The sequence below is a fragment of the Nicotiana tabacum genome, chromosome 19 (assembly GCF_000715075.1).
Source record: "Nicotiana tabacum cultivar K326 chromosome 19, ASM71507v2, whole genome shotgun sequence".
Classification (NCBI taxonomy): domain Eukaryota; kingdom Viridiplantae; phylum Streptophyta; class Magnoliopsida; order Solanales; family Solanaceae; genus Nicotiana; species Nicotiana tabacum.
The window spans coordinates 59,590,963-59,663,051 of record NC_134098.1 but is presented as its reverse complement, the minus strand read 5'-3'; the positions used below and the strand labels follow the sequence as shown (position 1 = coordinate 59,663,051).

At 37.8% G+C, this 72,089-nt stretch overlaps 2 protein-coding genes and 1 long non-coding RNA gene across 4 annotated transcripts; 2 read left to right on the top strand and 1 right to left on the bottom strand.

The window, feature by feature from the left end:
• Nucleotides 1-20,384: 20,384 nt before the first annotated feature.
• On the top strand, nucleotides 20,385-26,456 carry LOC107818707 (protein trichome birefringence-like 11). The gene is made up of 4 exons (XM_016644737.2): nucleotides 20,385-21,152; nucleotides 21,762-22,151; nucleotides 23,442-23,600; nucleotides 25,555-26,456. The coding sequence occupies exons 1-4, from the start codon at nucleotides 20,689-20,691 to the stop codon at nucleotides 25,934-25,936; spliced, it is 1,395 nt and encodes a 464-aa protein (XP_016500223.1). The 5' UTR covers nucleotides 20,385-20,688; the 3' UTR covers nucleotides 25,937-26,456.
• A 574-nt stretch (nucleotides 26,457-27,030) lies between these two features.
• Nucleotides 27,031-31,903, bottom strand: LOC107818708 (aluminum-activated malate transporter 13-like). The gene is made up of 6 exons (XM_016644738.2): nucleotides 31,496-31,903; nucleotides 31,216-31,356; nucleotides 30,578-30,847; nucleotides 30,087-30,196; nucleotides 29,855-29,998; nucleotides 27,031-29,770 (listed from the first exon to the last, which is right to left on the bottom strand). Exons 1-6 carry the CDS (start codon nucleotides 31,770-31,772, stop codon nucleotides 29,447-29,449), a joined length of 1,266 nt encoding a protein of 421 aa, XP_016500224.1. The 5' UTR covers nucleotides 31,773-31,903; the 3' UTR covers nucleotides 27,031-29,446.
• Nucleotides 31,904-38,581: 6,678 nt separating this feature from the next.
• LOC142173347 (uncharacterized) lies at nucleotides 38,582-41,339 on the top strand. 2 transcript variants are annotated; one of them, XR_012703112.1, is made up of 3 exons: nucleotides 38,582-39,092; nucleotides 39,421-39,715; nucleotides 40,044-41,339. It is a non-coding gene; the product is annotated as an uncharacterized LOC142173347 (long non-coding RNA). The 2 variants fall into 2 exon arrangements; XR_012703111.1 differs by having other exon boundaries at nucleotides 38,582-39,296.
• Nucleotides 41,340-72,089: the final 30,750 nt, after the last annotated feature.

Sequence of the window (72,089 nt, the reverse complement as noted above, 5' to 3'; positions counted from 1 at the left end):
ATAAGGAACAAAAATATATATGTAAAAAATTATAAATGTTATTTTAAAAGATAATTTAACCTATAATTTAAAATAAGTCGCAAAGGCATACTGTCTAATGGTATATTAGCTAAAAAGTATAATAAATTCAATGATAGGTTAAACCGTCAAACTAATTCATGAAATTACTTCTTTATAATATTGCACTCATCTTTTTTATAATTCTGGATACTTCTGGCCTCATTTGTTTGCACGTAGTGGGTGTGTGAATCTTAATCATTCAGATTTCAGTCATTAACTGCATTTATTTTTTTAGATATGAATCTTAATCATTTAGATCTTAACCATTAAGTCTATTTATTTTTTAAATTTTATAACCACTTTATGAGTTTGAATAGATCTTAATTAATTAAGATATATACCAGAGTCTTAATACCATTAAGATGTTATATATTCAAGAATGGCCAAATACATATACAACCCATTCAACTTGACTCTATTTTTTATTTTGGCACTCTATCTCAACCTTGTTCCATTTTGGCCCTCCAACTCTATTTCTTATGTTTTATTTTAACATAAAAGCTGAAACCAGTGCAAAAAAATATAGCGCGTGTGTATACACAAATCTGAGGTGTAATAAAAATCCAATTAAAAGTTGCCACCTGGTTTTTTCATCCTTTATTTCATATAAGCTTGAAGTTTGAAGTGAATCTATGTCTCAAAGAAAATTATTTTTTCATAATGGAATGGATATTTGTTCTTGTGGATTTCAAGTTGAACTGAAAGTATCATGGATGCCAAGAAATTCGGGTTGGGTATTTTAGTATTGATCCGTTTGACAAGGATGAGCAACATTTAATTGGATATTTATTACACTTCAGATTTGTGTATACACACTTGCTATATTTTTTTGCACTGGTTTCAGCTTTTGTTTTAAAATAAAACATAAGAAATAGAGTTGGAGGGCCAAAATGGAACAAGGTTGAGATAGAGTGCCAAAATAAAAAATGGGACTAAGTTGAATGGGCTGTATATGTATTTGGCCTTCAAGAATTTATATCAAACGCCGTCATATACCATTATAGACTACCATCATCAATTACTATCATTTTCAGCCAACACTACACCGCCGCCAAGCATGAATATTAGTTGTCATTATTACTAGCTATCATTTACAAACATCACTGCCAACCACCATTACCACAACAATTTTCAATCACCATTATATAATACCCATTATCGTTATTAGTCACCACCACTGTTAACTACTAATGTCATCCACCATCTACTACCCATAATCACCATGATCAACCAATACTACTACCAGCTACTCTCCAGTTGCATCTATGTAATGACCCGACCGATCGTTTTGAGAATTAGAGCCCCGACCCCCTAATAACTATTTTTCCCACGTTTGTTTCCGCTATTGAGACTTGCCGGAGTGATTGGTTATGGAATTCAGAGAGTTTTGGGATACTTAGTCCCTAGTTATGAGTTTAAGCCTTAGAATTTGGATCGTAGTCGGAACTATATGAATACGGATCCATAATGGAATTCCGTCAACTCCGTTAGCTCCGTTGAGTGATTTTGGAGTTAGGAGCGTGTCCGGAATATATTTTGGAGGCCTGTAGTAGATTTAGGCTTGAATTGGCGAAAGTTAGTTTTTCGGCGATTTCGGTCGATAGTGAAAATTTTGATATCGAGTTCGGAATGGAATTCTGAAAGTGGCTGTAGGTTCGTAATGTCATTTGTGACCTATGTGTAAAATTTGAGGTCATTCGGACTAGATTTGTTGTGGTTTGGCGTCGTTTGTAGAATTTGGAAAATTTTAAATTCTTAGACTTGAATTCGTGCTTAATTCATGATTTTGGTGTTGTTCGATGTAGTTTAAAGGCACAACTAAGTTCGTATGGTATTTTAGGATTGGTTGGTATGTTTGGTTGAGGTCCCGGGAGCCTCAGGTGTGTTTCAGATGCTTAACGGAAAGAATTTGGACTTAGGAAAAATCTGGTGTTTTTGCTGGTTCTGCTGTAATCGCACCTGCGCAAGGCTGCCCGCAAGTGCGAGAAAAATTGGCGCAGATGCGAAGTTGGGTGGATTGGTCAGGGGTCGCAGGTGCATGGAAAAAGGCCTCATCTGCGATGCCCGCAAATGCGCAAGACTGTTCGCAAGTGCGCAAGATACGCAGAAGCGGAAGGGATTTCCGCAGGCGCGCACGCACAGGTGCGGCCCTTTCGTCGCAGGTGCGAAGGCAGAGAGGGCAAGTGAATTGCGCAGATGCGCACTTTTTCCGCACAAGCGCACCCGCAGGTGCGAGCCCAGGTTCGGTAGGTGCGGAAATACCTGGGCAGTGGTTAAAACCGAAGGGCTTCGCGATTTTTTGTCATTTTTGACTTTGCAAACTCAGTTTAGGGCAATTTTTGAGAGCATTTTCGAGGCATTTCTTGGGGTAAGTCCCTTGTGCTTATTTTTGATCAATAATCTTGCTTTTCCATGTATTTTCCCACCTAGTTAGTGTGTATTTAAGGTGGAAATTGGAAGTTGGAGGCTAGGGATTTGGAAGTTTGATTTGTGGATTTGGAGGACCATTTGGTGTCGGATTTTAGTAAATTTGATATGGTTAGACTCGTGAGTGAATGGGTGTTCAAAATTTATAATTTTTACCCGATTCTGAGACGTGGGCCCGGGGAGACGTTTTTGGGCATTTTTCCTAATTTCACGCTTTAGCTTCGAATTAATTAGTTAAATTAGTTACTTGTAGTTATATTTATATTATGTAATTAATTTGAATAGATTCGGGCCATTTGGAGTCGGATACTCGTGGCAAGAACTTGATATCAAGTTGATTTGAGCGGTCGAGGTAAGTGGCTTGCCTAACCTTGTGTTGGGGACTTTCCCCTTAGGATGTTTGATATTAATTGATATGTGGGCGCCGTGTACGTGAGGTGATGAGTACGTACACGGGCTATTATTACAAAAATCCTGTTTTTCCTTTCTAAATCATAAACTGTTTTTCCTTATTAAATTGCACTAATACGTTTAATTGTTAAACTTATACTAGAGAAGCATGCTTACGTGTTTTAACTGCCCATTTGACATTTTGTGCACCATGCTTAGTTAACTCCCTATTTTTCTTATCTGTGTTCAGTATAAACTGTATAAATCAATGCCATACCTGTCATTTCATCTTGCGTTGCATATTTAAATTGGGACTACGGACGTATTCCGGGAGATCCCCCTGTCTTGCATATTTATTTTGGGACTACGGACGTATTCAGGGAGATCCCCCAGCACTGCATATTTACTTTAGGACTACGGACGTATTCCGGGAGATCCCCCAGCACTGCATATTTACTTTGGGACTACGGACGTATTTTGGGAGATCCCCCTGTACTGCATATTCATTCGGAACTACGAGACGGTATCTCGGGAGATTTTCCAGTGTGTTTACCTTGTTCTGAGCCGAAGGCTCCCTTAACTGTTAAATTTTCAAGAATTTCTTTAACTGTGTTACTGTAAATTTTACTTATATCTTTTACTATTTAATTTATTATATTTACTCCGGTAGGGCCTTGACCTGACCTCGTCACTACTCGACCGAGGTTAGGCTTGGCACTTACTGGGTACCATTGTAGTGTACTCATGCCCTTCCCTGCACATGTTTTCGTGTGCAGATCCAGGTGCCAGCTATCAGCCTCGAGGTTAGTGCATGCTGCCGATTTTAGGAGACTTCAACGTACTACTGCTTGTGTTCGCAGATCTTCGGAGTCCTCTTTTTTCTCCCTCGCCTAGAGACTTTCTTTATTATCTTCAGACTTTTGTATAGAGCTACATAGATTATAGCAGCTTGTGACTTAGTGATATTCCGGGTCTTGGAAAATTATTTTGTATATGTCGAGTGGTACTACTCTTGGCTATTCATAATATGTTATTTATCTTTAAAATATTGTGTTTTCATTATATTTTTCGTAATATTAGGCTTACCTAGTCGTAAAAACTAGGTGCCATCACGACACCTTATGGAGGGCTAATTTGGGTCGTGACAAGTTGGTATCAGAGCACTAAGTTCACAGGAGTCGCGAGTCACAAGCCGGTTTATTAGAGTCTCGCAGATTGGTATGGAGACGTCCGTACTTATCTTTGGGAGGCTATGTAACTGTTAAGAACAATCATATTTCTTTGATTTCCTTGTCGTGCGAGTTATTGACACCAAACAAAAAATTCTAAGATTCTATTCTATTCTTTCTCACAGATGGTGAGGACCCGTACTGGGAGGACCAACGATCCGACACCCGAGCCCCCTGCCAGAGCTGCCAGAGGCCGGGGTCGGGGTAGAGGACGACCACACGGTGCAGCCCGAGCACCTGCGAGAGCTGTGTTAGAGGAGCCCCCAACAGCTCCAGCTGGAGGGCCAGCACCGGAGATCCCTATTGCTACTCCAACTCTCCAGGAGACTTTAGCTCAGTTCTTGAGCATGTTCAGCACTCTGGCTCAGGCTGGACTATTTCCGATAGCTCCCGCTACATCTCAGGCCGGGGTAGGGGCACAGACTCCCGTAACCCGCACTCCTGAGCAGAGGGTTCCAGGTTGATCAGGCCCCAGAGTATATTCATATTCCCCTAGTGGCTCCGGTTCAGCATGAGACCAGGGTAGCTGCTTCTGAGGCAGAGCAGCTCAGACTTGAGAGGTACAAGAAGTACCACCCACCTATTTTCAGCGGACTAGCTTCAGATGATGCTCTGGGTTTTCTTGAGGAGTGTCATCGTATTCTCCGCACTATGGGCATTGTGGAGACGAGTGGGGTTTCTTTCACCGCTTTCCAGCTAAGGGGAGCGGCATATCAGTGGTGGCGTGCCTATGAGCTGAGTAGTCCGGACGAGGCAGCCTCACTCACTTGGACTCACTTTTCAGAGATGTTCTTGCGTGAGAATATTCCTCAGAGCCTCAGGGATACTTGGCGTGCAGAGTTTGAGCAGTTGCGTTAGGGTGCTATGACTGTGTCGGAGTATGCAATCTGTTTCAGTGAGTTAGCTCGCCATGCACCGGCTCTGGTTGCTATAGTCATAGAGAGGGTTCGTCGCTTTATTGAGGGACTCCACCCCAGTATTCGAACCAGTATGGCCAGGGAGTTGGAGATGGACATCACTTATCAGCAGACAGTGAGCATTTCCAGGAGAGTAGATGGCATGTTTGCCCAGGACAGAGATGAGAGAGAGGCCAAGAGGTCTCGAAAGACTAGTCATTATTCAGGAGCTCATGCACCAGTAGCACGCTATGGTAGGGGTTTTGTGAATCGCCCTGTTCATTCAGCTCTTCCAGCAGCCAGCTCCTCCTAGACCTCAGGAGCTCTATTATGCACCGCCAGTATCCAGCATGCCTCCTACTCGAGGTACTATTACCGGCCAGTCCAGCAGGCCAGGTCCGATTCAGTCTCAGTCGTCGCATCCTCCGAGAGGTTGTTTTGAGTGTGGTGACACTCGTCGCCTGGTTAGAGATTGCCCCATAGCCTGGAGGGGTGCACCTTCACAGACTTATCAGCCTCCACGTGCTCCACCGGGTCCTCCGGCCATTCTTCCAGCACCGGCTACCACCCCACCTCCTCAGCCAGGTCGAGGTGGAGGTCGAGGTCACCTTAGAGGGGGAGGCTAGGCCAGGTACTATGCCCTTCTAGACCGTTCAGAGGCCGTTGCTTCAGATTCAGTCATCACAGGTATCGTCCCTGTCTGTCATAGGGATGCATCAATATTATTTGACCCAGGCTCTACATATTCATATGTGTCTTCTTATTTTACTCCACATTTGGGGATATCTCGGGATTCTTTGAGTTCCCCTGTTTATGTATCTACTCCCGTGGGAGATTATCTCATTGTGGACCGTGTATATCGGTCGTGTTTGATTGCTCTTAGTGGTTTTGAGACCAGAGATCAGACTTATTATTACTCAGCATGGTAGACTTTTATGTTATCTTGGGCATGGACTGGTTGTCGCCCCATTATGCTATTCTTGATTGTCACGCTAAGATCGTGACGCTGGCTATGCCAGGCTTGCCGAGATTAGAGTGGAGAGGTACCTTAGAGTATACTCCCCGCATGGTCATTTCATTTCTTAAGGCTCAGCGAATGATTGAGAAGGGGTGTGATGCGTATTTGGCCTATGTGAGAGATGTCAGTATTGATACCCCTACAGTTGAGTCAGTTTCAGTAGTGAGGGACTTTCCAGATGTGTTTCTAGCTGATCTTCCGAGCATGCCACCCAACAGAGATATTGATTTTGGCATTAATTTGTTGCCGGGCACTCAGCCCATCTCTATTCCTCCATATCGTATGGCTCCTCCTGAATCAAAGGAGTTGAAGGAGCAGTTACAGGAGTTGCTTGATAAGGGCTTTATTCGGCCCAGTGTGTCACCTTGGGGTGCTCCTGTCTTATTTGTGAAGAAGAAGGATGGTTCTATGCGAATGTGTATTGATTATCGCCAGTTGAACAAAGTCACAGTGAAGAACATGTATCCATTGCCTCGTATTGATGACTTATTTGATCGGTTACAGGGTGCCAGAGTATTTTCCAAGATTTACTTTCGTTCAGGTTATCATCAGTTGAAGATTCGGGAGTCGGATATCCCGAAGACTGCTTTCAGGACCAGATATGGTCACTATGAGTTTCTTGTCATGTCATTTGGGCTGACCAATGCCCCAGCAGCCTTTATGCATTTGATGCACAATGTGTTCCAGCCTTATCTTGATTCCTTCGTCATTGTGTTTATTGACGACATCCTGGTATATTCCCGGTCTCGGGAAGATCATGAGCAGTACCTGAGGACCGTGCTTCACACTTTGAGGGAGAAGAAATTATATGCAAAATTTTCTAAGTGTGAATTCTGGCTTGATTCAGTGGCATTCTTGGGCCACATAGTGTCTTGTGATGGGATCAAGGTAGATCTGAAGAAGGTGGAGGCAGTGCAGAGTTGGCCCAGACCATCATCAGCTACGGAGATCCGCAGTTTCCTTGGTTTGGCGGGGTATTACCGTCGCTTTGTGGGGGGATTTTCATCCATTGCAGCACCTATGACCAGGCTGACCCAGAAGGGTGCTCCGTTCAGGTGGACCGAGGAGTGTGAGGAGAGCTTTCAGAAGCTCAAGACAGCTTTGACTACATCCCCAGCATTAGTATTTCCTACAGGTTTCGGGTCCTACACTGTCTATTGTGATGCCTTGAGGATTGGCCTTGGAGCGGTATTGATGCAGGACAATAGGGTGATTGCCTACGCGTCTAGACAGTTGAAGGTGCATGAGAAGAATTATCCGGTTCATGATCTCGAGTTAGCAGCTATTGTTCACGCCCTGAAGATCTGGCGTCATTATTTGTACGGTGTTCCCTGTGAGATTTACACTGATCACCAGAGTTTGCAGCACTTGTTCAGGCAGAAGGACCTTAATTTGCGTCAGCGGAGGTGGTTGGAGCTACTTAAAGACTATGATATCACTATATTATACCACCCAGGGAAGGCCAATGTAGTGGCCGACGCCTTGAGTCGTCGGGCAGAGAGTTTGGGGAGTTTGGCATATCTTCCGGCAGCTGAGAGGTCCTTAGCCTTGGATGTTCAGGCCTTAGCCAGTCAGTTCGTGAGGTTGGATATTTCAGAGCCTAGACGGGTATTAGCTTGTGTGGTTGCTCGGTCTTCTCTTTATGACCGTATCAGGGAGCGCCAATATGATGATCCTCATCTTCTAGTTCTTCAGGATAGGGTTCGGCGAGGTGATGCCAGAGATATGACTATTGGTGATGACGGTGTGATGAGGATGCATGGCCGGATATGTGTGCCCAATATAGATGGGCTTTGGGAGTTTATTCTCGAGGAGGCCCACAGCTCGTGGTACTCCATTCATCTCGGTACCGCGGAGATGTACCAGGATTTGAGACAACACTACTGGTGGAGAAGGATGAAGAAGGATATAGTTGGGTTTGTGGCCAAGTGTCTCAACTGTCAGCAGTTCAAATATAAACACCAAAGGCCGGGTGGATTACTTCAGAGGTTAGTGATCCTAGAGTGGAAGTGGGAGCAGATCACCATGGACTTTGTAGTTAGACTTCCACGGACTTTGAGAAGGTTCAATGCTATTTGGGTGATCATGGATCGGGTGGCCAAGTCAGCTCATTTTATTCCAGTGTTGACCACTTATTCTTCTGAGAGGTTGGCTGAGATTTATATCAGAGAGATTGTCCGCCTTCATGGTATTCCAGTATCCATCATTTCAGGTAGAGGTACACAGTTCACATCACGGTTTTGGAGAGCCGTACAGCAGGAGTTGGGTACTAGGGTGGAGTTGAGCACAGCCTTTCACCATCAGACGGATGGGCAGTCCGAGCGAACGATTCAGATTCTTGAGGATATGCTCTGTGCCTGTGTGATGGAGTTCAGAGGGTCATGGGACCAATACTTGCCACTTGCAGAGTTCGCTTACAACAACAGTTACCAGTCCAGCATTCAAATGGCACCGTAAGAGGCTTTGTATGGTAGGCGGTGCCGGTCCCCAGTGGGATGGTTTGAGCCGGACGAGGCCTGATTGTTGGGTACAGATTTGGTCCAGGATGCCCTGGATAAGGTGAAGATGATTTAGGAGAGACTTCGCACAGCCCAGTCCAGGTAGAAGAGTTATGCGGACCGTAAGGTTCATGATTTGGCATTCATGGTTGGTGAGCGGGTCTTGCTTCGGGTACCGCCTATGAAGGGCATCATGAGGTTCGGGAAGAAGGGCAAGCGGAGCCCGAGGTTCATTGGTCCTTTTGAGATATTGCGGCTAGTTGGGGAGGTTGCTTATGAGCTTGCCTTGCCTCCCAGCCTAGCAGGAGTTCACCCGGTATTCCACCTGTCTATGCTCCAGAAGTATCGCGGTGATCCGACTCATGTATTGGATTTCAGCTCAGTCCAGTTGGACAAGGATCTATCTTATGTTGAGGAGCCAGTAGCCATTTTGGATAAGCAGGTCAGAAAGCTCAGGTCAAAGAATATTGCTTCAGTAAAGGTCCAGTGGAGAGGTCAACCGGTCGAGGAGGCGACTTGGGAGACCGAGAAGGATATCCGCAGCCAGTACCCTCATCTTTTCACAGTTTCAGGTATGTCTTTATACTCGTTCGAGGACGAACGATTCTTTTAAGAGGGGGATGATGTGACCCAGCCGGTCGTTTTGAGAATTAGAGCTCCGATCCCCTAATAAATGTTTTTCCCACATTTGTTTCCGCTATTGAGACTTGCCATAGTGATTGGTTATGGAATTTAGAGAGTTTTGGGACACTTAGTCCCTAGTTGTGAGTTTAAGCCTTAGAGTTTGGACCGTAGTCAGAACTGTGTGAAGACGGATCCGGAATAGAATTTTGTCGACTCCGTTAGCTCCGTTGAGTGATTTTGGCATAAGGAGCGCGTCCGGAATATGTTTTGGAGGCCTGTAGTAGATTTAGGCTTGAATTGGTGAAAGTTAATTTTTCGGCGATTTCGGCCGATAGTGGAAATTTTGATATCAAGCTCGGAATGGAATTCCAAAAGTGGATGTAGGTTCGTAATGTCATTTGTGACCTGTGTGTAAAATTTGAGGTCATTCAGACTAGATTTGATGTGGTTCGGCGTCATTTGTAGAATTTGAAAAATTTTAAATTCTTAGGCTTGAATCCGTGCTTAATTCATGATTTTGGTGTTGTTCGATGTAGTTTGAAGGCTCGACTAAGTTCGTATGGTATTTTAGGATTGGTTGGTATGTTTGGTTTTAATGGAATGAATTTAGACTTAGGAAAAATCTGGTGCTTTTGCTGGTTCTGCTGTAATCACACCTGCGCAAGGCTGCCCGCAAGTGCGAGCTCGCAGGTGCGAGAAAGATTGGCGTAGATGCGGAGTTAGGTGGATTGGTCAGGGGTCGTAGGTGCGTGGAAAAAGGCCGCATCTGCGATGCCCGCAAATGCGCAAGACTGTTCGCAAGAGCGCAAGATACGCAGAAGCGGAAGGGATTTCCACAGGCGCGCACGCGCAGGTGCGGCCCTTTTGTCGCAGGTGCGAAGGCAGAGGGGGCAAGTGAATTGCGCAGATGCACACTTTTTCCACACAAGCGCACCCGCAGGTGTGAGCCCAGGTTCCGCAGGTGCGGAAATACCTGGACAGTGGTTAAAACCGAAGGGCTTCGCAATTTTTGTCATTTTTAACTTTGCAAACTCGGTTTAGGGCGATTTTTGAGAGCATTTTCGAGGCATTTCTTGAGGTAAGTCACTTGTGCTTATTTTTGATCAATAATCTTGCTTTGCCATGTATTTTCTCACCTAGTTAGTGTGTATTTAAGGTGAAAATTGGAAGTTGGAGGCTAGAGATTTGGAAGTTTGATTTGTGGATTTGGAGGACCATTTGGTGTCGGATTTTAGTAAATTTGATATGGTTAGACTCATGAGTGAATGTATGTTCAAAATTTATAATTTTTACCCGATTCCGAGACGTGGGCTCGGGGAGACATTTTTGGGCGTTTTCCCTAATTTCACGCTTTAGCTTCGAATTAATTAGTTAAATTAGTTACTTGTAGTTATATTTACATTATGCGATTAATTTGAATAGATTCGGGCCATTTGGAGCCGGATACTCGTGACAAGAACGTGATATCAAGTTAATTTGAGCAGTCGAGGTAAGTAGCTTGCCTAACCTTGTGTTGGGGACTTTCCCTTAGGATGTTTGATATTAATTGATGTGTGGGCGTCGTGTACGTGAGGTGACGAGTACGTACACGAGCTATTATTGCAAAAATCCCGTTTTTCCTTTATAAATCATAAATTGTTTTTCCTTATTAAATTGCACTAATACGTTTAATTGTTAAACTTAGATTAGAGAAGCATGCTTATGTGTTTTAACTGCCTATTTGATATTCTGTGCGCCATGCTTAGTTAAGTCCATACTTTCCTCTTATCTGTGTTCAGTATAAACTATATAACTCGATGCCATACCTGCCATTTCATCTTGCGTTGCATATTTAAATTGGGACTACGGACGTATTCCGGGAGATCCCCCTGTCTTGCATATTTATTTTGGGACTACGGACGTATTTCGGGAGATCCCCCAGCACTGCATATTTACTTTGGGACTACTACGTATTCCAGGAGACCCCCCCAGCACTGCATATTTACTTTGGTACTACAGACGTATTCTGGGAGATCCCCTGTAGTGCATATTCATTCGGAACTACGGGACGGTATACCGGGAGATTTCCCACTGTGTTTACTTTGTTCTGAGCCGAGGGCTTCCTTAACTGTTAAATTTTTGAGAATTTCTTTAACTGTGTTACCATAAATTTTACTTATATCTTTTACTCTTTAATTTATTATATTTACTCCGGTAGGGCCTTGACCTGACCTCGTCACTACTCGACTGAGGTTAGGCTTGGCACTTACTGGGTACCATTATGGTGTACTCATGCCCTTCCCTGCACATGTTTTTGTGTGCAGATCCATGTGCGAGCTATCAGCCTCGGGGTTAGTGCGTGATGTCGATTTTAGGAGACTTCAAGGTACTATTGCTTGCGTCCGCAGATCTTCGGAGTCCCCTTCTACTCCCTCGCCTCGAGACTTTCTTTATTATCTTCAAACTTTTGTATAGAGCTACATAGATTATAGCATCTTGTGACTTAGTGGTATTCCGTGTCTTGGGAAATTATTTTATATATGCCGAGTGGTACTACTCTTGGCTATTCACAATATGATGTTTATCTTTAAAATGCTGTATTTTCTTTATATTTTTCGTAATATTAGGCTTACCTAGTCGTAAAGACTAGGTGCCATCACGACACCTTATGGAGGGCTAATTTGGGTCGTGACAAGTTGGTATCAGAGCACTAGGTTCACAGGAGTCGCGAGTCACAATCTACGACCACTACTGTTAGCCATCACCACCACCAACTATCATATAATTTTTTAAAATATTTTATTAATATATTATTAGATTAAATAGTACCATTTAATTTGAATTTATACTTATTAATTTTTAAATAAAGACAAGTTTTATATATTCAGATGTAGATAAAACAAAATTTATTAATTATTCAATATGAAAATCTTAATACCACATATTAATATTCAGATATGTATTCAGATTTAGACATTTTAATCTTAATAAAAACAAATGAGACTCACCGACTAATTATAAAAGTCTGGCATTTCAACTAAAATGGTATGTACTACTTAGAAGGGCGGCTCTATTTATCGATAGTATTTCAAACCGTGTAACAGTCAACACCATAGACGTGGGAAAGCCAAACAAGAACATTAAGTGGTGGGTTCGTGGGGGAGAATGTCATGGGCTGCTTTCCATCATCGACCCATGACCCCTTGGACGCGCCCCGTGGCATCCTGGCAAGCCTCCCAATGCCTAGCGCCACGGTCGGTCCCGTGGTCTCGGCAGTGCCAAGTGACAAGCGCGCATGCGCCTCTGTCGCCCCACCGATAATCAGTGCCAGCGCCCAGCGGCTGGCGAATGCCAACTGTGCCGCGCGCATAGACAATACCGCGCGCACAAACCATCATGTTGCTAATAGAGCCGCGCACCCAAAACCAATGCCAAGCACCTGCGCCCAGCCGCAAGCAGATCCAAATCGTGTCGCGCTCGCCAGCAGCCCAACGCGCAGACCCTGATGCTCAAGACAAAGTTGCTACCAACGGACTTGCTTCTACCTCGTAGAAGATTAAGTCTTTTTCATTGTAATTATAGAGTAGTTATACTTCATTCATTTTCAGTGTGCTTCTACAGCTTTCATAGGTCTAGTCATGTAACTTTGGTTTTTTTTAAGCATTATTAAGGAGGACCAAAGCATTCAAAAATTCAAGCAATCAATCATTTCTCTGTACTGGTGTCTCTCCTTCCCCCCCGACACCGCATAGCATTTTGTAATAGCTTTCATCATCATCAATACAGTCAACTTTCATCATCAATTGCTAATTTTCGCTGCTCAATTGCTCACGACATTGGTTTTTTCGTACGGCACTGACAATCTAGTCTAGCGTACGGAGGGGACATCAGTTGGCGGACAGCAACCGCGCTGACATCTGTTTGTTAGACTTACGTCGCCCTTCCAAGGAATTTCAGGAAGGCGCCGCATAACAGTTGGTATCAGAGCCTAGGCTCGACATCGGACGAGGGAACACACATTGCCATCATCACCATTTCTGACCATGGTGAATTACGGGGATCGCATCATGACCCTTCAAGAGACGGTTGACGTATTACGGCCCATTGTGGATACAGTGCCTGATCTAAGAACCAGCCTACTGGAAAGGTTGGACAACCTGGACCGCTGAATGCGGCAGGCTGAAATTGACATAGCAAACATCAGTCACGACTCTGAAGAAGACCGGCAAATGGTAGCCGTCGAGGCAGCCTAAATTCATGGCAAATTCGAGGACCTCTAATAGGAGCGTGCTGAGGATTTAGCCCAATGGGAACTAGAGGCAGACAGACTAACTGCCATGCAGCAAACCATAGACAACTTGACAGGCCAGCTCAATGTTGCCAATGCTGCCCTTCAAAGCCTGCTCAAAGGAGGCGAAAACTAAATCAGGGGTGCCATGAACATTGCCCCCATGCCACAAAAGCTAAAAATTCCGGAGCCAAAGCCATACAACGGAGCTCGGGACACTAAAAAAGTGGAAAATTTTATCTTCGACATCGAACAATACTTCGATGTCGTAGGACAGTTGGAAGAAGCCAAAAAGGTAGCAACTGCTGCCATGTATCTTCAAGGCAATGCAAAACTCTGGTGGCGAGTAAAATACGAAGCCATCAGGGCCGGTGAAGATACTCTCCAGACATGTACAGAACTGAAGGCAACCAGACGCCAGCAGTTCTTCCCCAAAAATGCGGAATACAATGCACGGAGAAAGCTGCGTGAACTCTGCCAAACCAGGTCAGTGCAGGATTACGTACGAGAATTCTCCGCACTCGTGCTAAACATATGGGATATGGGGGACAAAGACAAACTATTCGCATTCATAGAAGGTTTGAAACCTCATGATCATATGGAGCTGCAAAGACAAAGGGTAGATACCCTGCCCAAGGCCATTCAAGCCATAGAGTGCCTTGGGGATTATCATTTGGAAACTCGGAAGGATAGGCCCAAGCCGCCTGTCCGAAGGGGATACAACGGGATCCAACCTAACAACGGTGGCCCTAACAGAAACAGAGGAGATCAAGGTGCATCCAAATCTAAGACTTCTTCCTCAAGCAGCAACAATGCTGCATCAGTCAACAACAAATCAAGGGAGAAAGCCCCCTTCAGAATGTTGTCATTGCGGCGGGAAACATTGGAACAATCAATGCCCCAATACACAGATCAATGCTCAACAGACTGTTGAAGATGAGTCAGATCCTGACGACTCAGACAACGTAGAGCAAGTAGGTGCCTTCAACGCATTTTTGGCTCCATTCATAATACCTTGGCGGGAACCAGTGCTGGTAACCCCAAGAAGAACGCATGCCCAATCGTCAAGAAAGGGAAAGAAAAGGCGGATGAGAAGCCTCCCACCACACAAAAGAGGACCTTAATGTTCGTCGACATGAAAGTCAACGGCAAACCTATTCGGGCATTGATAGACACGGGTGCTACCCACAACTACCTGGTCTCAACTCAGGTGCAACTCCTCGGTCTACCGGTGAAAAAGAGTAGGGGTTGTGTCAAGGCTATCAACTCTCCATCTAAGCCAGTGAGTGGAATAGCCAAAGAAGTGCCAATGAAGCTTGGCCCATACAAGGGAATATTCGACCTACGCATAGCTATCATCAATGACTTCGAATTGATAGTGGGATTGGAATTCCTAAGGCAGACCAACACAATCCCGGTACCATATGCCAACATGCTCCTAATGATAGGAGACAACGGGGCCAAACCCTGCACCATACCATGCATACCCATAAAGATGGCCGCTGAAAACATCTCGTCCATGCAGTCAAAGAAGGGAATTAAAAGACCTGAACCTATGGTTCCGGCTGCCCTCAACATCATCAATCAAACATCAGATCATCAACGTCCAGCAACTCATGGCGCCCCTCAGTGTGTGAAGACTTGTCAAGCATGCCAAAAGGACAAGTCGGATCACTCAGCACAAGCGGGACTCTTGGAGCCGCTACCTGTCCCACATAGACCTTGGGAAAGCATTTCCCTGAATTTCATCACAGGATTACCCAAGGTCGGAAATCTTGCAACCATCATGGTGGTAGTAGACCGGTTTTCCAAGTGTACTACCTTCATAGCAGCTCCACAGAACATATCGACAGAAGATACAGCTCGACTCTTCTTCTCTCATATTGTCAAATATTGGGGCATGCCCAAAGACATCATTAGTGACTGCGACTCACGCTTCACTAGAAAATTTTGGACCCATCTCTTCAGGTGCCTCGGATCCAAATTGAATCATAACTCAAACTTCCATCAACAACCAGATGGCCAGATAGACCGGTTCAATGGCATGCTGGAGGAATATCTCTGCCACTTTGCAACCGGGTCACAAACAAATTGGGTGAATCTTCTGGATGTTGCTCAACTGTGTTTCAATTCTCAAAAGTGCTCCATTTCAAACAAAAGCGCCTTTGAAATTGTTACCGGACAACAACCGCTACTCCCACAGACGGTGAATGCACCAAACATGCCAACATCGCCTCGAGCTGCCAGCTTCTCAGAAGAATAGGAGCAAACTTTGGAGATAGTACGAAGCTATCTTATCAAAGCCCAAGAAAGAGCAACGAAATATGCCGAACAAAACATTTGCTTTATCCAACATCAAACAGGAGACAAAGTGATGGTAAGAGTCCCAAAGCGATACTTGTTTGCAGCGAGGACCCAGGACCCTTGCCTATTGCAAAACTACATCGGACCCATGTCCATCGAAAGACGCATGGGGAAATCTACATACCAGGTGAATACTCCAGCCTGGTGGAAAATCCATCCAGTCTTCCATGTCAGCCGCCTCAGGTCATTTCAGAAATACATGGAATGTCATTAAGAAAGTCACCTCACTACACCGAAGGGAACAGACCTCCCAGCCAACAAGAGCCTGACCAATCATCATCCTGCAGGTAAGGCTCCGAGGATGTCGCCAACTCAGGTGGGGGAGAATGTCATGGGCTGCTTTTCATCATCAACCCATGATCCCTTGGACGCGCCTCGTGGCGTCCTGACAAGCCTCCCAACGCCTAGCGCCACGATCGGTCCCGTGGTGTCGGCAACGCTAAGTGACAAGTACGCATGCACCTCTGTTGCCCCACCGATAATCAGTGCCAGCGCCCAGCGGCTGGCGAATGCCAACAGTACCGTGCGCACAAACCATCATATTGCCAATAGCGCTGCGTGCACAGACAGTGCCACGCGCCTAGATCCAATGCCAAGCACCTGCGCCCAGTCGCAGGAAGATCCAAATAGTGCTGCGCGCGCCAGCAGTCCAATGTGCGCAGACACTGATGCTCAAGACAAAGTTGCTGCCAACGGACTTGCTTCTACCTCGTAGAAGACTAAGTCTTTTTCATTGTAATTATAGAGTAGTTGTACTTTATTCATTTTCAATGTGCTTCTACAACTTTCATAAGTCTAGTCACGTAACTTTGGTTTATTGTTTTAAGCATTATTAAGGGGGACCAAAGCATTCAAACATTCAAGCAATCAATCATTTCTCTATACTGGTGTCTCTCCCTCCCCCCTCCCCCCGACACCGCATAGCATTTTGCAATAACTTTCATCATCATCAATACAATCAGCTTTCACCATCAATTGCTCATTTCCGCTGCTCAATTGCTCACGACATTGGTCGACACTGACAATCTAGTCTAGCGTACGGAGGGGACCTCAGTTGGCGGACAGCAACCGCACTGACATTGGTTGCTTAGCCTTACGTCGCCCTTCCAAGGAATTTCAGGAAGACGCCGCGTAACAGTTATCATGTAAGCAACTAACCTTGATGGTGGACTAGAATTTGAATTTTGAGCTATTATATATAGTAGCGATAAACAAATTATAAACTGTTTAATTATCGAGAAGACGCAACTTCCTTGAACTTTTGTATAGTGATAGCATATAATAAAGGAGAAATTTTGTAGTGAAAAAGGAAAAGTTGTTTGAAAAAAGTGGAAATAACTGAAATTTTTATGATATGTATGATATATTAGCAAAATTTATTATTAAAAATAGTAGATAACATTTTGGGATAATGTTGACGATAAACACTTTTGAATCGACAAAATAATTTAAAAGAAAAGGAATATGCAATAAGAGAGGCTTAGTAGGTGATCCAAAAGTTGCTGATAAAAAAGATATTTTTAAGTGATGATTCTACGATTAAACTATTACATATTTTAATAGAAGTGCCGAGACGGACAATATTAACAGTTGATATTGGTAAATAATTATTGATAATTGTCTATTGGAATGATTGACATATCCTTAAAACCGTTTAGAACAAATATAACTTTACATTACATTAAAAATGGTGAATGACAAAATGGAATAGAGAGATAGTTATGATTTTGATTTAGGAAGAGTAATCCGGGAATTACAAAAAAATTAAGAATAAAATAGTAAATAATTGGTCAAACCAAAATATTTATAAGCGAATGATAGATTATCAGCTTATATCTTCAGATTGATTTTGGCCGAACCACAGAGTGCTTAACCTTATCAGTATGTCAACTATGACATTGGTATGAAACACATGTAGGGGTTTTGATCTATCTTGGGACTCATAGCTCTTCTTAGTTAATGAATTCGCAATTAGATATTTATACATAATTTTCTAATACAAATATAAAGTGTAAGTAAAAGTTATTGGGTTCATCCGAACCCGTAACGAATAGTCTACCTCCGCCCCTGGTATCAGGGGGTGTTTCGGCTACGGGTTCAGCGAACCCACTAAATTTGATTCAAACCCTATATTTATTTAGAACAATTCATTGATTATTTATAATTTAATAATTTAGAACTCACTAACTTAAAATTGTTAGAACTCCAAACCATAAACTTGAAACCCTAGTTCCGCCTCTGCCTGGTATGAAGTATGTCTTCTTTGGTGCTTAGCAGCGTGACAATCTCAACTAGGGGTGTTCGTCAGCCGGTATGGTACGTATTTGGCCGTTTCAGTTCGCTATTTTCGGTATTCGGTTTCTTAAAATGCTATACCGATACTATACCTAACTATATTCGGTATGATTCGATTTTTCTCCTTTCGGTGTCGATCGATTTATTCGGTATGGTAACTTCGATTTGTTTGGCTCGAATATTAACTAATGCATAAAGCCACAGATTATAATATTCTTAACTAAGGTACTCACAAATAAGAAAATAAAAATATAATAATATGGCAAAAAAAGAAATGGAAACCAAAAATGCCAAACATATACCCGAGAAAGGTTGAAACATAAGTAGGCAACCAAAGAAAAGAGTGAAAAGCAAGTATAGTGAAAAAAAGAGAGTAAAGGTTAAAAAAACTATAAAAATAACGGAAAGTAAAATTTAGAACTTTAATATTTATGTTATAATCAATAGTATGTGTATTATATAATTTAATATATATTTTGGTGCAGTATCAGTATTTTATTTTAAAATATCAAATACCATACCTAATATTAATTTTTTAAAAGAACTTAAACCGGATACCATACTAAATATCAAAATATCGAATACCAAATACTAAATTTTTTGATTTGGATACGGTAATTCGGTATTTACCAAATTATGCGCTAATCTCAACTATGGTCCATGAAAAGAAGAGGCAAATAACATTAATTTTATAATTAAAATTTAAAAAATCAATCAAATGCTCGACCGTTGACTGCAACATTCTTCTTAATCGAATCTTTTATCTTCATTATTGTTTCCAAAGCCTTCAAGAAAAATAATACTCTATCCGTTACATTTTATTTGAATCTATTTTTTTTTTGTCCGTTCAAAAAAAAATGATCCATTTCTAAATTTGAAAACAATTTTGCTTAAACGTATAATTCTACCCTTAATGAGAAGCTTTTATAACCACACAAATACCCTGATCCCTTTTTGATTTATTTAGGACCACAAATTCTAAATTTTTTTATTTTTTTTTAAATTTTGTGCCCAATCAAATAAATTCACACAAATTGAAACGGACGTACTATAAATACATACCTATCAGAATATGGTACGTTTTGTTCTCGATTTCTTTAATTTGCTCTATTTTAAAATGTATTAGATATAATAAAAAAGAATAATACAAGAATCTTTAGTTGATTACGTATGTTTTTTTAATCAAGTCAACTCAACTTTAGAATTATGTACATTCTATAGGTTCTAGGATTCTATAATTCAAAGATAACTCATCACCTCGTTTAATATATGCATATAGTCACAACATAAAGAATTTTTATATTTAAAAATATAGTTTATCTTTTCAGATTAAATTCACTTAGCAAGAAAATAATGGTAATAATGTTTTTGAGATGATTGAATATTGAATAATAATATAATAGTATTAAATTTCTTTCGCACTTCCGCATATTCAAGTGACTTGTTGGCACGACCCCACGTAGGGCTACACGTTCTCCTCGTTACCACCCTTGTCCTTTCTGCTTTTCTGCTGTCACTTCTAGAAGCACAAGTTTAGTATAATATTTGGAAAGACAAAGGAACCGTCCAATTATTCCATCCATCGTTTCGTAACCATAAAAAAATATTAGGAAAAACAAAACCATAAAAAAGAAGACAAAATCCACTCATTTCGTTTTAATTTATGTAACGTCACTTAAATTAACAGTTTAATATTTTTTTTCAAAATTTATTATTTCAAAGATGTTATGATATTTGTGTGATTATTAATTTTTTGATACTTATAATCACAATATAATATAATATTTATATTACTATAAAATAATAAAAAAATAAAAAAATAATATTTTTAAATATAAAAAGATATCATATCTTTTCGAACGAACTAGAAACAAAATAGTGTCACATAAAATCAGGAATGAGTTGGTGTGATAGTTAAAATTTTGGGGCGAACTAGTAATTTTGATTAAAATTTTATATTTATTTAAAAAACTTATTAAATATATACTACCCAATAACTTAAAATGTTAGAATTTTGAACACTTAAATTTCAAATCGTGATTATGATACGTATCAGGAATATTACATGTTAATTTCTTAAGATCAGAAACAAGAAGAATTTAACATTTAAGCATTAAATCTTCCATTCATTCCATATTCATGTTGTCGGATTTTGTAAACCTTCACCAAAGATGATGAGAATAAAACTATACCGAAAAAATCACTTACAAAATTAAGCAAATAGCCAATGAGGGATTTTTTTTGGCCAATGAGGGAGTTAAATGCGGTTTTTCTGCATAAATACCCGTTTCTTGCCGTTTATTTTTTTTTGAATGTTTGTCTGTGTCCAAACCCCAACACCTCATCATTATCAACATTTTCCCCAACTTCTGTCCTCTCTTTCTATTTTAGCCCCACATTTCTGTACTCTAACTCAAAAGCTTTTGCATGTACACATCCCCCATTTTTAACATTAATTAATAAAAAACTCTTTAATATATCAAGTTCGTGCCTATTAGCGGTTGCTGTAATAGTACCAAGTGTCGATTTTCTCTCCTTCAATCTTCTCGTCTTTTTAGACTCTAGAGTTCTTTAGTACTTTGCTTCCAAAAGTGTAGTTTTCTGTACTCAAAAAGCAGAGATGAGTGGAAACCAATCTCCAAGAATCTTTAACTCAACGACTCACTTAGATATTTTCAAGAAATTCAAGCGTTTGAAGCCTTTAGAACCATCACCTGGACTTCTTGGCTACTTCTTTTTCGTTCTTTGCTTATTCTTATGTCTTTTCTTGTTGGATTATAGCACAGTACTGAACACTGGTTCTCACTTTCGTGGGCCCTCTTTTTTTGTTACCTGGTTTGGCCTTAATGACTATTCTTTAGTAAATAGTACTATCAACAGAAATGAAAAGGTGGGATTTTTAGAAAAAGGTGGTGATGGTTGTGATATTTTTGAAGGGAATTGGGTATGGGATGAGAATTATCCACTTTATCAGTCAAAAGATTGTAGGTTTTTGGATGAAGGATTTCGTTGTTCTGAAAATGGTAGGCCTGATAATTTTTATACTAAATGGCGTTGGCAGCCTAAAGATTGCAACTTGCCCAGGTTGGTTTATCTTTTTATTTTTTATTTTCTTGTTGTTTCGATCAATGAAATACTATTAATTGTATTGCTCTGTCTTGTGTATTTATGTTCTGCTGCTAATATCTTTTTGGGCAGAATTTTCATTTTTCTTGCATAGCTTGTCCTAGCTTGACACACTATCATTTATTACTTACTCTGTTTCAATTTATGTGATACTTTTTTTCTTTTTAGTCTGCCCAAACAGAATGATACATATACATATTTAGAAGCAATTTAATTTTAGACTTCTGATTATTCCGTAACGAGATGATTTAGCAACAAAAGTATTTACTATAAGTACAACTGCGCTTCAGTCCCAAATAAGTTGGAGTCGGCTATATGAATCTTCGCTAACCATGTTTCTCCATTTAAGCTCTATGACATATTTTAGACCACGAGTTTCAAAACTTTTCTTTCTTTTTTAAACTCCGTGCCAGTCAAACACCTTTATGTAAATTGAGACGAAGGGAGTATTGTCTTCATTGTTCTGTATTTTGAGAGGATTAGTGTGATTAGCTGTAGAAGGATTTTCATAATCATTTGATATGACCTGGAAAACAAAATTTAATGTTGTTACTACTTTTGGTACAGATTTGATGCAAAATATATGCTAGAAAAGCTGAGGAACCGACGAGTGGTGTTTGTTGGAGATTCAATAGGAAGAAACCAGTGGGAGTCTCTTCTCTGCTTGTTGTCTTCAGCAGTTTCTGATAACAGCTCGGTATATGAAGTTAACGGTAGTCCAATCACAAAGCACACGGGTTCTTTAATTTTTAAGTTCAGGGATTACAACTGCACTGTTGAGTACTACAGAGCACCATTCCTAGTGCTGCAAAGTCGTGCGCCTTCTGGGGCTCCGGGAAATGTTAAAATGACGGTGAAGCTGGATCAGATGGATTGGAGCTCTGCTAAGTGGAAAGGTGCAGATATTTTGATTTTCAACAGTGGTCACTGGTGGAATTATGAGAAAACCATTAGAGGGTAAACTCTTTTCTTTCTTTTCAATCACAGCCTTTATTTCCTTCGACTAATGTTTGATGAACGGAATATGATACGTAACTTGGACTATGTCTTAAGTAAAAATAGGAAAATCTACAAGAGTGGCTAGAAATAGAGCTAATATTGTTAGTATCTCTTATTGATGGTTAACAAAGTTAAAAGCTATACATATGTTGTAATAAAAGAGCTGCTAAAGATTGGTATCCATAAGAGAGTAGTTTACAACCATGACCTATATAGTAGTTTGAGAATGCTAGCAATCAAATCTTTTTATAGACTGACAGAATCCTTCAATAACCGTTGAACTACTTATTAGCGAAAAATTCCATGTAAATAGATAATATGCCTGACGATACCAATTAGCATTAACAGAGGATTTCCAAGTACTGGATCTCTTCCTGTGCTTTATTTTCACAATGTTGAAGGACTAAATGAACTGATGGTTTGGTTGAGTATTGAAAAGTTTGAGTTCCAGTTTCCTTTTAAATTGTCCCCATGCATTAATTATGCCTTGGATCTATGACATTTCATTTATATGCATGACTCGAGGGGGCATAAACATGTATCCATGTGCATGATTTGGCCTGACAAGATTCAGCTAATTGATCTAATACAGAAAAATTCTTCAGTTCAGCTCTACTTGGTTCCTAGGGCATACTTAATGCTCCAATTTGAAATTTGATCAATGGAATTGACGGTAGAAAGATGTGCAATGATTCGCAAAATAGACACAATAATCTGTCATGGAAAATGAGATTTTGAGTTTCTAGGCTTCATTCGGGAGGCAAAAAGAAACAAAGAAGATAGAGTGAATTTGAAGGTGGTTAATAATTCAATCTCCACAAATATCAAAAGAGCTGATTGAATATGTTTCTCCCCTTCATTTTGCTTTATTGTCTCAGCCTTTAGATTGGCCTACTTATTGAAATGAAACGTGTCAGATGAGGTTAGGTTGATACTCACCCGTTGACTTGTTGTGGACGAACTTTATGAGCATACAAGTCTTCTAGTTCTATTATGTAGTAAAATTGATACTTTTGTTAGGATCAAGCAACCATAATTTTAAAAAAAAATGATAAGTAGCCTAACAAGTCTTGTGCTGGAGTTTAGTTCTCTTTCATTCTGATGAACCCAAGTTATTTGGATGTCTTGGTTATCACCTCTAAAAGGTGTATGAATGTTAAAGCACTTTAAATGTGTATTGCTTTAGTAGAGCTGACATACTTGATATATGTGAAGATTTACGACTCCTGAATTCCTTTTCCTTGACAGAGGATGCTACTTCCAAGAAGGCGGAGAGGTCAACATGACGATGAGTGTGGAGACAGCATTTCAGAAGTCAATTGTGACATTGTTTGATTGGATAGGTCATGAAGCGAACATGTCCAAGACCAAAATATTCTTTCGTACTTATGCTCCTGTACACTTCAGGTAATTCTTCTCTCCTTTTGTTTGTGTAGATAAGTTACACTTCACGTAATTCTCACTCTTGATCTATCAAATGAAATTGATTTCCGTAACAAAACACAACTAATGAATCTTGCCACACCTTGAATAAATCTTTTGAGGTCTTTCTTTAGTATATCAAATTAGAAGTGTGAAATGGCGATTAGCTGAGACTCATCTAATGTCCCAGATTCTTTCCATAAGTATCTGTTTGTTATATTACGTTAGCCTTGAGAGGGTGAATGCACTTTTAGCGGCTGCGGTTACGCTTCATTGATCTTCTATAGAGATGGAATGTGTTGAAACTTGTAGTAAAAGGGAAAAATGTATTTTCTTTGGTACTTCGGCGGTGGTACCTAGTTCATCTTATAATCCATGAGAGAGACAATGATAGGGAAATACGATGTGCTAAGATACTCAGGCATTGAGGATAGATATATAGCTAACATGGCTTATCCAAAAAGCAAAAAAGGAAGAGGAAAGGATATATAGATTTTATGTCAAGTAAGAGTTTATGTATATGCATGTATGTGCAGCTATCCATGTACTCCATCTGGGCCGAAGTCAGTCTCCTTCACTTTTTCATTTAGTTTAAGGAAAAAAATTCCCAGAAGTTCCTTCTGACCAATTTGCTATAATTCAAATAACCTTCTAATATTTTAGTAATTACAACTACCTCCCCTCTCACTACCTTTACTGCAATCACTTCTATTTTTGAAGTGATAATTCAGATATACCCTCGATATTCTCATAGTAGATTTTAAAAATAAGTAGATTTGTTAGTATATCACAAATACATTGCTACATAACTTATTTACACTTGGTGATTTTTTATTCTCAAATTCAGGAACCGATATCAAGTTAGTTGAACTTCAAATTTTCTTAATTGGGTGAAGGAACTAATCTAATAAAGGAAGTTCGTCGCACTTTTGTTTATTATCTTTAGTTTGGCTCTATATTTAGGAACCTTGATCACTATTATTAAATTTTTGGTGAAATTTGTTTGATTGACAAGTGCGCCTTTCAAATCGGTCTCCTAACATCCCGAATCTAGCCATAAATAGAACAATACAATCAATATAGGCTAAAGGGTTGTGGTTTAAAACTAATATGTCGTTGGAGCAATATTTCCCCTGTTCATCTCTTATAGAGGAAACATATTTTGTCTAATCTATTATCTTTCAGAAAGAAGAGAAAGTATTTTGAATGAGGGGCCACATTGCCTTTTGATAGAGCTTTTAATCAGGAAAGGATATCTGTTGTGACTGCTACTTGACGGATTTCACTAACTTGGAATGTTGATAGGGGCTGTTCTAGAGTCCACCCTAGTAGTTGTTGTACTCTCCTATATTTTACCCTTTACACTGTTTGGGACATCTGGAAAAGGAAAAACCAGACAACCTATATGGTATGAAGGTACATATTTATAGAAAAAGAAAATAGAAAGCAAATGTTGTAACCATCGAGAGAAATAATAGATTGGTATTGAATGGACTACTATGAAAATTTTAAGAAAGAGGTTCAAATTTTCATCTTAAAGCACCATGAAGTGTGCATTAAAAGGTTTTTAAAGTGCTGAATTGAGCAGCATTGAGTGTTGCACCTTTTTTTAACTAAATGATAAAATGTGTCGGAGAAAATTCTTTTTCCAACAAAGGTATGCAATGATTCAAGGTAAGCCACTCTTAATCCATAGGTTGTTTTCAAGGATAAATGCTATATGCATTGTATGCTTTAATGCGTAAAGGCTTTCCTCAGTTGAGTAGATCTAGTACTTGGTGTGATTTCTTGATTATTTTATATCTGCAAATTATTGGTATTTTGATTAATAATATCTAATGAGCCATACAAACTAGTCTAAAATTTGTTTCAGTAGATATTTTGTTTTGGTTATCTCACTCGATATGCAATTAATGAATCGCTCTGATGAACACTACAGAGGTGGAGATTGGAGGACCGGTGGTAGCTGTCACCTGGAGACACTACCTGACTTAGGATCATCCGAAGAGTCATTGAAGAGCTCATTTGAATATAAGACGGTTATAAATGTGCTATCGCAGCTCGCTAACAAATCAAAGGCTTGGACTATGGGTTTACTGAATGTAACACGAATGACATCTCGGAGAAGAGATGGTCACTTGTCTTTGTATTATTTAGGCCCTAATGTGGGACCAGTTCCTCTTCACAAGCAAGACTGCAGCCATTGGTGTCTCCCTGGTGTCCCTGATTCATGGAACGAGCTTCTCTATGCAGTCCTCCTCAAACAGGAGTTACCTCGGGAACAAATCTCCGAGTACACTTCTTCTCAGTTCCCGGAATGACAGCAGAGAGGTCATCTCAAGCAGTTCACCTTGTTAAAGCTCATAATTATCAGTTGTGTAACGTTAGAAAGGGAACTTGAGCTGGAGCACTCAATATGCCAATACTTATAAACCAAATGAATGCGGCCTTCTTCGAGAATCAATTTGAAATTACAAAAAAGGGCTTCCTCACTTGAGCTGATGAGGTACCTCCTTTGTTCCAATTGCAGTTTGTGTATACATTTGATTTTTTTCCTGAATCCTTTAATCAGGAGTGAAATTTAGGTATTTAGTTTGCAATATTGTATAGTGTAAAGGGCATCATGAACTGTATAGATGAAGAGACATTATCCAGTTTGACAACACTGGAAAATACTGATCCTTTTGATAGTGTTCATAGAACAACGATAACTATGCCTCTACCTCAAGCAAGTTGGGGTCGGCTATATGAAGGGTGAGGAAAAATGTGGTGATATTGCCAGCCATTTGGTTCACCGTGTAAAATTCTTCATCAAATTGCAATGATAATTGTTATTAACTACTCTTACTATACGACGCCTACCTAGCCAACGCTTAAATCCGGCTCTGCCCAAACGACTATTGCTGAGCAGTTATTGGATATCAAACAAACCTCCCCATAAGGTAATTTTAATGGCATTTCTATTTTGTTTACCCAATCACATGAAATTTTACCCAATTCCATATCTGGAATGTACGAAATACGTATTAACGGAGGAAGAAAGAGAATTGTCTACTTAAATTGAATTGAGTTGGAATTTATTGGTATTTTCAATGATACAAATGGAAAGTTGACTCTATAGTGATACCATCAATTAAGCTTTATTTGACTATGAGGAAAACATTTTTGCGAAGGAGATGCATTAGTTACATCTACTAGTGAAAAATTAAGTTCTGGTGATATGAAATAGGTGTACCAAAATTGAGGATCTGCTTTATCATGGTATTAGATCTTAAGTTTTTTATGATTTCTTCTTTGTTACGTTCAAAGTAATACTTCTTTTAGTGATAAATCAGTAAAAATAGATAAAAGTTATTAAAGCAATGAAATTATTACTCATAAAGGAAAAGAATCCTCCCTATATAGAAGAGAAATGTCAAAAAGAGACATGAAAATGTTGTCATGTAGCACAAGGTAGACAAGAATACATGTTTGATATAATCCAAGTTTTTCAAGACAGCTTATTTCTGAGGTTAATCGTCAAAAGGGTATTGTTCATACCTCATTGTACAATCAACAAGCAAAATACGACCTCCAATTCTAGTATCACAACTAGTAAGCAAATTAGCTTTAGCTGAAGCCAAACAAGTTTTACAATCTTGTTTGGTTAGAGTAGTAGTTTTGTTGTTGCAAGCAGCATGTCCATACGCAAAAGCGTTTGGATAGGGAGAAATGTTGTGGTAGTCATATCCGTGGCGCGACGGCGTGGTGCTCACTAGTTCTGCAACAACATAGGCTAGACTTATGGCAAAAGGATCATCTTTGAAATATTGTCCGCTGTTGCACTGGACCTTTGTCAGGTTGGTGTTTGGAATGCCTTTTACTACTTCAAAATTCAGTCTCAGAATGAGAATTGCCACAACTAGTGTTAAGTTTGTCATCACTTTTATCATCTTTGGAGAAAACAGGTTCAACCCTTTTCTTCTGCAAATGTTTCTGTTTTCTCTAAATATTTGAGATGATGAGATGATAATTGTGTCCTCCGCCTGTCTAGGGACAGGACAAGATGTAGCTTTCTTGCCTTTGTTGTCATTTTGTTTGTTTCAATTTTGATTTAGTGAAGCTTGGTCCTTAGCAATTGTCTTTAGCTTTTGTTTGGTCTTTGGTGGTTGAGATTCGTACATCTAGTAGAGAACTAATATATGTGCTTACTAACATAGTATGATTAACATGTATATTTTCATTTATATTGTATAAACAGTTTTTACATAATCAGTGTAAATTGATTAGTTAATCTCTTAAAGCATCCACCTGTGGGAGCCCAATTGCAATGATTTTAAGTGGGTTTTTTTTTGTTGTTGTTTTTGTTTTGGATTTGGAGCTGAAAATGGAGTTTGCACGTATGAAGGCCCCTAATGTACAGAATTCCGTATGTTTATAAATACTCCAATTTTATCGCACTTCACTCCTCTCTCTCTCACCAATATTAATCATAATTCTTTAAATGCAATTTGTTGTCATTATTCTGGTGGAAGAGTAATAACACCATACAGTATTAAATTTCTAATTTCTACATTTTATGAAAAAAGAGAGATAGAATATCCTCAAAACCTGATCAAATGCTACAACCCCAATATGCATGTGAATTACTCAAACGTTTCTAGCAACTTTAAAATGTGCATAGAAAATTTAACGACTAGAGTATTTATAATTTCTAACAGAATAGAAATTATAAAAGGAAGTTAAAAGTGCAGTGCAACTCTTTTATAATATACTTCTTAATTACATTGAAGGCATTGCATTTCTATTAACTTGGAGTTTATTTTTTTATTTTCATCTTTTCTTCCTTATAAATATCTAAAATGTTAAAATCTTCTACCAAAGAACACCAAAATATTTCAGTTCATCATTGTTGGATTGACGAGATTTAGCCCATTTATTTTCAAGGGTGTTATTTTACACTTCTAAAGGGAAAGGGTAGAGTTTACGTGGGAAGTTAATGAATAGAAAGATTAAAATAAAATCCCTTTTTGGCACCCCTATTCTAAAAATAAAGTTTATATAGGTATTTAAGACCCCTTGAAATTAAAGGCGAATTAAAAAATTAAGCTGCCAAGTTCGGGGGTCCCTAATATTTTTACCGCTTTTTCCTTTGTCCAAAGGAAGGAGCTACAATGCTCCGTACATATTCGTCCGGATTCAATAGTTTTGGCCCAAATTCTGTATGTGCGCAAAAAATTTAATTTAATATGTATAAATAAGGGATCTTTATATAAATACAGTTGCGGACATATGATTTTGTGCAAGCGGGTTCAATCTTAGAAGTACATAACTTTAATCGTAAAATAGTAGTTATCAAGTGGGTTCAAATAAAATATTTATACAAAATTTACACAACTTTAATCGTAATTTATACAAATACACAGTATTATTTTTTGACGAAGCAGGTTCAGTTGAACCCGCTTGCCACCATGTGCGTCCGCCACTGCACAAATAGCCGGTCATATTCATTGTTTGCTTTATCTAGCCATATACATAATTTATACATTAATTATACACAATTATACATATATAATACATAAATTATGCATATATTATATCTTCACAGGCTATTTTTAGTTTAAGCGATTAGATGGACGACTATTTGGGTTAATTCTCCTATAAAGAATTTATTTAAAATGGCTTACTATGTTCTCGAACTCAGAACCTATAAACTCAAAATTTTAACTTAGGTGGATTATAACCTTCCCAACTAATGGAGTAGCGCTTGTCTATTTACCGTACTGCGGTACTGCCCATATTTCTATTATATAGGGGCACCAGTAATTTACTGCTGAGTAGATTATATATAGTCAGACATCAACTTTTTTGGTGTGGAACCGAGCGATTTCACCAAGTTCTTCCACTTTTGTAGCCACCATTTCTACCTTCTCCACCATCTCTAACAAATGAAATATAAAGCTTGCCAAGCCAAGATTTTCAGTCGAATTCTCCGCAGTTTTTACAAGGAGACTTAGCTCTTGTATCATGCATTGTGTTCTTGGACTTATCAAAACTTTAGCACGACATATTTTCATGTCCCTTATGCTCTCTCCAACCTCCTTCAAAATCCATGCAATTGACAATCCTATTATTTCACATGGCTCCTTTATGCTCTCTCTTTGTGTTGGAGATGGCTGCTCATATATCAGTACCAAACAGAAAATAATTATAGTAATTAAGAAAAAGAGGAAGTAATATATTGAAGTATTTTTTTTTACCTGTCTGACTGATTGAATACATCCTTTGAGTGAGAGAACTGAAGCTGCAAGCTCCCTTAGAACCTCTCCAATTTGCAAGTACTTCTCCCATGGATAAAAGAATCCAAATTTCCCATGCCAAGGTTCCCACTTCGCAAAATTTGACTGAAATAGTTATCATATTATTAATTTAATAAAATATTTATATCCGACTTTATGGATTTCCTAGTAAGAATTGTTAAGTATATTATACCAGTGACTCATCACTGGACTTGGAATGCAGCACTGATTTGCATCCACTGACGTCAATAGTTGGTTGTTTTTCTTTATCATCGGCTATCTTAAAATATTCCTCTAAGCACCCTGAAAATTAACGAGAAACACGTTAAAAATCACCATCAATGGGTAAGATATATTTCAAAAGGTATATTAGTTCTTAGTTTAAGTTTAATTTTATGCACTGGCGATGCAAAATATACACAAAATCAAGTCATTTGTAACAAGTAAATTTCTACGATACTTACTACTACTATTTACTAATCTGGTAAAAATATTAATTAACGTGGTATCACACGTTAAACAACACTAATAGTGAGATAAATCTTTAAATAGTCAATCCATTATTTCAAGACTATTACTAAGCCTAAAATTAAGATGGCAATGGATTGTTCATGTTCATTTACGTAAAAATAAATAAATATTTGGAGGTTAATTTATTGGGAGGAATTAAATATGCAAATTTACCTTGGATAGAAGAGGCAACTTTATCAAACTTAGAAGCAGTGGAGGAATGAAGTTCATCACTAGCCCAGATGGGGTAGATGAAACTTGTAAATATGCAAACAGCAAAACCCATACCAATGGTGGAAAGTCTCTCTCCAGCCAATTTCATGATTTTGTCAGCTCTTACTCCAGACACTACTACCAAATTGAATGTCAATATGAAGATCATAACTCCATAGTCATATCTCTTCTTCACGCTTGGTATCAACCTTGAGTACGTTGCACCAGCACCTGTTCATGATATAACTACCATTAATGCTACATATACCTTTATTATTAGGATACGAGTTATATATTTCGACAGTGTAAAGTATTTTTTTCACTATCAGTATAGCATGTTATCCGTTTTATTTTTCAAATTTTAGTATGGGTAGTTACGTGTAGTTTTTAGTAGGTGACCTGATATTTAAGTATAATATCCAAATTAAGTGAAAGTAGTAGCCTGAAAATAAGTGAACTAGTAATCTGAAAATAAATTAGATAATCTGTTATAGTAGATTAAATTACACTGGTAATTAATGTATAGTTAGAAGCTAAACTCTTATTATTAGCTTCCTTTAGTAACTTTATTGTGAGGACATATGAGTGACAATATTTACCAATGACAATCACAGAGAAGCCAACAACTAAGGCTCCGCCAATTTCTCCACTTTTGTCAGCTAAAATTGCAGCCACACATCCCAATCCACCGCCCAATACGGTACCAATCGCTCGGTTTATGCCTTTGCTTAGTGTAGCACCTGATAGGAGATACATTATCAGTGGAATTTAATTTATTTATACTAATAGTCTAAATAGTTTTTACACTAACAGATCGGTACATTGAAAATACATGTACATTGATAGGGGAAAAAATGGATGAATCATTAAATGACAAACCTGCGTAGAACTCGAAGACAACTACAACAGTCATAATAGCCCACATGGCATTTTGTCCAACTTTCTGGAATAGAGGATCTAATAGATATAAAAGTGATACCAATACCAAAGCTAGCCCAACTTTGACACTATGTATTACTTTCCTCATATCCAACTTGCTTGTTCTTTCCTTGAGAGATGAAAAAATATCAATAAAGGAAACTTTGGCTTTCTGCTTCTTTTGGTCATGTTGAGAAATAGTTTCTCCATTTGGAACAGGTACAACGTTAGAGCTCATAATGCTTAATCCTTAATGTTTCTTCAAAAAACTAGCGACTATATGCAGAGAAGGACAGGGGGAATCGAAGAATGGAATATTGTCTATATATAGGACTTAATCAGACTACTTATAATGCAGCTCCGATATTGTGGATACAGCACTACCTTTTGCACGCTCGGCCCCCATTGGTTTGCCCAAAATAGGTGTGACAAACGAAATTTACATGGCCTTTTACATGCTTTGCTATTTCTTGTAAGAGTTCAAATTATATATTCGAAGGATGTATACATGCAAGCCTCGTTGAAATGTGATATTTGTAATCTTCAAAATGAAATAGGTTATTCACTTGATTGAGGTAAGGGCTTATTTTCTCCTTATAAGATCTTGCATAATTTCACTTTATGAGTTAGCTTTGTTGGGTTGAGCTAGGCATAATGTTTATTTTCTTATTATGGTATCATAGCCCGTCTCATTTATAGTTTTGGTAGATTTAAATTATATGACGAAGTAAAAATAATTTACACAATATTATTTAACTTATTATATTAGGTCACTTATTTTATGTTATCAATCAATGCTTATTAAATAGAATAACTTGCACCTATCTTTTAAGTGATCGGATGGTGTAAATCTTTTTTACACAATCAATGTATAAAACTTAAATTGATACTTGATTACAAAAATGTTGCCCCTGGTAGATTATTCACGCTCCAAATATTTAGCCCTAAATGAGCCAAGGATATTAAAGTGTCCCACATTGATTAATTGATAGAATGGATTGTTGTTTGAATTTGGACAATTCTCTAACTCATCAACTAACTTTTGATGTTTAGTTAGAACTTAGAACTAATGTTGATTTTTCTTAACAAGTACTCCCTTATTAAAAGTTGTGAGCATACGCGTTTTTTTAACTTTTATGAGCTATAGTGACTTTAAGTGGAGCACCACATGCCCAGCACCATCATAAACTTTAGTACTTGCTGTTGGTGGTGCAAATGAAAATGCAAACTAAATATTTTGGAAATCATTTAAGGATCTTACAAGTTGTATCTAAGGGTTAATTATGTTTTGTTTGATGAATTTGTTGAGGAATATGGTTTTCGACCTCTGAAATTCGTACTTTTTTGTGCATAACTTTTGGCAATATTTTTGGATTTCAATTTCAGTTTTATGTCTTTAATTTCTTAATTGAGATTTGAGCATATTACAAAACCTATAGTTCAACATAGGATTAGTTGTTTTTAATACAATAAGAAAGGATAAGGGCAATAAGGCATTGACTGCACATGCTCATCAATCATCATGCTGTAAAAGATAGGGGCTTCTCAGTCAATTAATTGCACACTTATCAAATAACATTGGAGTATTTCTTGTTCATCATCAAGAGTTTCAATTGGCGTAGGAAACATACCAACATGATACCAATAGCCTGTCTAAATCAACTAAGAGCATTATATTTTTATGGCAAACAGGAGGAAATACGATCATATATATATATATAGCACGTACGTAGTTGGCAAAGGAAGTAGTTGATAAAGGAAGTTCAATTTTGTTGAGTGTGAATATTTTGTCAATCATGCTGATCAAATATCCAATGGTATTACAGCACGGATTTAAGAGATAAATTTAATAGGTTCTTTGTCCTTTGAAAATATTTCGAAATCTATATCTATGAAATGAAAGGTCGAATCATCGTGAAATATTATTTGAAATTTTGCTCAATCCATTTGTAGAAAGCAACACGGAAGCAGAACTAGATACGTTCAAAACTTAAATATTTCTACTTTTCAAAAAAATTCCGCACAAACTTATACATAGTAATATATATTTATATACACACACTAGGCCCATTAATCTTTGACCATGAACTTGTACTGCCACATTCTCAGATATGGGTTCTAGCACCTAATTAAATAGTTTAGGTTCTCTAAATTGAGAAGCTACTGTATATGATGTAATGAAGAGTATCAAGCTTTAAATTCTTTACAAAAAGATAAAAGAAAAAAAATACTCAATGTGTTTCATTCGAAATTATTTTAAATCATTAGATCTCATGATACGTCTTTCAAAATAACCCTCGTACTTGAATCATTTGTCAAATACGTAAGAATAACAAAAGAAGAACAAGAAAATATGTAGTAGATCAGAAAAATGAGTCTGGAAGCCAGTGAGGAAAAAAGAGTCAAAAAAGAAGAATAGTTATATACTTATATTGGTGGAGAATGATTATGATTTATTGACAAGTTAGACATCCCTTTGAAAGCCAGGCTAACTAATTGCAAAAAGGACTTCATCTCCAAGTGTAAACCTACTAATATCCTAGGTTTTTTAATGTTAGAACCACTACACATTGTCCATTTCATTCAGTTTATTGTCTGCTTCTGAATGATGACACCCTTGTTTCTTTCCACGTTGGCTTATAGAGGTGTTAAATGAGCAGGTTGGATAGATTTTGGGCGGATTAAAATGGGCTGAGTCAATGAATGAGCGAGTCTATGACGGGAAAAATTCAAAAATAACAAGATTTACCAGTGTTCATTAAAAAATAGTCACAGTTTCAAAAGTAATAGAATTTTAGCCACTTTTCATGTAAAGATAAATCTGAACGAAAACACTATCCAAAATTCGGAAAATACTCCAGCATAATATACTGGAATTCCAGTATAATATACTGGAGTTCCAGTATAATATGCTGGAAGTTCATACACAGGTGCTCCAATCTCCAATATATTATGCTGGAACTTTCCGCGTGTCGGAGTTCCAGCATAATATGCTGGAAGTTCATACACAGGTGCACCGATCTCCAGTATATTATACTGAAACTTTCCGTGTTGCAGCAAAATAGTGGCTATTTTTCAATGACTTTGCAAACACTGACTATTTTTTAATGACTAATCCGAAAACTGGCTAACCCGTGCTATTTTTACGTCTATGACCTGCTCAAAAGTTACTTGGACTGAGATGGACTGTGTCAAAATGGGCTAAATTTGGGTTATAGTCCAACCCGCCCAACTCTCACCAAATTTTAATTAATATGTATTATTTTTTTATGAATTGCATAATTATTAAATAAGATTTTCTTACTTTTGTTATGGTCATGTATAATATAACAAACAAACAAAAAATTATTTCTAAGATATTTTGACAAAGTTATTCATAGATCAATTTGAGCTAAAAAAATAGTTTAATTTTAATAAGTTGAGATGAATTGAGTCAAGATGAGACTGAGTTCAATAAATGAGCGAATCAATAACCAGCCCAACCTTGAACAAGTTGGACGGGTCATTTGGGCTTGGACCAGATTTGACAGTCCTATTAGCTTACAATTACAATGTTATAGTTTTGAAGATAAAACCATGACAACTCAAAAAGTGATAAAGACATTTGTGTGGAAATATATAGAGAAGGTATAAATTTTTGTACATAATTATCTCCAAAAAGTCCTCCAAAATGCGAACGTGATGCATTTTCATGGGCAAACATACGAAAATTATAGATAAAAGAATAATAATGAAATTTGAACTCAAGACTTGTGCCTGATATTATATATTGGAACGTGCTAACATCTCACATGAAATCTCTAACGTTATGAAATCCTAATTCATTTCATATTATATTGCCTGTAAGGTAACCTTGAATCCGAATAAAAAAAGGGAAGCAGAAATATTTTCCACCATTATCATCATCATATTATATTGGTTGTTCTATGGTCCGTACATTTTTTTTTTTGGCTTCATCTACCCACTACTAGCAGAATCAAGATGATATCCCCCCTTCGCAGAAAGTGAAAGGAAACTAATGGAAGAGAAAACTCTAAACTCTTGTGATTATGATAATGCTTTTTCATTTTATAAACATTTTAAAAGGGGTTGCTTTAGTCATATTTTATTGACATTGTGTTTGATTCCGTTTTTGGGTTATAAAATGAAATCAGAAATATTTGTCTTTATTCAATAGTGATACTTTACATGATTTCAATTTGTATAATACTAGTTCCTCTATCTTATTTGAAATTCAGTATTTCATCTTCAACTTTTTACAACTCGTTTTACATGAGCTCCAACAATAGGAGGAAAATGAGCAAAAAAAAAAAAAAATTCTTTTCGAATCCGTATATTGACTAGGCTAAGCTAGATATAAGGGCATCTCTCTCTTCTGCGCTTTTTGCCTGAACTGTCAAATTCGATCGAGTGCCTTTTTACGAGTTAAATTTTTGTACATGATTAATGTAAATAATATTTACATAATAAGATCGTTCTACACTAAACATTGGTACATAATGATTTGAAATATAGTCACCAATATACTACAACATATTGGTTAAAGCACGTGCACAAGCTACTTATAATATATAACTTGAATCCTTCCCCTTTTATTCGATCTATGAGTAATATTTATAACGATGGATCTTTATTCTTAACAGTATTATAATTAATTTTACCCAATCAACTTGGTGGTTAGAAATCAATTGCAGTCGTACAGGGTTACTAATAATTAACTATTTATAATGCACATGAACGGATAATTTGATCACAAAAAGAAGCATGTAACGTAGTGGGGGAACTTATCAAACTATGCTGAGCTATGAAAATTCAATACTTTTAATTAAATTCTTATTATGATAAAGTATTGATTGAAAGGACAAAAGGACGGTATTTAATTCAACAATACATCACACGCATCGAACACGGAATGCCAATTGAATAAACGGTATTAGGTAGGATGAAGACAAAAGTACTTTATTTTTGTGACTTGCCAAAGCCAATAAAACACTAAATTCATTTACCTATAGTGTATAATGATACCCACTATTTTCTATTTAATTAAATATATTTACTAAAGCTTTCTGGTTTGATATCCTTTATAATGACCACTTTTCATCTTAGCACTGAGTCTCATGAACTATTTCCTCTATGTATATTCTTGTCCTTTAGACGGACACCTGGTGAAGTTGGAGAAAATCATTCATTTGATTTTGATCGAAACCTGCCTTTATTTTGTCTCTTCTATGAATAATAATAATAATGTAAATAAATTAGGGTGTTTATGTCTTAAGTGGTCACCTGAATAACCAATCCTGTCTCACATTATGTTTCCAACTTTTAATCCGTGTAGTCACTATCTCTCTAAAGTTTGGATTACATGCCCCATTCTTCCCATGTACTGTGTTCAATGGCACTAGTAGAATTTTATTTACATGTATTCGCGCTGCTGTATTCATGAATGCAGTAGTAAAAAATGCCTAAAATTAAGGCAGTCCAGTTATACGCGTATGTATTCACATGTATTCGCGCCATGTATTCATGAATACAGCAGCAAAATGCGCCTAAAATCAGGGCATGTATTCGCGCTGCTGTATTCATGAATACAGCTGTACACGCATGTATTAACGACAATCCCTTAAAAATAGGTATGTCCAGCTGTTTAAGAGAGAGAAAAAATATAAATAGCGTATATCATGCCTTATTTCATGTCTCAATGGTAGTATATACCATAAAATACTTATTTTGCTATATAAAATATAAAATGTAGCTATAGAAAATAATATTTTAAAATAATTTTGGTTTATAATAAATAAGGTGTATATCTTTGCTACACGGGGTAAAATTTCTTTCAAAAAATTAGAAAATGTCACATTTGATATTCAATTCTACGAACCTAATATTTGAATCGTTCGTGTTATGATATTAGAGTTTTTGCTTTATGTCAAAGGATTCAAAAATCTTACTCATATAAAAAAGTATCTATTTTTATCCTTTTTGCGCAATATATATAATTTTGCGACTAAAGAGATTGATTCAATTGAAGCCTTCAGACCAAGTAGTTGCGCCCCTGAAAAAGTATTTGTTAATCCAGAGACAGATTGCGATTTTGAATCAGTGAATATAAATTCCCAAAGCGTGTACTCAAGAGTTGATTCATACACACTACTTTAGGTCGACTTGTCAGAATTTTCCTCTTGAATATCGGCACTAAAAATACATCCGGTGGAATCTAAGAGAGACCATAATCCCACTTTAGAAGTGGGGTGCATTTGATAAATATATGCTTTTAGTATAGAAAATAGATGCGCCATATATATCTCTTCAATTGTTTAATAGATGCGCCATATAATTGTAGTTCAAACCATAAGACTGAATTACCTGATATGTCTTCCTTAGATATATTGCTATCTTTCAAGTATAAGGCTATTTTTATTTAGGTTCTTATAGTGATTATGCGTAAGATCATCTCTTTAAATTGCTCTACATTTTCGAGGAATATTAGCATGTATTTTTTTGTATGGCAAGTGAAAATAGTTCATTTACTTTACGGTAAGTCCTTTCAACATAATAACTTAAATCTGGAGCGCGTTAAGTATGTTTTGGTCTAAATTTAGGCATATTAAAGTGCAGAATTCTTGTTTAAGATAATTTTGCAAGCAAAATAAGAGAAACTCAATAAATAAATTTTCTTTCATCATAAATAATTTTTAAAAAGTTTTTCTAGAATTACTTCTCCAAAAGATATCACTCTCAGATGGGGCGCACTTTAGTGCCTGTACCAAAAAGTGCAATAATGGAACCTTATGTTTCAAGTACTCCGTACATAAAGTATTAAAAAATGACTAAATTTTCTTTAAAATACTGTAATAATGGAACCATACGTAATCGAATTGGTCGTATCTTTCCAAAATTCAAAATTATTAATATGAAGAAGAATAGAAGTAGCAAACTGGAAGCCATTGGAAACGTCATTGAAGCATAAACAGAATATGGCGTGAGAAGGAAGTGCAACGAGGAAAAGGGAGTCCGTGCAACGGAGAAAATCATTGGTACAATGTAAATTTTGGTAGATGTAATTCAGAACCATCTTAACTATATCGAGAAAATCACTTCTTATTTCCTTCCTAATAAAAAATTAATTTTAATATCAAGTGTAATGCCAATAAGTCGTGTTAATAAGATAAAATAAAAATATATCATTTTCCATTATCGAAATCTGCCATTTTTGACAAATCTATATATGTATAAAAGAGGATCAAAGAGTGATGACATGGCACCTCTCTTAACCCAAGATTATTATTTTTTTGCTATTTTCCCTACTTATTCCTTATTTCTGGTTTAAATATGTCCGTTCCCAATCGTCTCAAATAAGTTATCCAACGTGAATAGACTCTTGCCTTTACAACTTCATCTATGCGGTGATTTAAAATAACTCAATCACTTAAGAGAAACTGAAGGGATAATTAAACATTAAATATGTTTTAAAAAAAATAGTCTCCTTGAAAGACCGTCATTTTAACCTTCGACTCTTCAGTTCTTCTTTTTTGTTGCAGTGTCATCTACAACAAACACAGTAAGCAAAGAATAAACCTTCGACTCTTCAGTTCTTCTTTTTTGTTGCAGTGTCTAAGCAAAGAATGAAAGTTTCTGGTGATGAAGAGTTTCGGTTTAACTACTACTCCCATTTTTTCTGATAGCACTTTCAATTGATTATGTTTTTCACTTACATATGTGCATATATCTTTGTACGCCCAACTAGCATTTTCTTATTTTTAAGGTAATTCTTTCCTTTTCAATTGCTTATGCTTTTGACTTACATATGTGCATATGTCTTTGTTGATCTGATAATATATGATGTTTGGTATTTTCTTTCATATATCTCATCATTGACTTTACAACAGAGAAGAAATCGACGGAGGAGAGACAATCAAACGTCAATGAGGAAGCTTTGGCCGAGAAGAAGCCCATGACCAGTTTGAACCTTCATATTTAATTGGTGTTTAATTTTATTTATCTCTATTTAGGCTCTTTATTTTTTCCTTTTTCTGTCCCAAAGCTTGAATTTGTTTTTCTCGACTTTGTGTCACTGTCATCCGAGGAAATTCAATGGACCAAGGAACTAGAGGATTTGATCCTACAACAAGAAATAGAAATGCAACTCAATCTTTGAGGCGATGATAGGAAACAGTTGGAAAGGTATGTTAAAATAACCGTTGACAATTGATCATGATTTTTATACGAAATAAATAAAAAATAAAAAAAACGATGACTAACTAACAGAGGGAGATAGAAAATTGAAAGTGCTTTTAACTCTACCGTTAAAGGAAGAAGGTACATGTTTCTTTTTAACCAAGAATGTAAGTGTTAGAATCTTAAAAAGGTTTATGATCGGGTTGATAAATTGCTTAGCATAAAAGAGGCATGTCTAATGGCGCCATCTCTTTTTTTCATAATATTTTGTTTTTTGAGGAAATACTAGAATTTCGATGCTTTTGAAAAGAAGTCAATTTACGTAATCGTGCAGGGACAATGACTAACTGTTGAGCCAAATTTTTTAGCAGAAGTCATCAAGCTGTATTCACAATCAGTCAATATAGTACAAATGCTCGGATGAATTTACAAGGTAGTATTATTTAGTAGACCTATTAAAGAAGTATAGCTTAGGATGTCTTTAGGTTGTTCTCTGTTTTTCCTATGGTGCTACAATTCCTACAGTTTAAAGTCATACAAATCTGGTGCTTCTCCCAAGGGTAAATTCTCCAACATATTTTACTGATTTTAGGCTTATTAATCTGTACGAGTTTGCAGGAAAATTTATCCAAGATAATGCAAAAAAGTTAGCAAATATTTTGCCTAACTAATATCAATAAATGCTTAGTCAGAGATCATTAGCTGAACGAAAAAAGAGATCTATGAGGTGCGATATCATAGGTTGAAATCGTATGATAAGGTGTCGAGGACTTTTGGGTTTAATTTTATAGCCTTAGATAGATAAGGTGTAGGTACTCTGTGAGCTAGAAGCATAATTTAATTTTGGTAGATCAAGAGGCAATGTGTTAGAAATCCCTATTGATAGTAAAATGAAGGAGTCGTGTAATGTAAATGAAATTAAGGATATTATATTTGAGATTTTGATTTTCACTTTCAATTGGTTAAAGTTTGGATTTAATTAACATTCACTGTGAATTGAAGATGAGATTTTGCGTTGTGAATGCAGTTTAAACTGTTATAATATGCCATTTATTCATTGTAATAATTCATAGTAGAATCAAATATTGGTTTTCATTTTATAAAATCAATAAATCAATAACTATAAAAATCAAGGAATACTATTTAATATAGTAATATTTTGAATAATTTTTATGATCGTGCACAAAGCGCGGGTAATTCCACTAGTTAAGAAATAAAAAAGTGTTATATAAAATGATGCAAATGAAATATTTATTACGTCTTTAAATGGCGCTGTACCTAAGATGTAAATAAATTTTTTAAATGATGGAACATTACGTAATCGAATTGGTAATATCTTTCCAAAATTTAAATAAATTAATTTGAAGGAAGAATAAAAGTAGCATACTGGAAACCAGTGGAAACGTCATTGAAGCATAAAGAGATTTATGGCGTGGAAGAAGTGCAAGGATTGAGGAAAAGGTGTCCGTGCAACTGAGAAAAGCAACCGTACAATGTAAATTTCTGGTAGAAAGTAGAAACCACCCTTTTTCTTTTCTTGGTAGAAACCACCTCTGCAGTTGTTTTTATGTCATCTTTAAATTTAGTCAAATATGGCTGCATATATTCATCTTCCACATTCAGCATTAGCAACCAGGGGAATCCAATGTTGAGGTAGCGGATTTATTTGAACCAATACTTTAAAATAAAAATTTATTAAAATTGTTATAAATAGTAAATAAGAATCTATATAACTTTAAAAATAGTGAAAACAATACTAAAGATTTTAAAAGTTGAACATATATAGTTTAAAACCTGAATTTGCTTTTGGTAAAAACAAGTATAGTCCATGTGCTCATTTCCAGGCTTGATTCCCATTTTAAATCCTAATTTTCAGGTCCTTCCACTGAACTCATACGAAGACAAAATATATATATATATATATATATATGAAATAATAGTGTACCGGTTGTACTGTTACGGCTTCAGAATTCAATAATATCCCAACCTCTATTTCATTAGCAATAGTAAAAGGGTAAGAAAGAAAAAGGACCGGTGGAGAGTCATCCATAATATATACTGTAGTGACCAAGAAAAATGTGTGTCGATAATTGGAAATATAATAATAATGATCTATTTCAAGGAATTAAGTTAGGTTTTTGTTTCCACTACTTGCTTTGGTGACAACCGCAGATGTTGCACATTTAGATATAAGTGAACTTGTCTTATTTGCAACTCAATTCAGACCGTACTTATTGAGTTCATATTCAATGTCTCTAAAGGAGTCTTCCACTCATTCTCCACTTATCTAATAAGTAGGTTGCTAGGTGTTTATTAAAAAAATGCGAACTCATTTTTTAGAAAATTAACCTAAATAGTTACTAACCCAACTGCTTAAACTAAAAATAGTTGGCGGATATATAATATTGGTATAATTTATGAATATGTATATACAACTGTGTATAATTATTACATAATCTATCTATATATACCGGTGAGAAAAAGTAAAAACTGAATTTGTCTAGCTATTTGTTTATACAATATCCCTTTTTATAAACTCTAAAACAAGCATCATCTAATAGCTCGCGATTATTTGACCCAAAATTTGGATTTAGGTTTAAACAATTAGATTTTCTAATAGAATAGAGGTAATCTTAGCCAATATTAATATCCAAAAGGTCGTTTAACTGATTTCGTGACAATAATAGCACGAGCTCTGTCACATAACAATGAATATAACAATGATAGTATTTAATGACTCAAGAACAAGAAAGACAACATTCAATAGTAATAAATAAAATATAATGGCATTTAAGTAAATAAATGCTAGTGAGATAACCGAAAAAGGGTTGAATTCGCTGATATTCCTCCTGACAATGATAAGTGATTGAGGAACCTTTGAATATTAGTATTCTTCTTGGATCGTGGGAGAAAAGTTAAAGTCAGATCTCAAGAAAAGATGTATTTTGTATATAAAGCAAGAATCTTCAAAGAATGTCAAAGTATTGTATCTTTTGATAAATAAACACTGGCTTCCTCGAATTAGCCATTAGGACGTTCATAAAAATTCGAAAAATCGAATCAAACCGACCAAAAATCCCGATACATTTTAGGTTTGGTTTGGTTTTGGTTTTGAATTTTAAAAACCGATCAAATTTGGTTTGGTTTTGGTTTTGAATTTTAAAAACCGATCAAATTTGGTTTGATCACACACACACACACACACACACACACACACACACACACACACACACACACACACACACACACACACACACACACACACACACACACACACACATATATATATATATATATATATATATATATATATATATATATATATATATATATATATATATATATACACGTGTATATTTTATACTCCTATAAAGTTTGTAAAATTTTATGGTACATATTAGTCATTTGTATTTTAGTCTAGTTCTTTGCTATTATAATAATCTAATTCTTTGCCTTTACATTATAGTTTGATTGGTAGTTTTTTTTTGCTATGTACAAGAATTTATTTCATGTTAAAAATAATCAATTTTTAATTGAGTACTTAAATTATTCATCACTATTTGATTCAATTATCATCAATATATCTTGGTAAATGATAGATTTCTCGAAGAGCAATTGGTTTGATAGTGTTACGCTGAAAATGTAGACGTCGGAATATGTGTTTGGTAGTGTATGTCTCATATTTAAGAAAAAATCGATAAATAAACGAAAAAACCGAAAAATCGATAAAAATCGACAAAAATCAAATCGATAAAAAACAGACTTAATTGGTTTGGTTTGGTTCCAATATTTTAAGAACCGACTTACTTAGTTTGGTTTTCTTTTAGAGAAAACCCGATCTAAACCGAACCATGAACACCCCTACCTATAACTACATATCTTTCTATTTATAAGGGAACATGAACCACAAACCCCTAATAGTATATATTCTAGGAATATTCACTGGAATATTCTCTTTAAAGTCCTATCCCTAAAACTAGCCGTTACTGCTTCGTTAAGGAGAGTACTCGTCCTCGACCTCGATCTCAGTTAACTCCTCAATCTAGCCTTCGTTCTTTGTCAAATCACTTCGACCTCGTCTTCATCTTTTGTTGAAATCATATTGATGACGTGTGACAACATTCGAAGGTTCTCCTGGTGTAGATGTGGCCTACATATAACTAGGATAATTTTTAGCCCATACAATTAGTTCTTCCGCTGGTTGAGGTCGTCTTCGGGGGCGAGTTCAATGAGCGGATAATATCATTCATGGTCGTCTTTATGGTCGAGCTCGCTGAATAGATAACATTGGTCATGAGCGTTGTGATGAGCAGATGATGTGGCTCTTTGTGGGCCGCATATTTCAAATCCCCTAAATTTCCCGGGTGATTTGTTGGAACTATCTAGTCCAAGGGAAGGAGTGACGTCATGATGTCGTGATGATGCTGGTTCCCGACGCGTTACGTCGATTCGCACGTGACCTTTGATTGGATCTGTCGTTTCGATTTTGGTGCCAATTATGATAAACCGTTTCGGGCTTGGTGCCAATTATGACAAACCGTTTTGGATTTGGTGCCTCAATCTTTATTAATAGGGGTGTTTCTTCATTAATCAAACTTTACTTCCTTTCATAATCCCTTTGCTCTCATAAACCCCATTTTCTCTCTTAAACCTTCTTTCATCTTCTGAGCTTTAACTTTCTTCCATACTCCTATCTTTTTTCATAGCCATGTCTAACCCTTCTTCTAATGCTAATGAAAAGAGTCATGTCATCCCTTTGGCAGTTGTGCTCCCTGCTCATAGAGAGGACGTTGTTGCCGTTGCAGAAGATGAATCTCTTCCTTTAGTGGAAGAGAACATCCCTCGCAATCCTGAGGCTAGGTCTGACCTTCAACGATCACCGTTGAACTGATCCCTGCTGATGAAAGTTTATATCATCAATAGCTCCTAAGCAGTTGGCTGAGTTCAATGCCAAATTTGGCCTCCCAATTACGTTGAACTGATCCCTGCTGATGAGGACGAGGTGCACGTTCATTGTCCCGGCTATTGTGCTCTCTATGCCTGCCCGTTCACCATAGGCTATTCGTTCCCCCTTCTCCCGCTGGTGGAGGAGTTTTGACGCCATTACGACATCTGCCCTGCTCAGCTCGCCCCTTATGTTTATAAGGTCATCAAATGTTGTCCAAGTTTGCTGAGCTAGCAGCGGTCGAGGTGACCATGCGGCACTTGGTGAATCTATTCGCACCTGGCTTCTATAGAGGGATGATGTTAAACCTTCGTCACCGTGGAGGAAAATGCTTGGTGGTGAGGATAGACGACAAGGGTAGTTACCAGTTCTGGCTCGACTACTTCTATGTCAAGACTGAGGCTATTGTGGCTAACGTCGATGGCTTCCCTGAAGCCTGAAAACATACCCGTAGGTGTTCGAATTTCTTTTATTTTTACCTTTTCAAGCACTTCGCCTATTGTAAATCGGTTGAATACTTCTTCTTTTCCTACAACCAATAATTGTCCTCCTCTTTTGGCGATACATACCACTGACTGGGTCGAGCAGGTTCTTCCCCACACAGTGAGGATTCGTGATTGGCCGAGCTTCTTTAAGAAGTTCAGTCTGTCCCTCCCTTCGATATGTAATATTTCTTTTCTGGCAGTGATTTTTTCTTATCTTTATTTTTATGTTGGCTCGCTTCGTTATAACCCCTTACGCTTCTTCTTCTTCATGTCCAGTTAGGGGGTCTTCCCGAAAGGGTAGGGTGCCCATGCCCATATTTAGAAGGAGAAAGGCTGCCACTCCTTCTGTTTCTGCCTCCGTCGTGTCTACCGCACCTTCCATATCCGCCTCCGTCCAGGCTGCTGCAGCTTCTCCATCCGCCTCCATCCCGGCTGCTGCATCCGCTCTTTAGTTATTCTCACTTGTTGATGAGGACGGCGAAGTCTCCTCTCATGGGGACTTAAGGCCCTATAAGAGGACGAACATGGACATCGGGGAGGGAGTCCCCATGGTCGTCGATTCAGTGGAGGATGACTTCACTCTTCGAGAGACAACGACGATACACATCGGAGACGATACTGGGGTGACCTCTGAGGCCCTGCAACTGGACGAGGTGAACAGGGGCGTGCTGGTATGTCCCGAGGGGGAGATGGTCTTAGAGAGAACACTCGGCGATGTCTTAGTGCCAACGAGGTAGGAAAAGGCTTCATCTTCTAGGCCGGCAGCAGACAACGAGGGTAAGGGAGAAGTCATCGATGAGGGCGATGAGTCAGGTTCTGACATGGACCCTGACGACCTTAGGATGATCGATGAGGGGCTCACCCAAATTGAGGTGAGGATGGAGGGAGGCTCTAGGACCATCACGATCGCAATGGATCTTGATTTGCTGCGAAATACCATGGAGATGGTCCCTATTCTCAGTCCTCTCTGCTCCGACACTGATGGTGTGACCCTCAAGGAGATAACTGACGGTACCTTGTCGAAGAACATTGTCGGGCTCGCTCTCAAGGTAAATATGGTTGTTTTCTCTTCTTTTCCTTTGACTTATTTTTAAGTTCTAACTTTCGCCTTTTCTTTGATTTGCAGACGGTCATTCTGGAAATTGAGAGTGCTCGGAGGGAGAAAAAATGTAAAGAAATTTACGTAAAGTTGAGGGGTAAGTATGAAGAGCACCATGGAAAGTACCGGGACCTTCAAAGGCAGTTTCATGAGTAGGGCGGAGACGAGCTGAAGAAGAAAGACGAGGAACTGATGGTGGTTGTGGGAAGATTCATCGTTCTTGAGGAGGTGTTGAAGAGAACAAAAGAAGAGGTTGAGCTGAGTAAGGGAGTGGAGGCCCAATGCAATGACCTTCAGACTCAGCTGGTTCAACTGCAAAGCTAGTTAGATGGATGCCAGCTTGAAATAGATACTCTCAGGGGGGAGATTGTTGAGAAACAGCAGAAACTCGAGCGGGCGGAGTCTTCCCGACTGGATGCTCGGAGAAAGATTGACATCCTTGAGCTGGCAAACAAGTCTCTTCGTTCTGAGCGGGAAAATGATCTATCGATGGCAAGGGCTAAGGAGGACCGGCTCGAGGAGAGGATCGGGGAGCTGGACAAGGAAAACTCCGAGATGCATGATCGAGTTGCTGCTCTTGAGGCTGAGAAGATCCAACTGCTTGTGTGTCCCACTTTGTCAAATGCCTCTAAGTATCATAACATTCCTCTGGAGTTGTACGAGGAGTGGATCCATGTTGAAGCCCGACTGGATATGCTCTGTGACTTGTATACAACGTGCATTATTTCTGAGACAAATCTCGAGGATGCTCGAGTCAAAGCTTGCGAGGCTCGACTCGCATGTAATTATGATTCTGCCATGCCTTTGCCTGGTTCCAAGGAGGATGATGAAGAGGGCATAGACCGGCTCGCGGATGGTGCCTTGTATGATTTCGCTTACCCTCAGGGCAAGGATAGAGAGGATGCCAGGGGCCGAGATGGTGATGGCCATTAGTTTTCGTTTTAACTTCTTATGTTTTTTGTTGGCGTCATTGAGCGCTTTTGTAAAAAAAACTCTTCATCTGAATATTAATATCAAAATTGAATTTTGTTTTACATATACCTTTTTCATTTTGGCGTTTCGTTTCTGTACTTGTATGTTTTGCTTCTCTATTCTTTTCATTGTTGTCATCCTCTAGGTGACCGTAGCCTCTGGGCCGAATAGTCGTGGGCTGTATCGGCTCTTTGTTTACAAAAGTCGAGTATGTCTCTTAGTTGAGGTGTGGCCGAGGGCCGCTAGGTATTGATCGAGCTTGGTCGAACTTAAACTTTTGCTAGCTCGTGGCCGAGGGCCGGTAGGTGTTGTTCGAGCTTGGTCGTACTTAACCATTTATTAAATTGTGGTTGAGGGCCGATAGGTGTTGTTCGAGCTTGGTCGAACTTAACCGTTTATTAAATCACGGCCGTGGTCGATAGGTGTTGTTCGAGGTGTTGTTCGAGCTTGGTCGAACTTAACCGTTTATTAAATCACGGTCGTGGCCGATAGGTGTTGTTCGAGCTTGGTCGAACTTAATCGTTTATTAAATCGTAGCGGAGGGCCGATAGGTGTTGTTCAAGATTGGTCGAGCTTAACTGTTTATTAAATTGTGGTCAAGGGCCGATATGTGTTCTTCGAGCTTGGTCGAACTTAACCATTTATTAAATTGTGGCCGAGGGCCGATAGGTGTTGTTCGAGCTTGGTCGAACTTAACCGTTAATTGGAGCGATTTCGATAAACGTATACTTCTATTATTTTGGCGTTGTTTCTCTGATTACATCATTTTGCCCTTGGACAAATTTTGGAGAGGGTTACAAGCTTTGGGTGTTGGTTGGAGTTCCAATCCCAGTCCCAGTATATCTTGTCCCTTCATTGTTCAACTTGGAGAATTTTGAGGTGTCGGGCAATGAAAAAATGTATCTGCTCTCGTGCGATCCAACGCGAGGTGTCCCGCTCGTCGCCTCGTTAAAAACCTCCTTAAGAAAATCCTATTGGGATAAAACTCAAGTGAGGGAAAAAAAGAGTACGACTTACAGGGCACTTCTTGTTTCTTAGAAGTTGAAGTACTTGAGATGACTGATATTCCAATTATTTGGTAGTAGCTTCCCTTCCATGGTTTCCAATTGGAACGAGCCTTTGTCTGTTTACCTATAATTTTTTACGGTCCGTCCTAATTCGTTCCCAATTTCTTTCTCGGGATCCTTATTTGCTTGGTTTTGGCTTTGAGTACGTAATATCCGACATTGAGTAATCGAACCTTTGCCTTTTTGTTGTATTAGTGTTCTGCTTGCTGTTTCTGAGCGACTATCCTTATGTACGCCATGTCTCGTCACTCCTCGACCTCGTCGAGATCTTGCCTCTTATTCTCGTCGTTATTGGTACCGCTTTCATAGGAGTACCTCAGGCTGGGTTCTCCGACTTAGACTGGTATGACTGCTTCTGTTCTGTAGACGAGGGAGTAAGGTGTTTCTCCTGTGCTCGTCTTTGGGGTACTCATGTGCGCCCATAACACTTCTGGGAGTTTTTCTGGCCAAATTCCCTTTGCTTCTTCAAGTTTCTTCTTCATGATATTTAGTATTGTCTTATCGGAGGATTCCGTTTGCCCGTTTCCAGCTGGGTGGTAACAAGTTGAAAGTATTCTTTTGATATACCATTTTTTGAAGAACTCGGTGGTTCTTCTTCCTCTGAACTGAGGTCCATTGTCGCAACTTATCTCTTTAGGTTGGCCGAATCGGCAGATGACGTTTCTCTATATGAAAGTGTTACCTTTTGTTCCGGAATTTAGGAAAATGCCCCTGCTTCCACCCATTTAGAGAAATAATTAGTTAAAACTAAAAGAAATCGTACATTACCTCGCTCCGACGGGAGTGAACCCATGATGTCCATTCCCCACTTAGTAAATGGCCAGGGAGAGGTAACCGAATGGACTACTATACGTTCTCTTGTATTAGTCATTATGAAGGAGACTGTATCTGGCCGCTTGCATTCTTAGTATTTAGCTTCCTTTTTATCGTTTGGGAGGGTGTCATCCTGCAAATACGTAATAATACAAATGCGCCAGTCTTAAGTTAAACTTATAGATTTTACCTCAATTTGGTCTAGTTACTGTGAGCACCTAATTTTTGACTATATTTGAATTTTTATCATCTTCTACTATGTAAATATTTTTAAAAATTTAATATATATTTTTTAGCTTTGTTACATTTTTTCTATATAGGGTAAAAATTAAAACTAATTTAAAAGGTAAATAATTACTATTAGTATTATTTTTATTTTTTATCTTTATTTTAAAATAAAATAAATTAAAAAAACCGAAAAAAATAATTTTTTTTTAAATTTTCGGATGGGAATAAAATAATAGGAAAATTAAAATTTTGGATAAAAAAAGTAAAAGTAAAAGTAGGTGAAAATTATTTTTTTTAAAAGTTAAAAGAAAGTGGAAAATTTAAAAAATAAAAGTAAAAGAATGTGAAAATTTTAAAAATAAAAAGTAAAAGAAAGTTGTAATTAAAAAATAAAAGTAAAGGTAGCTGAAAATTTTAAAAAAAAAGTAAAAGAAAGTGGAAATTAAAAAAAAAAAGTAAAAAAAGTGAAAAATAAATAAATAAAGTAAAAAAGATGAGAAATTAAAAAATAAAAGTAAATGAAAGTGGGGAATTATTATTTTTTTAAAAAAGAAAAAAATGGGAAGTGGGAATTCTTTTTAATTAAAACATAATAAAATAATAAAATAAAGAAAATCTTAAAAAATTCAGAATTTTTTTAATAAATAGAAGAGAAATGTGAGGAGAAAAAAAATTTCTATTCGTGTCATTCTTTCTCCGTCTTTCTTTCGAAAAAACCAGCAGCTTCACCACCCAAAAGCCATCAGCCCTTGACCACTTTTGAGCCATCATTAACCCCCCTCCCCCCCCCCCCAAACAGCTCCTAAAACATCCACTAAATCGCCGGTTTTGCAAGGTCGATTGAAGTTGTAAGTTGTAATTTTCCGCTCGGGTTTTCCGCGGTCCGAAGGGTCTAGTTGAGAGATATCCGATCATTGAGTGGTTGTAATTTAAATCCACAATCATCAATACACAAGTTCATTTCTCTTTCTATTTTGTTTTCTCATTAATGTTTTGGGTCACTCTATTTTAATTTAACTTTGAGTATGATATGGTCGAGTTTGCATCTGAGTGTGCTAAGACTAATTCGTTCTCATGTTGAGTGTTTGTTAAGATTAGTTTATTGTCCTTTTTGGTAGTTCATATAGTTAATCTTATTGATGAATATGTATTAATTTGTTACTTTTCTTGTTTATTCAATGAATTAATGGCTTTCCATTTTAGCATGCTTTAGTTTCATTTTGATCTCCTATCTTAGTGATTAAATTGGTTCTGCCCGTATCTATCTATTCCTACCATAAATTTAGTCTAGTTTCAAATAATGGTTAGCAGTAAAATTATAAGAGATTAGGTTGAGCCATGATTGGTGTAAGACTTAATTGGACTTTTCAGGCGTATTTATGGGCTAATTGTTGCCCAAGACCAAAAACAAATAAACATTCACAAGCTAGCCAACTTTTCCATAATTAGTTTACTTCGTTTCCTCCACAATAATATCCATACCTCATGACCTTACAATAATCTCAAAATTAGTAATTGAATAATATTCGAACATCGTAGCTTGCTTTAAGCGCGATTAATAATAACTTATCGTGACTATGGGTACCGTTCCCGTAGCATAGTCATGATACGTAAAGCCCAATTCAAGTGTGCGTTTCACGCGACTTGACCACAACTTCAAATAATTAAAATAAATATATTGTAAATCGCGGGTGCGTTTCACGTGGCGTGATTTGTAATATGTACAAAAATAACAAGTGCGCGACATCGCGACTTGTTCAAATAAATTCAATAAATATTAAAAACGGTAAAAGACAAAATGCACAATAGGTTTAAAACATGTAATAAATCAGATAATTAGGCCAAGTATTAATAGTTGAGCGACCGTGCTAAAACCATAAAATCCGGGAGTGCCTCACACCTTCTTCCGGGTTAACAGAATTCCTTACCTGGTCTTCTGATTTTCGCGGACCTTAAAATAGAGTCAAATTTTTTCGATTTGGGATTTAAAATAAACCGGTGACTTGGTACACCATAAATTATTCCAAGAGGCGACTCTGAATAAATAAATAATTCCATCTCGATTAATATCACTTTAATTGAAAAAACTCCCATATCCCTAAAGAAATGAGGTGTGACAGCTCTGGCGATTCCATTGGGGAACGAACTCAGAATCTCTGGTTCAGGGTTTAGAATTGGAGCTTAGAATAACTGTTATACTTGGCGTTTATTTATTATATGATTTTTTATGTGTTTGAGCCTAATGTGCTAAATGCCGCGTTTTACTACTTTGATATTATGTGAACTACATATAAACTGTTACGAAAACCCTTCTTCTCTCTGACTCTTCTAAATCTTCTAGGAAGCATGCTCTTCGCGTGGCTTCTTTTCTGTTAGAGTCATACCCTAATTTTAGAATGAGGATCTGACAAGTTGCAAAGCCGGTGAAGCTTCTGTATTCCCGGTACGCTGCCCTCCCCCCTTCCTCCCCCTCTCGGCTCGAGTTGTCCGCTTGGGTAAGCCAGGTCTAGAACAATACACCCATGATTTAAACTTAGAATGACATAACCTCATGTCGGATCTCTAGTAGGTACGCTTGTTTGCATCACGTGCATTCGACTTTGGGGACTCAACACAGGGGTTAGGTCCATCTAGGACAGGTGTACCCAAATTAAAATACCATCTTGATGCATCTTACATGCTACTTGTGCATCTGTTTGTTTCGGCTTGCATGTTGACTGATTTCTAGAATAGGGAAAGAAAATCAAAAAAAGAGAAAGAAAATAAGCCAATATTTTCAAAAGTCATGTTTCCTCTGTTCCGACAAAACTGTCCGAACTACGCGGGTCTGATTCTCACCAGATGTGAGATACCTTGACAAACCTCATCGGTTCCGGCCCCAATTTTCAAAAATCCAAAAATGTTTTCATTAATTCCTTATTTAGAAGTCTTTCCTTAGAAAATCCCCAATAAATAAATAAAAAAATTTAAAACCAAAAATATGTTCTTTCTTTTTAGAAGTCTTTCATTCGAAAAAGAAAATCAAATCAAAATCCAAAAATATTTTTTTTCTCTTTTAGAAATCTTTCTTCGGAAAAAATAAAATAAAAATCGAAATTCAAAAAAAAATATTTTCTTTCTTCTTTAGAAGTCTTTCTTTTCAAAAATTCTCAAAAACAAAACATAAAAATAAATATATTTAAAAAAACATTTAAAAAAATCAAAATCTAAAAATATTTCATTTACTCTTAAAGAAGTTTTCCTTTCAAAAATTCCCCTCTAAAATAAAAAAATCAAAACTCAAAAATATGTTCCTTGTTAGAAGTTTTCGCGGTCTGTTTTGTGTATGAGTAAAAAAGAAATAAAGGTAAAAAGGGTTTGTTTGTTTACTTTATTCCTGATCTTCCCTGAACTACGTAATGATCTAGTTCATGCGGTGTCATGATACGTAGGCAATCCCCATCGGATTCGATCATAGCCATAAACAAATTGAGTGAAAAAATAAACTAAAAAAAAGAAAAAACAATTGAGTGAAAAAGAAAGAAAAGAATGACAAAAAAATAACAAAGAAAAACAAAGAGCGAAAAACAACAAAAAGAGAAAGAAAAAAGAAATCAAGATATGAAAAAAAATTCAAAAAAAAAGAGCCTCCTTAGAAGGAATCAGTTCACCCCTGTTGGTGAATCATACTCGAGCTTGTTCCAAAAGCTAGTCAGGCTAGGTCTACTACAACCAGTAGCCCCAAACCGGCCTACCGGGCTAATGCTAGATGTGAATACCACTCTGGAGCAGTGAGACATGATACAGAAGACTGTTGGATTCTTAAGAGAGCAGTGGAATACCTCATCGAGGTCAAGACAATATTGCTTAGGGATGAAGAGACCCCTAATATGATGAACAATCTTCTGCCTTCTCACACCAATGGGCCAGTAGTCGGAATGATCTGTGAAGATGAAGAATTTGATCCAGCACTGAAAGCCACAGTAGCCATTTCCGCGGTAGAAGAGAAACCTAAAAACGGGCGCCAAACCTGAAAAGTTCTCTGTCAGATGGGAGTCTCGGTAGCCGGTCTTGCTATCTTTTCTGCGTCTGGATTATTTCAGGGTGTAATCTGGACGTTTTACTTTTTTTGTCTTACTTTCTGATGTAAACCCTTCTATCTTTAAAATTTTAAAAAAAATCAAATCAAATGAAATTAATATTTCATTGTACATGAATGTCTCTTTTCTTAATCTTGTCACTTTTCTTATTCTCTTTTCAGTTCTGTTCATGCAGATTTTAGTAACATGACATGCTTGTGGACTTCATGCCCAAATCCTAAAATGCCGTTAGACTTCGAAATAATGAATCAAGAAGCAGAATGCAATGAATATGAGGTTAAGGAAATAAAACAAAAAATCGGAACAGTATGAGAATAAGCCTATGCCAAGCTTGATTGAAACCTGCATAAGTTGAAATTCCCTATCTCCGGGTCATTGTTGAAGCCGAGATTGAGGATAAAGATTGGGTCAAGAACCGAGTGGAACAATTGATACTTATTGATGAAAAGCGATTGGCCACAATTTGCCACGGGCAGTTGTACCAACAAAGAATGGCTCGTGTCTACAACAAGAAAGTGCATCCCAGGAAATTTGAAATAGAACAACTCATCCTGAGATGTATCCTCATACCTCATGATGAAGCTAAAGGAAAATTGGCTCCAAATTGGAAATGTCCATATATTGTAACGAGAGTATTGCAAAAGAAAGCGTTGTACCTGGGAAGCATCAAATTAAATGTTCCTGAAACAACTGTCAATGCGGATGCAGTCAAAAGGTACTATGTTTGACCATCTATGTGGCATTAATGTTCTCTGATTGGGATGACGAAGGCTTTCATTCTCGCTATCCAAACATCATTAACCCTTTTGCTAACCCTTTTGAGTCAGTTACCTTTCTTTGATTACCCTCTTTAGAACCTGAAGATGTTATTAAAAAAAAACAAGAAATAAAAAAGATAAGAAAAACAAAACAAAGAAGACAAAAAAAATAAGAAAGCAAAACAAAAATCAAACAAGTTCATATTACTTGAACTACGTTTGACTTGATTCCTAAAGGATACTTAGGCAACCTCTCTCTAGGGTTAAGTCACTCCAAAACAAAAATCCAAATTCCCCCAAAAATGAAACTGGGACAGATGTTATAATGGTCCGGCGATGGTTTTGCCTGAAATGTTCCAAATTTGTAATTCAATCCAAATTCTTTTTACCCCAAATCCTGTTCAAGTCCTTCCGATCAATCGGCAAAGAGGTTCAAAATGAGAGGATACAGTTACTTGGATCTGATGTAATCAAATGAGAGAAATTAAAATGAGAGAGTCTTGTTAGTGAAAACTCGCAAGAGCACTATAAGGCGATGGTGAGAAGAGAAATGAGAGAGGTCAGTTGGTGAAAACCCGCAAAGGGCGCCACTGATCGAAAAAAGGATTCCCACAGTTACTGGCATCGACACAGTCCTGGGAAATATTTCTCGGTTTCGAGGCAAATGTTTGATGAATTTATGAGTGTCGGACGGTTTAAACAGATCAAGCATCTAGTACAAAAGGCATTTCATGTTCATTGAAGTCCGCATGTACTCCAGATAAGTCCTTCTTCCCTTTCCCCGAAAGGGATACCTCTTGTCTAAATTCATTTGTCCATTCCATTGTTTGTTTTTCTTTGAATTCCTTTCGGTCTAACTCTATTCCAAAACTAAGGCAAATAAGGGATGGCAAGACTGATTTACAGGGCTTTTGTTTGATATAAGCTAATATATGCAAAAGGCACCTAGCCTCGGCAGGGGCATCAAGTTGACCCCGACTGGCCATAGCAGCCGATGCTTCGAAATAAAAAAGCTCTCAAAAGAAGAAAATCAAATTGAAGTGCCTATGAGGGCGAAATGAAATTGAAAAGGTTTAGTCCCACGTGGCTAACCGTCATGGAAAAGTGTGAAAAGCCAAAGATTCCCCAACACTCTGAAATTGAAAGCTTTGGAAGAACGAATGTCAAATACCCACAAAGGCAAAACAAAGATTGAAAAGGTTAGGTCCCACGTGACCAACCGTTATGGCAAGGTTTGGAAAAGCCAAAGTTTATCCGGGGCCAAAAGTGTAATCGATATTCAGGAAATAACCAGTTGCAAGTGAAAATTATCATAAAAAAAGCCGGCCAAGATCAAGCGACTGAAACACTCAAGGCCGAAAAACCAACCGTCGTTTGAAACTAACAATTGTTCTTTGTTTGAAAAAAAAAAAGGAAATAGGTGCCATCCAAAAGAAACCTTGCAAGAAGCAGGTGCAACCAAAAAAAAAAGAAGAGAAAACACAAGGAGAAATCGCGCGGGAGATAGAAACAGCTCTACAACAACAACTCCAAAAGGGAAGTCTTCTCCAAACTCTTTCCCGCATTTTACTCATTCTTTTTTCAAAAAATGATGAAAAAGAAAGAAAAGAAAGAAAGTTCAAAATCATGATAGTATAGGGTCTCCAATCCCTAGCTGCGTTTTCCAACATAGGGTCTCCACTCCTTAGTTGATTTTATTTTAGACATGGTCTCCACTCCCTAGTCGCCTTTTCCAACATAGGGTCTCCACTCCCTAGTTGATTTTATTTTAGACATAGGGTCTCCACTCCTTAGTCTCTTTTCCAACATAGGGTCTCCACTCCCTAGTTGATGTTTTTAGACATAGGGTCTCCATTCCCTAGTCTGCTTTTCCAACATAGGGTCTCCACTCCCTAGTTGATGTTTTTAGACATAGGGTCTCCACTCCCTAGTCGCCTTTTCCAACATAGGGTCTCCACTCCCTAGTTGATTTTATTTTAGACATAGGGTCTCCACTCCCTAGTCGCTTTTCCAACATAGGGTCTCCACTCCCTAGTTGATTTTATTTTAGACATAGGGTCTCCACTCCCTAGTCTCCTTTTCCAACATAGGGTCTCCACTCCCTAGTTGATTTTATTTTAGACATAGGGTCTCCACTCCCTAGTATTCTTTTCCAACATAGGGTCTCCACTCCCTAGTCTCCTTTCCAACATAGGGTCTCCACTCCCTAGTTGATGTTATTTTAGACATAGGGTCTCCACTCCCTAGTCGTTTTTCCAACATAGGGTCTCCACTCCCTAGTTGTTTTTCAATATAGGGTCTCCACTCCCTAGTTAATAATATTTTAGACATAGGATCTTTACTCCCTAGTCTCTTTTCTAACATAGGTTCACCACTCCCTAGTTTATGATTTTATTTTAGACATAGGGTCTCCACTCCCTAGTCTCTTTTCTAACATAGGGTCTCCACTCCCTAGTTGATTATTTTATATTAGACATAGTGTCTCCACTCCCTAATTGTTTTTTCAACATAGGGTCTCCACTCCCTAGTTGATTTTATTTTAGACATAGGATCTCCACTCCCTAGTCTCTTTTCCAACATAGGGTCTCCACTCCCTAGTTGATTTTATTTTAGACATAGGGTCTTCAATCCCTAGTCTCTTTTCCAACATAGGGTATCCACTCCCTAGTTGATTTTATTTTAAACATAGGGTCTCACTCTCTAGTCTCCTTTCCAATATAGGCTCTCCACTCTCTAGTTGATGTTATTTTAGACATAGAGTCTCCACTCCCTAGTATTCTTTTCCAACATAGGGTCTCCACTCCCTAGTCTCCTTTCCAACATAGGGTCTCCACTCCCTAGTTGATGTTATTGTAGACATAGGGTCTTCAATCCTTAGTCTTCTTTTCCAACATAGGAACTCCACTCCCTAGTTGATTTTATTTTAGACATAGGCTCTCCACTCTTTAGTCTCTTTTCCAACATAGGGTCTCCACTCCCTAATTGATGTTATTTTAGACATAGGGTCTCCACTCCCTAGTCTCTTTTCCAACATAGGGTCTCCACTCCCTAGTTGATTTTATTTTAGACATAGGGTCTCCACTCCCTAGTCTCTTTTTCAACTTAGGGTCTCGACTCCCTAGTTGATGTTATTTTGGACATAGGGTCTCCGCTCCCTAGTCTCTTTTCCAACATAGGGTCTCCACTCCCTAGTTGAGGTTATTTTAGACATAGGGTCTCCACTCCCTAGTCACTTTTCCAACATAGGGTCTCCACTCCCTAGTTGATGTTATTTTAGACATAGGGTCTCCACTCCCTAGTCTCTTTTCCAACATAGGGTCTCCACTCCCTAGTTGATGTTATTTTAGACATATGGTCTCCACTCCCTAGTCTCTTTTCCAACATAGAGTCTCCACTCCCTAGTTGATGATTATTTTAGACATAGAGTCTCTACTCCCTAATCTTCTTTTCCAACATAGGGTCTCCACTCCCTAGTTAATTTTATTTTAGACATAGGGTCTCCACTCCCTAGTCGTCTTTTCCAACATAGGGTCTCTACTCCCTAGTTGATTTCTATTTTTTAGACATAGGTTCTCAACTCCCTAGTCACTTGTCCAATATAGGGTCTCCATTCCGTAGTTGATTTTATTTTAGACATATGGTCTCCACTCCCTAGTCTCCTTTTTCAACATAAGGTCTCCACTCTCTAGTTGATTTTATTTTAGACATATGGTCTCCACTTCCTAGTCTCCCTTTCCAACATAGGGTCTCCACTCCCTAGTTGATTTTATTTTTGACATAGGGTCTCCACTCCCTAGTCTATTTTCCAACATAGGGTCTCTACTCCATAGTTAATTTTATTTTAGACATAGGGTCTCCACTCCCTAGTCTTATTTTCCAACATAGGGTCTCCACTCCCTAGTTGATGTTATTTTAGACATAGGGTCTCCACTCCCTAGTCTTCTTTTCCAACATAGGGTCTCCACTCTCTAGTTGATTTTATTTTAGACATAGGGTCTCCACTCCCTAGACTTTTTTCCAACACAGGGTCTCCACTCCCTAGTTGATTTTATTTTCAAACATAGGGTCACCACTCCCCAGTCTTCTTTTCCAACATAGGGATTCCACTCCCTAGTTGATTTTATTTTAGACATAGGGTCTCCACTCTTTAGTCTCTTTTCCAACATAGGGTTTCCACTCCCTAATTGATGTTATTTTAGACATAGTGTCTCCACTCCCTAGTCTCTTTTCCAACATAGGGTCTCCATTCCCTACTTGATTTTATTTTAGACATAGGGTCTCCATTCCCTAGTTGATTTTATTTTTGACATAGGGTCTTCACTCCCTAGTCTCTTTTCCAACTTAGGGTCTCGACTCCCTAGTTGAAGTTATTTTGTACATAGGGTCTCCACTCCCAAGTCTCTTTTCCAACATAGGGTCTCCACTCTCTAGTTGAGGTTATTTTAGACATAGGGTCTTCACTCCCTAGTCTCATTTCCAACATAGGGTCTCTATTCCCTAGTTGATGTTATTTTGGACATAAAGTCTCCACTCCTTAGTCTCTTTTCCAACATAGGGTCTCCACTCCCTAGTTGATGTTATTTTAGACATAGGGCATCCACTCCCTAGTCTCTTTTCTAATATAGGGTCTCCACTCCCTAGTTGATGTTATTTTAAACATAGGGTCTCCACTCCCTAGTCTTTTTCCCAACACAGGGTCTCCACTCCCTAGTTGATTTTATTTTAGGCATAGGGTCTCCACTCCCTAGTCGCATTTTCCAACATAGGGTCTCTACTCCCTAGTTGATTTTTATTTTTTAGATATAGGTTCTCCACTCCCTAGTCACTTGTCCAATATAGGGTCTCCATTCCCTAGTTGATTTTATTTTAGACATATGGTCTCCACTCCCTAGTTGATTTTATTTTAGACATAAGTTCTCCACTTCCTAGTCGCCCTTTCCAACATAGGGTCTCCACTCCCTAGTCCTTTTTCCAACATAGGGTCTCCACTCCCTAGTTGATTTTATTTTAGACATAGGGTTCACTCCCTAGTCTCTTTTCCAACATAGGGTCTCCACTCCCTAGTTGATTTTATTTTAGACATAGGGTCTCCACTCCCTAGTCTCATTTCCAACATAGGGTCTCTACTCCCTAGTTGATTTGATCTTAAATGCAGGGTACACCAGTCCATGATATCATTGCCAATATAGGGTATACCATTCAATGGCTACATATTCCCAACATAAGGTACACTAATCCTTATTTGAGATATTCTTTTTACAATAAAGGAATACCATCCAAAAAAAATTAGTATGACTTTTTCGGGGTACACCACTCTCGACCTTTTATTGCCTTCAATGAAGAAGTAGTTTAGAATTTTGATACAATAACTCACAAAATTTTCCTAGTGCAAACTAGGGCAGAAAAGTTTTGTTCGTTTGTTTGTTTTGGTATCTGAGTAGGTTTTACCTCGAGGCACAGGGTTCGAGATGACCAAAAGAAGAAGTCTCAATTTAGAATAAAAGAAAAGAAAAAATAAATGAATCCAAAATGCAAAAGCAGTTGAAAAGATGTGGAATGCTCAAAACATGACTGAAGCCACGAGCATTGGAGACCCGTTTTGATTAGAAGAATCTATAGAACAATGAACTAGAACCTACAGCTAGCGAGCATCAAGGTGATCAGAGTCTGCATGAAGAACCAATCAAGACTCAAGATCAAGTTTCAGAAGACTCATAGATAGGAATCTTATAACTCAAAACTGATAGGCTTGTTTAGTTTTTTTTTATTTTGATATAATAGCAGGACCGCGGACCGGAGCCTCGACGGAACCTCACTCGACTCCTCAACTCATCATTCCACCATTCTCCTTGAACTACACGTGACCTTATTCTCCTATAACCGGGGATATGTAGGCTATCCAAACCAGGACTCGGTTGCACCCTATCTTTTATTTTTTTTCCTTTTGAATAATGGTTTGGTCAAAATATTAGTCACATAGCTCACCTAGTCTTTGCCTGAAAACTCTTCATGTTTTCAAGCAAAGAGGGGCAGTTACGAACACCTAATTTTTGACTATATTTGAATTTTTTTCACCTTCTACTATGCAAATATTTTTAGGAATTTAATATATATATTTTTTAGCTTTGTTACATTTTTTTTATATAGGATAAAAATTAAAACTAATTTAAAAGGTCAATTGTTAGTATTAGTATTATTTTTATTTTTTATCTTTATTTTAAAATAAATTAAATTAAAAAAACCGAACAAGTTAAATATTTTTTTAAAATTTTAGGATGGAAATAAAATAATAGAAAAAGTAAAAGTAAAAGTAGGTGGAATGTTTTTTTAAAAAAAGTAAAAGAAAGTGGAAAATTTAAAAAATAAAAGTAAAAGAATATGGAAATTTTAAAAATGAAAAGTAAAAGAAAGTTATAATTAAAAAATAAAAGTAAAGGTAGCTGAATTTTTTTTAAAAAAAAGTAAAATAAAGTGGAAATTAAAAAAAGAAAAGTAAAAAAAGTGAAAAATAAAAAAATAAAGTAAAAAAAGTGAGAAATTAAAAAATAAAAGTAAATAAAAGTGGGGAATTATTATTTTTTTTAAAAAAAGAAGAAAAATGGGAAGTGAGAATTCTTTTTAATTAAAAAATTAAAAAAATAATAATATAAAAAAAATTGAAAAAATTCAGAATTTTTTTTATAAATAGAAGAGAATTGTGAGGACAAAAAAGGAGAGAGAAAGAGAAAAAAAGAGAGGGGAGGGATTTGAGAGAAATATTTTTACTTCTTCTACGCTAAGAGAATTTCTATTCGTGTCATTCTTTCTCCGTCTTTCTTTCGAAAAAATCAGCAGCTTCACTACCCAAAATCCATCAGCCCTTGACCACTTTTGAGCCATCATTAACCCCCCCTCCCCCCCCCCCAAAAAAACAGCTCCTAAAACATCCACTAAATCGTCGGTTTTGCAAGGTCGATTGAGGTTACAAGTTGTAATTTTCCGCTCGAGTTTTCCGCAGTCCGAAGGGTCCAGTTGAGAGATATCCGATCATTGAGTGGTTGTAATTTAAATCCACAACCATCAATACACAGGTTCACTTATCTTTAGATTTTGTTTTCTCATTAATATTTTGGGTCACTCTGTTTTAATTTAACTTTGAGTATGATATGGTCGAGTTTGCATCTGAGTGTGCTAAGACTAATTCGTTCTCATGTTGAGTATTTTTTAAGATTAGTTTATTGTCCTTTTTGGTAGTTCATATGGTTAATCTTATTGATGAATATGTATTAATTTATTACTTTTCTTGTTTATTCAATGAATTAATGACTTTCCATTTTAGCATGCTTTAGTTTTATTTTGATCTCTTATCTTAGTGACTAAATTGGTTCTGCCCGTATCTATCTATTCCTACCATAAATTTAGTCTAGTTTTAAATATTGGTTAGCAGTAAAATTATAAAATATTAGGTTGGGCCATGATTGGTGTAAGACTTAAGTGGACTTTTCCGGCGTATTTATGGGCTAATTGTTGCCGAGGACCAAAAACAAATAAACATTCACAAGCTAGCCAACTTTTCCATAATTAGTTTACTTCATTTCCTCCACAATAATATCCATACCTCATGACCTTACAATAATCTCAAAATTAGTAATTGAATAATATTCGAACATCGTAGCTTGCTTTAAGCACAATTAACAATAACTTATCGTGACTATGGGTACGGTTCTCGTGGCATAGTCATGATACGTAAAGCCCAATTCAAGTGTGCGCTTCACGCGACTTGACCACAACTTCAAATAATTAACATAAATATGTTGTAAATCGCGGGTGCGTTTCACGTGGCACGATTTGTAATATGTACAAAAATGACTTGTTCAAATAAATTCAATAAATATTAAAAATAGTAAAAGACAAAATGCAAAATAGGTTTAAAACATGTAATAAATCAGATAATTAGGCCAAGTATTAATAGTTGAGCGACCGTGCTAAAACTACGAAATCTGGGAGTGCCTCACACCTTCTCCCAGGTTAATAGAATTCCTTACCTAGTCTTCTGATTTTCGCGGACCTTAAAACAGAGTCAAATTTCCTCGATTTGGGATTTAAAATAAACTGGTGACCTGGGACATCATAAACTATTCCAAGTGGCGACTCTGAATAAATAAATAATCCCATATCAATTAATATCACTTTAATTGAAAAAACTCCCATATCCCTCGCAAAAAAGGAGGTGTGACAGTTACGAGTTGAGGAGATGGACTACGCTTTTGTCCCCGACTGTTATGCTTTTGGTGGTAGCGACCAATTTGTCAAGTCCATCTGCTTCGATATTTTGAGTTCGTGGATTCCGATCAAGCTGGCATTTGTCAAAATTGGGTAGCAATATACAGATCTTGACTTGATATTTTTGCAACCTTTATTATTTGATTTGGAAAGTCCCTATAACTTGGTTGTCTAAGAGCTGAGAATCACAATGGATTTTCAACCGATGCGCCCCATTTTGAGTGCTCGTCTCAACCCTGCATTGAGGGCCTTATACTCGGCCTCGTTGTTAGTCATATCCGGGCATCTTATGGACTGGCAAATTACTTCGCTGGTAGGGACCTCGAGTACGAGTCCCAGTCCAGATCCGGAAGCATGGGATGCGTCATCGCTATATGATAAGTGTGGATTTTAACCACTTATTAGTACCCCTTGCTTTAGTTTTAGTTTAAAAGTGTTGATTTATGTTCCCAAAACTAATGAAATTGTACAAATTGCAGGAATGTTGGAAAATTGGGCTTCAATGAGGAAATCTAACTCAAAAATGAGTGTTCTGGCTCATAAGGCAAGAAGGAGCGCAACATGCGAAAAGTGCGGTCCACAGAATTCTCTCTGCAGCTGCAGATCTGGTGTTGAAGCTAAGATGATAATTGAAGCAAAGTGCGGACCGCATACAAATTGTGCGATCGCAAAACATGGTCGCACTCACAAGAATTCAAAAAGTTCAGAGAGTGTGCAAAATGATCAAGAGTGAAGCCTTGCCAATAGTGCAGCCGCAGAAGCTAAAGTGCAGCCACATACCAAATAGTGCGGCCGCCGAACCTCCCGAATGGGCATTTTTGTCAGCAGATTTTGGGCCACTATAAATAGATGGGAAACACTTTTTTAGGGAAAGATTTATAGTGTTTTGAGCTGCAGCCATTGTAATTTAGTAAATTTGGTAATTTGTGACCAATTTGGGTTAAAAACACATTAGTTTATCATTTTAATTTTGTATTATAGCTTTAATTAGTGTTTCTTCTTTATTTTCTTCCATTTCTATTATGAGTAGCTAGATATTTTATAAGGTTGTGACCCAATCATAGTGTGTAAACATTATAGGTAATTAATATAATACTTGCTTGTGATTAGTTGTTTGTTATTTAACCTTGTTCATGCATTATTTCTAGAATTAATGGTTGCAAATATTATTCATGCCTTTTTGACTTGGTTCTTACTTGAGAAAGAGGGAGCTAGTCTAGGAAAACTTGGCTAACAAGAAATTGGGTTAGTTAAGGTTTTGGCTAACCTAATTAAAGGGTTTGAACTAGAGATAGGGAAAACCCAACTTGAGCTCATATTAACTATTTGACTTGATACCCAGTTTGTCTTAAGAAAGCCAAATTGAGAAAAATCACTCTATGACCGAGAGATATAGAGTGGGTAATTTAGAGTTGAGAGCTATAATATACCCCGATCACTAAAATAAGCATTAACATGATTATCCCATTAGGATAACACCTAGGTGAAGGTTACAACCCTAGGCCTTTTACCCATTTGAAAAACAACAAAAATAATTATTCAATCTCTAGTTTCTTTTCTCTAGTTAATCATTGCTAGAAGTGTAATCGAGCTATTTCATCTACGCTCATCAAGTGTACACCCTAACACCCATATTTAACTCCCTGAGGAAATTGACCCCGACTCATTGTTGGGTACTATTCTTCCAATGACCATTTTCACTCATTGATTGAGTGTGGATTGGGCGTGGATCAATTTTTGGCGCCGTTGCAGGGGAGTTTTAATGGTATTAGCTATATATTTTAGTATGTTTCTGGAATATCTTCTTTCCCTTCCGTGTTACTAACTTTTTGAACAAATCATATGTACAATCATGGCGAACAATGAGCTCGAAAATATGCCCTTTGGGGACTTGGACAGTAAGGAGGAACAACTCTATGAGGTACCTTAAGTGCCACAACCTAATCAGCGAGTCCGGGTGCCATAAGACAACATACACGTACCACCCCCACCTCCACCATATCCACCATAAGCGGCTTAACACCAGATATTGACCAACGAAGGTTATGCTAGTGCAATAGTTCCTCCCCGTATTAGGGCTGACAACTTTCAAATCACCAACGTGATGCTCACTTTGCTTGAGAAACAGGGCTTCTTCACCGGTGCACCAACTCAAAATGCTTACAAACGTTTGAGAGGCTTTGTGGATACATGTTGGGGGAGCAAGCAAACTAATGTTTCCGAGGATGCCTTGAGGCTAAGGCTTTTTCCCTTCTCTCTACGGGGTAAAGCTTTAGATTGGCTGGAACATTTGTCGAACCATTCAATACACACTTGGGATGAGTTAGTGGCCAAGTTCGTTGCTAAGTGTTTCTCTCTAGGGCACATGGCTACCCTTCGGGATGAAATCTTGGCATTCAAGCAAGAACCACTACACGAAATTTTGGAACGCTATAGAATAATGGTTAAGGAATGTCCTAACAATGATATTATGGAAAACATGTTGCAACAAACATTCTCTCGTGGGATTAACACAACGAACGAATGTGTACTGAACCAACTAGTCGGTGGAAACTTCATGACAACGCCTTTTGCAGAGGCGTGTGACATTCTAGATGAGATGGCGGAAACGTCATCGGCTTGGCAATCCCCGGCTAATGTCCCACGAGGTGATCCGAATATGATACACCTTCACAAAGAGTTGCAAGACCATGGGCAAGCCATTTCCGAATTGACAACAACCATGACTCAACTAGCAAAGGTGCAACTCAATCAAGTGCAAGCGCCTAAGCAAGTTCATGGTATGAAGAGTGTTAATTTTTTGGTGGACAAGAAGAGTACCAAGGGTCCATAAATGCAAACCCGAGTGGAGAACTATGTGCAAGATGATGGCGGTTTTGATCAAGATAATTCTTATAATGAGATAAAGGAAGAAGTTCAATATGAGAAAAAATTTCAAAGGCAAAGAAACAACTTCCAAGGCTCAAATCAACAAGAATGGTGACCACAAAATAACCATGGAAATTAGAATTCTAACAATCAAGGGAATTGGCATAATAACAACAACCAAGGAAATTGGAGAGGAAACAATCAAGAAAATTGGGGAGGCAACAATCAAGGTGGTTGGGGAAACAATCAAGGCAATCGGGGGTCGGGTTTTCAAAGGCCCCCAATGTATCAACAACCAAGCAACCCACCTCCTTATCCTTCTCATGGTTCAAGTTTTGCAAATAATAAGATGGGACATTTTGAGAATATGTTCAAGCAAATGATGGAAAAGAATGCCTATTCGGATGCCCAACTTGCGTCACGTAACACATCAATCCGTAATCTAGAAGTTCAAATATGGTAAATCTCTCAAGATCTAAATTCTCATCCTAAGAGTGCACTACCAAGTGACACAGTGGTGAACCCAAAGGGTGGTAACAGTATGGGGCATGCTATGGAGGTTATCACAAGAAGTGAAAGGGGCGGGAATGCACCCACCTCAAGTGAAAGGCAACTTGTCGATGATGACCAAGTGATGAAAGAGGAAGATATCCCAAACAATGTTATTCAAGCAAATGAGGAAGTTCGGATTGATATTGATGATTGTGTTGAAGAGACTCAAGAGGAGGTTAACCCGTCCAGGGAACACATTATTGACATACTGTAATCGATAGTGCAAAAGGTGAAGTCACCATTTCCTAAGCCTCCACCTCCATACCCTCAAAGACTTGCCAAGCAAAATGGTGAGAATCAATTCAAGAAGTTCATTCAAATGATGAAGAGTCTTTCAATCAATGTGCCATTGGTAGAAGCTTTGGAACAAATGCCTGGTTATGCAAAGTTTATGAAAGATCTTGTGACCAAGAAACGGTCGATGAATTTTGCTCCTAAGTTGGAGGATCCCGGTGCTTTCACGATTCCTTGTACAATTGGGAGTGCCGAGTTTGCTAAAGCTCTTTGTGATCTTGGGGAAAGTATAAATTTGATGCCCTATTCAATTTTCAAGACTTTTGGGAATTGGGCAACTAAGACCCACTTCTATGAGGTTTCAAATGGCCGATCGTACCATGAAGAGGCCGTTGTGTGTGATTGAAGATGATTTGGTCCTGGTTGATAAATTCATTATTCCGATGGACTTTGTTATTTTACATTGCGAAGTTGATTATGAAGTGCCTATAATTCTTGGGAGACATTTCCTTGCTACGGGTAAGGTCTTTTTGATGTAGATCCCGGAGAACTCACTTTCTAGGTTTTGTGATGAAAAAGTGATATTCCATGTGTGTAAGTCCATGGCAGATAGCAATGAGGTGTGTTCTTTTGTGGACTTGGTGGCCGATGTCATTGTTGATGATACAAGTGCAACAATCAATGTTGGTGATATGTTGGAGGCCGTTTTGCTCAATTTTGATGATGACGATATGGATGGTTTCATGGAATGTGTGAATTCTTTGCAAGGAATGGGGTCGTACAACTATGCACCCCAGAAATTATCTTTGGATCTTGAGAATAGGAAGACTCCTCCTACAAAGCCTTCTATTCAAGAGCCCCCTACTTTGGTGTTGAAGCCATTGCCTCCACACCTTCGGTATGAATTTCTTGGACTTTGCTCTACTTTACTGGTTATTCTTTCCTCTTGTTTGACTAATGTGCAGGTTGATTCCACATTGGCAGTGTTACAAAAGAGGAAGAAAGCTATTGGGTGGACTTTGGCGGATATTCGGGGTATAAGCCCCACCTTTTGTATGCATAATATCAAGTTGGAGGATGGTGCTGAACCATCCATTGAACATCAAAGAAGAATCAATGAGGCTATGCAAGAAGTCGTCAAGAAGGAGATTATCAAGTGGTTGGATGTCGGGGTTGTCTACCCCATCTCAGATAATTCATAGACCTCTACGGTTCAATGTGTCCCAAAGAATGGGGGCATGACAGTGGTTACCAATGATAAGAATGTGTTGATTCCTATAAGAACGGTGACCAGTTGGAGGGTTTGTATAGATTATCGCAAGCTCAACAAAGTAACAAGGAAGGATCACTTTCTACTTCCTTTTTAGATTAAATGCTCGATAGATTGGCCGGTCGTGCTTTCTATTGTTTTCTTGATGGGTACTCGGGCTACAACCAAATTCGCATTGCTCCGAAAGATCAAGAGAAAACAACCTTTACATGTCCCTATGGTACTTTTTCTTTCAAGAGGATGCCATTTGGTTTGTGCAATGCACCATCGACTTTTTAACGGTGTATGATGGCTATTTTCACGGACATGATGGAGGACTGTCCAACTTGAAGTTTTCATGGATGACTTCTCGGTGGTTGGGGATTCTTTTGATGATTGTTTTGTAAATTTGCACAATGTGTTGGCTAGATGTTAAGAGACCAACTTGGTGCTCAATTGGGAGAAATGCCATTTCATGATTGAGGAAGGTATTGTCCTTGGCCATAAAATCTCAAGGAATGGAATTGAAGTTGACAAAGAGAAGATTGAGTTGATTTTTAAGCTTCCACCCCAACTTCGGTGAAGGGTGTGCGGAGTTTCCTAGGCCATGCGGGTTTCTACCGGTGCTTTGTCAAAGATTTCTCTAAAGTGTTGAACCCATTGTGTAAGCTCCTTGAGAAGGATGCCAAGTTCAATTTCAATGATGATTGTATGAGGGCTTTTGAACTATTGAAGCTCAAGTTGACAACTACTCCTATCATTACCGCTCCAAATTGGAGTTTGTCTTTTGAACTCATGTGTGATGCAAGTGACATAGGGGTTGGGGCTGTTTTAAGGCAACGTATCAACAAAACTTTCCATTTGGTCTACTATGCTAGTAAGACCATGAATAGTGCCCAAGTCAATTATACCATTATGGATAAAGAGCTCCTTGCTATTGTGTTTGCAATTGAGAAGTTCAACCCGTACTTGATGGGTGCCAAAGTTATTGTCCACACGGATCATGCGGCGCTTCGCTATCTTATGAGCAAAAAGGATTCCAAAGCTCAGTTGATGAGATGAGTACTCTTGTTGAAAGAATTTGATATTGATATCCAAGATAAGAAAGGTAGTGAAAACTAAGTGGCGGACCACTTGTCTAATTTGGAAAATTTTATTGTGAGTGGAATCATTCCGGATGAGTTCTCTTCAAACCAAAGGAAGAAGCTCAAGAGAGATTGTCAAAATTATTATTGGGATGAACCATACATTTTTCGTATTTGTATGGATGGAGTGATTAGAAGGTGTGTACCGGAAGAAGAGCAAGGCGATATTCTTGGGGCTTGTCATTCTTTATCATACGGTGGTCATCATGGTGGAGCATTGTGATAACCCAAAATGTCATCTTTAAATTTAATAATTAATTCTGTGTTCTAAGACCTCGAAAAGCACTATTTATCATTACTCGACTTGTGTGCACAGTTCGTAAAATTTTTCGGAAAGTTTTTATGTGAAAAATGAATTAAAATGTGAATTAGAGCTTTAAAACTCAATTGAGTTGACCTTGGTCAATATTTTTAGCAAACGGACTCGGATCAGTGTTTTGACAGTTTCGGTAGGTCCGTATCGTGATTTTGGACTTGGGCGTATGCCTGGAATCAAATTCCTATGTCCCTAGCCCGAGATATGGAATTTTGAAGAAAAACTAAAAGTTTATATTCAAATAGTGACCAGATATCGAATTATGTGCAAATGACCCTGGAATAGAATTTTGATGATTCCAACAGCTCCGTATGGTGATTTTGGACTTAGGAGCCTGATCGGAATTTTATTTGGAAGCCCGTAGTGAAATTAGGCTTGAAATGGCTAAAATAGATATTTAAGTTTGGAAGTTTGACCGGGGAGTTAACTTTTTGATATTGGGGTCGGAATCCAGTTCTGAAAATTTTAACAGCTTCGTTATGTCATTTATGACTTGTGTACACAATTTGAAGTCAATTGGACTTGATTTGATAGGTTTCGACATCGAATGTAGAAGTTAGAAATTCTAAAGATTTATTAGGATTGAATCTATGTGTGATTCGTGTTTTTAGTGTTGTTGGATGTGATTTGAAGACTCGACTAAGTTCGTATGATGATTTAGGACTTGTTGGTATTTTTGGATGGGGTCTCGAGTACCCCGAGTGAGATCCGGATTGAAATCGGATCAATTTTTGGACTTAAGCAAATTCTGAAATTTGCAGCTTCTGGTGTCATCGCACCTGCGGAGGGACTGACCGCAGGTGCGGACTCGCACAAGCGAGCTATGGTTCACAGAAGAGGACGAAGGGCTGCCCAGTTGGAGCCGCAGATGCGGCTCATATTGCGCAGAAGCAAGAGGAAGGGCACAGGTGCGGGTAGGTCCGCAGGTGCGATGGAATTTTCCGCACCTGCGAAGGTGCAGATGCGGTCCAAAGCACGCAGAAGCGAAGGCAGCTGGGCTGAGCAATTTCCACAGATGTGGTATTTCACCGCAGGTGCGAGAATTTTGTACGTAGGTGCGAAAGCACTGACCAGATTACAAAAACAGAGGGGTTCCGATATTTTTGTCATTTGGACATTTTCAACATAGTTTTGGGTGATTTTTCAGAGAGAATTCACGGGGAAACTTGAGGTAAGTCACATGTGATCATTGTTAGTTAATTATATTGGATTATCATTGAATATTTTGAATAGAATACATGTTTTTGTGGTGAAGGTAGAGGATTTGGGCCTAGGGATTTCAAAAATGAGAATTTTAGATTTGAAGGTCAAGTTGATGTCCGATTTTTGTAAAAATTGTATGGTTGGACTCGTAGTTTAATGGACGTTCATATTTCATAATTTTCACCGGATTCCGAGACGTGGGCCCCACGAGCCATTTTTGAGTTAATTTCGGATTTTTATTGAAAAATGTAGTATTTTCTTATAGAATTAATTCTATAATTTTTGTTGACTGTATCAAATTAATTATGACTAGATACGAGTCGATCGGAGTCGAAAAATCGAGGAAAAAACATAATACTTGGTTAAATTGGAGCAAGTCGAGGTAAGTGACTTGTCTAACCTTGTGTGGGGGAAATTTTCCCTAGAATTAGTATTAATTGTAATGTGATGTAAGTCGTGTACACGAGGTGACGAGTGTGTACACGGACTAAATGTGAAGGATTATGTTTTTAAATTGTGAAGATCACTGTTGCACATTAATTAAATTATTAAATCTTGTTATATTCTCCATCATTGATTTGATTTGTATACTTAAAATTTGCTTGATCTTTTCCTGCTAATTATTTTACCTGTTTAGTTGAAACTTGGTTTCTTTTATTCTGTGTATTATTAGAAATTGATTTCCTTTAAATTAAATATTATTAATATGAAGTATTTGATATTTTTAAATTTGGTATTGAAGCAACGTATTAAAGAATTGAAATATTATTTTGCTAAATTATTTATTTCCGAATATTTTTGTAAGATTTCTGTACTCATTGTTATGGAGCTGTGAGCTCTTTATTGTGGAAAAATATTGTTGATCTACTTTGGCAAATTGAAATATTTGGGCACTTGAGGTGCAAATTGTGATATGTGGTAATATTGATACGCATGCGGTGGTATAAGGTCTGGGTATTGAAACGCATGCGATGAGATAAGGGTGGCTTGATACACGTGGCTAGTAGGGGGAACTACTAGAAGTCATGCGGTGTGATAAGGATGGTTTAAATGCGGGATGCTATTTCGGAAAAAATGTTTTCTTTAAAATAAATTGTGAAGGCTCCCGCGGTGAGATAAGGAAATGAGATATTGTAAATTTATTTATGATTTGGGACTACGAGGCGGTACCTCGGGAGTTCCCTTGTTGATATTGATTTATGGTCGTAGTTGCCTTTGATTTTTGTCGTGATCTTTCTTAAAGTTGAAAAAAAAATTCTGTTTTATTTCCACGAGGTATTTATTTGCCATTATTTGGTGTAATTAAATGCGACATACTACTTGATTCATTTTCATTGTCATTTTATCTTATTATATTGTTTAAACATTTTTACCATGTCATTATTTATTCTCCAGTAGGGCCTGACCTGACCTGGTCACTACTCTACCGAGGTTAGGCTTGGCACTTACTGGGTACTGCTGTGGTGTACTCATACTACGCTTCTGCACATCTTTTTGTGCAGATCCAGGTACATCTTATCAGACCAGGCATCAGTAAACTAGCTGTACGAGGAGACTTTGAGGTATATCTGCCAGCGCCTGCAGACTCCGGAGTCCCCTTCTATTCTTGTTATGTTGCTTCCTTATTTTCTTTAGACTCTGTTATATAGATACATTGAGGATAAATTCTTAGAAGCTTGTGACTTATTTCTACCGGGTTTTGGGAGTTGAAATTATTTGAATTGTAGTTTATTTATTAATTTATTATTATTCCGCATTGATAGGCTTACCAAGTCTTAGAGACTAAGTGCTATCACTACCTCCTACAGAGAGAATTTTGGGTCGTGACAAGCATGAACGGCGGCCAAGGTTCTTAGTTGTGGTCTATATTGGCCCACTCTTTATAAGGATTCAAGTGATTTAGTGAAAAGATGTGATGAATTTCAATGGACCAGTGGAATTTCAAAGAAAAATGAAATGCCTCTCACAACCATCTTGGAGATTTATATTTTCGATGTTTGGGGCATTGACTTTATGGACCCTTTTGTGAGTTCTTGTGGGAACACTTATAATTTGGTCGCGGTGGATTATGTGACCAAATGGGTTGAGGCCGTCGCCTTACCCAA

Bases quoted from the DNA above. Each gene is read 5' to 3' on its own strand.
- LOC107818708 (XM_016644738.2), bottom strand. From the start codon at position 31,772: ATGAGCTCTAACGTTGTACCTGTTCCAAATGGAGAAACTATTTCTCAA. The intron at 31,357-31,495 runs GTTTGTCATTTA...ATCTCCTATCAG, and splicing joins TGTCTTCGAGTTCTACGCAG to GTGCTACACTAAGCAAAGGC. The intron at 30,197-30,577 runs GTAAATTTGCAT...GTTAATTTTCAG, and splicing joins AGTTGCCTCTTCTATCCAAG to GGTGCTTAGAGGAATATTTT.
- LOC107818707 (XM_016644737.2), top strand. From the start codon at position 20,689: ATGAGTGGAAACCAATCTCCAAGAATCTTTAACTCAACGACTCACTTA. The intron at 21,153-21,761 runs GTTGGTTTATCT...CTTTTGGTACAG, and splicing joins AAAGATTGCAACTTGCCCAG to ATTTGATGCAAAATATATGC. The intron at 23,601-25,554 runs GTAATTCTTCTC...TGAACACTACAG, and splicing joins TATGCTCCTGTACACTTCAG to AGGTGGAGATTGGAGGACCG.